General features: G+C 43.7%; 1 protein-coding gene across 1 annotated transcript; it reads right to left on the bottom strand.

Annotated features, from left to right (window-relative positions):
• Positions 1-45640: 45640 nt before the first annotated feature.
• On the bottom strand, positions 45641-69020 carry LOC122922580 (zinc finger protein OZF-like). The gene is made up of 7 exons (XM_044273243.1): positions 68902-69020; positions 58280-58420; positions 56687-56866; positions 49914-49968; positions 48725-48822; positions 48474-48591; positions 45641-48293 (listed from the first exon to the last, which is right to left on the bottom strand). Exons 2-7 carry the CDS (start codon positions 58355-58357, stop codon positions 47134-47136), a joined length of 1689 nt encoding a protein of 562 aa, XP_044129178.1. The 5' UTR covers positions 58358-58420; positions 68902-69020; the 3' UTR covers positions 45641-47133.
• Between the last annotated feature and the right edge of the window lie 3069 nt (positions 69021-72089).

Raw genomic sequence — 72089 nt, 5'->3', positions numbered from 1 at the left:
ACGGACGTCTGAATGGAGCCTTACAGGGGGGTGATCAATGACAGGGGGTGATCAGGGAATCTATATGGGTGATCACCCGCCTGTCATTGATCACCCCCCTGTAAGGCTCCATTCAGACGTCCGCATGTGTTTTGCGGATCCGATCCATGTATCCGTGGATCCGTAAAAATCATACGGACATCTGAACGGAGCCTGACAGGGGGGTGATCAATGACAGGGGGGTGATCAGGGAGTTTATATGGGGTGATCAGGGGTTCATAAAGGGTTAATAAGTGACGGGGGGGGGGGTGTAGTGTTTGGTGCGACTTTACTGACCTACCTGTGTCCTCTGGTGGTCGATCCTAACAAAAGGGACCACCAGAGGACCAGGTAGGAGATATATTAGACGCTGTTATCAAAACAGCGTCTAATATACCTGTTAGGGGTTAAAAAATTCGGATCTCCAGCCTGCCAGCGAGCGATCGCCGCTGGCATGCTGGAGATCCACTCGCTTACCTTCCGTTCCTGTGAGCGCGCGCGCCTGTGTGCGCGCGTTCACAGGAAATCTCGGCTCTCGCGGGAGGACGCGTATATGCGTCCACCCAGAAGAGCAGGGCCGCCGGCAGGACGCAATCCTGCGTACGGCGGTCCTGGAGTGGTTAAATAACAGTTCTAATTGAACCAGGAAATTTATTAGGCGATTCATGGATCAAACACCTGTTGTGAATTTTGCCATTAAAAGTTGTGCAAAAAGTAGTGAAATGTTGACCAGCTGGACGTGTGTTCAAAAGTTTAGAGAAGGTCACATTAAGTTCACCTGTAAAGGTCAGAGTACATTTTAGGTTCATCCTGAAATTTCACCCACAAGCCAAATATCCCTAACTTTTTGTGAGTAGCAGGAATAATAAAAGAATACCACAACATAGAGTCGTAAGAATATATACTCCAGAATTGTTATTACGAGGGGGGATGAAGACATTTACTAAAACTGCCATGTCGGGAGTGATGACACCTGCTCTTTAAGACAACTTGGCTTTTACAGTCAATTATTTTAAGATATTTTTGAATTAACTGATATCTATAGCCAGTAATGTATCTGTTTGCAATACATTTCCAGATTATAGGATATCATGTTGCTTCTCATTGCTGTGAATTATTTGATGATGAAGAAGCAGAGCCTTCCGTGCAAAGCACTTTTCACACTCTGAACACGAGAAGGGCTTCTCTCCGGTGTGAGCTCGCTGATGATAAATTAACATTGATTTTTGTGTAAAATACTTATTGCATCGTGGGCAGGAAAATGGCTTCTCCCTGGTGTCAGTCCAGATCTGACTTCTGAGCAAAGCATTTAGCACACTCTGAACATGTAAACGGTTTTTCACCAATGTGAATTCTCTGATGTCGACAGAGTTCTGATTTTTGCAAGAAACATTTACCGCACTCTGAACATAAGAATGGTTTCTCCACGATGTGGACCCTTTGATGTCTCTTGAGTAGCGACTGCTGTATAAGGCCCCTTTCACACGGGCGAGATTTCCGCGCGGGTGCAATGCAGTAGGTGAACGCATTGCACCCGCACTGAATCCTGACCCATTCATTTCTATGAGACTGTGCACACGAGCGGTGATTTTCACGCATCACTTGTGCGTTGCGTGAAAATCGCAGCATGCTCCTCTTTGTGCGTTTTTCACGTAACGCAGGCCCTATAGAAATGAATGGGGTTGCGTGAAAATCGCATGCATCCGCAAGCAAGTGCGGATGCGGTGCGATTTTCACGCATGGGTTCTAGGTGACAGTCTATTCACTGTATTATTTTCCCTTATAACATGGTTATAAGGGAAAATAATAGCATTCTGAATACAGAATGCTTTGTATAATAGTGCTGGAGGGGTTAAAAATAATAAAAAAGTTAACTCACCTTCTCCTCTTGTTAGCGCAGATGCCGGTCTGTTCTTTATCTGTGGGCTAAAGGACCTTTGATGACGTCAGATCACATGCTCCATCACCATGGTGATGGACCATGTGATTGGAGCATGTGATCTGACGTCACCTCAGGTCATTCAGTCCACAGCTAAAGAACAGAGTGGCATCTGCGCGAACAAGAGGAGAAGGTGAGTTAACTTTTTTATTATTTTTAACCCTTCCAGCACTATTATACAAAGCATTCTGTAGTCAGAATGCTATTATTTTCCCTTATAACCATGTTATAAGGGAAAATAATACAATCTTCAGAACATCAATCCCAAGCCCGAACTTCTGTGAAGAAGTTCGGGTCTGGGTACCAAACATGCGCGATTTTTCTCACGCGAGTGCAAAACGCATGACAATGTTTTGCACTCGCGCAGAAAAATCGCGCATTTTCCCGCAACGCACCCGCCTCTTATCCGGGCAAAAAACATGACGCCCGTGTGAAAGAGGCCTAAATCGTTTTCCGCACTGGGAACACGAGAAGGGCTTCTCTCCAGTGTGAAGCCTTTGATGATTTATAAGGGCAGATTTCTGGGTAAAATTTTTGTTGCACTGAGGGCAAGAAAATGCCTTCTCCCCTCTGTGAATTCTTTCATGCCTCACAAGATCAGATTTCTGGGTAAAACATTTCCCACATTCTGGACATGGAAATGGTTTCTCCCCTACGTGTATCCTCTGATGTCTAGAAAGTTCTGACTTCCAGGCGTAACACTTCCCACACTCTGAACACGCGAAAGGCTTCTCATTCATGTGAATTCTATGGTGTCTTTCCAGAAGCGACTGCAGTAAGAAACATTTCCCACATTTGAAACAAGAAAATGTCTTTTCCCCAGTGTGAAGTCATCGGTGTCTGAACAGGTTGGCTTGCTTTGTAAAACATTTGCCACATTCGAAGCAGGAATGGGGCTTTTCTGCTGTGTGAGACCTCTGATGTCTAACAAAATCGGAATTCCTGCGTGCTGGACATGTAACACTGTGTTTTCCTGTCTGGGCAGAAACGTTCTGTGATTTTTCAGGAGGTTTCTCATGATTGGTATGATCCAATGTTAGATCTACAGTTTCAAGTACAGCAGTCAGAGTTGGAGTAATGTGGTTTTGTCCAAGGGAGCCTTCATCGATTTCTATATCCTTTACTTGACAATCAGGAGATAAATTGTGACGTCTCTCCGAGATCATCTTACTGTTCAGTATAGCTGCTGGTACAAGTAAATGAAAACAATCAAAATCTATAATGCCTCTATGTTATAACTTGTAGATCAGGAGGTGCACAAATTGTGGCCCACAATGCTATTCTGGGTGGCCCTAACCATCTGCACAATATAAATAACAGAGAAAGTAGTGCAGAGTAGAGTGATGGTCTATAGCAGGCATGGCCAACCTGAGGCTCTCCAGCTGTTTCAAAACTACAACTCCCAGCATGCCCAGACTGCCTACAGCTAGCAGCCTACAGCAGGGCATGGTGGGAGTTGTAGTTTTACAACAGCTGGAGAGCCACAGGTTGGCCATGCCTGGTCTATAGAGTGAATGACCAAGAAATCTATGTTTACATCCTCCTACAGCTGCAACCACAAGTCTCCCAGAGGCAGTCCATTCATATTCCGATTTTATTGCACCTAGCCAGCAGCCGCCCTCATGAACTCTACTGTATCACCATCCTCAATATGGTTATAGTGGAGTATTTATACTGCACTGTGGTACTTGGTTCTGCCGGGGTGGTATTTTGTGCTGCACTATGGTATTGCTGGCCCTGCCTACTGTCAATTTGAACTCTCCTACAACTTGGTGCCATTTTTTTTTCTTCCAAGTTCCTAGTTTGCCCCCCTAGTTCTCCCTGTCACCTATATAGTGCTGTCAGGAGTTTTGAGGGCACAACACTGCTAACAGACTACCTTTATACTACCACAGTTAAGCTATGCTTGAATAAGGGTGCGATCACACAGTCAGATTTCTTGATGCAGGTTTGGAACCATTTTTGCTTTCAAAACTGCATCAGGAATCCAAACCATGTGGTTGTACCCTAATGGGTTGGGACTGAGCAAGGAGAGTATGTAACACCCACCTGTATTGTCAGCTTTAGTAGTGACCTCTCCATGCTGCTGATCACCCTTCATGTACGTATCTTCAGCTCTCCCTATGGGTTCATCTACAATAATCACGTCTTCATCCTTAATATTCCATAAAATAAAATTCGCACAAGATCTTATCATACTAAGGGTCCATTTACATGTCCGTAGTGCATTGCGGATCTGCAATACACCAGGCCGGCAGCCCCATAGAAATGCCTATTCTTGTCCGCAATTGTTCTATTTCGTTCCGGAGCCACGGACCGGAAGATCGGCGGTGCGCTCCGGAAATGCGGATGCGGACAGCACACTGTGTGCTGTCCGCATCCATTCCATCCCCATAGAGATTGAATGGGTCCGCACCTGTTCCGCAATTTGCGGAACGGATGCGGACCCATTATTACGGACATGTGAATGGAGCCTTACAGTGGAGTTAGATGGAGAAAATATGAGCACTGGTCTCTCCCAAACTCTAATGATGTAATTCCTACAATATGGCAGCATTTCTTCTACTATACCTGGATGGTGGTAAGATTTTTAAGCTTTAAAACCTCTATGATATTTTCATTGTCTTGACCTTATTTGCAAGAACCTCTAGAATGAAGATTATGGATGCCACAGAACCCAAAATACTGAAAACCGACAAACTCACAGGGGATATGAGTAGATGTCTACTTACCTTTTCACTCAGAACATTCTCACTTTTCTTTGGATAGTCCTGGGAACACATGAGACTGGGACATTTCTTTGGTGGATTTCTCATTCTAGACTCATCTGTAGGAAACACGCAGTGACGGAATACATAGTGCATATGTAACATTCAATGAATGTTTCCTCTTACCCAGTGATGTGAAAGGCTGGTGATTTTCCATAAAGATGTCCTTGTACAGATCCTTGTGTTCTTCTAAATACTCCCACTCCTCCATGGAGAAATAGACAGTGATATCCTGACACCTTATAGGAACCTGAAACATACAATGACACAGTCATCATCCAGATCCATCATTCCTTGTGTCCTAGCATTCCCAGCAGCGCTCACCTCTCCAGTTAGCAGCTCAATGATCCTGTTGGTGAGGTCTAGGATCTTCTGGTCATTGGTTCTCTCTGTTATCATTGAGTGAGGTGGAGGCTCCATGATGGGGTGTTGCATCCTTCTCACACCTTCTGAGACACAGAGACAGCTGCTGGAGGTCAAACATTTATCAGACACTTTCTTTACTATGGTGTGATCCTGTGTATGGACAGAGATCCTTATAAATATAACTACAGTATATACATTTCCCAAATCACTCACATCTCCAGTCGAGTCAGAGTTATTAATAAAGATGAGGTCAAGACCTTAATCTCAGAATCCCTCACCTCTCCAGTCAGCAGGTAGATGATCTCCAAAGTGAGATTTAGTATTTTCTTGGTCATGTTGTTTCTCTCCGTTTCCATTCTTGGTGGGTTAATTAAGTAGAGGACCACTGTATTGTGGAGGAAGGATCCTATATAGTCTAAAACATGAGGAGAGAGAAAGAAGCCTCCATGGTGTATTTTATAAATGACAGAACAAGAAAAAAAATAACCCTTTTCTGCCTGTTAAAATTGCTGGCTACAAAAATTCTGCTTACTTTTAACAGAGCTTTAAAGGGGGGAATATTTATAACTGTGTATAACAGGGATCAGCAACCTCTCGCACTCCAGTTGCTACGAAACTCTCAACATGCACACTTGCTTGGCTGTTATTAAAATGCCCATAGAAATAAATGGAGCATGCTGGGAGTTGTAGATTCACAACAGCTGGAGTGCCAGAGGTTGCTGACCTCTAGTGTATAGCATCCTCTGGCACTCACCTGTTCCTCACTGCTTTGCTCCGGCTCTCTCCACTGGATTCAGTCCCTGTCCTGTAAACAAACATCTGGATAGACAGGATCACAGGAGCTGCTTGGGGACACATCAACACTGAAGACAGTTTTTAGCTGCTGCAGCGGACCACATGAACCCGGCCGTCCAGAAGTTTAGAGGACAGGTATTAGACGAACGCTGAAGGAGCCACTTTTCAACAGGTCAAATGTCCCAAAAAAGTGCATGCTCAGATTTGATTTGTCTCAGCTCACGCTGATGGAACCTGTAATATGATCAATATACATCCTCCTGATAACTCAAATCTGCCATTATATACAGTCAGGTCCATAAATATTGGGACATCAACACAATTCTAACACTTGTGGCTCTCTACACCACCACAATGGATTTGAAATGAACAAGATGTGCTTTAACTGCAGACTGTCAGCTTTAATTTGAGGGTATTTACATCCAAATCAGGTGTAGGAATTACAACAGTTTTCAATGTGCCTCCCACTTGTTCAGGGACCAAAAGGATTGGAACAGAATAATAATCATAAATCAAACTTTCACTTTTTAATACTTGGTTGAAAATTGCATGATTTTCCTATTTTATGACGTAAAGTCATGATTTTATTAAAGACACAGAGGCGAGTATTGCATCACTCCTTCTTTACTGAAATTCCACAGCAGCAAAGAATTAACATAAAACATTAAGGGCCAACCCCCAAATAACCCCTCCCATAAACCAGTCCATAAATAGGTCCTCTCTTGACAACTCTTCCTCTTTCTTTGATGCGACTAGCCGATCCACTCTAGAAACTGGACCGAGAACTCTCCCAACCGAACTCCAACTGGGACCACGGAACGGGAACCGTAACCCAGGATGCAACCGGAACAATGGTCAACTGGAACTAAGAACTCCTTGGAACCATCACAGGGATCAACCAGGAATCAACCTACGGAGATAAACAGAACAAAACGAGGTAATCCATAGAAACTGAAATCTTGTCCAATCATGTGGCATAAAACATCAAATATACTAAAATATAATAAATATAATATAAGCAAGCGATCATCCGAACACACCAGAAGGGAGGGAAGTATAAGGGCGGGGCAATACTCGCTTCCGTGCCTTTAATAAAATCATGACATTACGTCATAAAATAGGAAAATCATGCAATTTTATAACAAGACACGGAGGCTCGTATTGCAAGTTTAAAGCGACGACATTACAGAAGAAAAAACGTGAGGAGGCAGCCTGAAGTAAAACTCCCGAAACGTAGAAGCTCTAGACCAATCTGCTAAACGTAGAACATCTTCCAAGCGGGCTCCAGCCACAGTCATGGAGGTCGCCGAAGCTCCCCTAACCGAATGAGCCGTGAATATAGATGTATCAACTCTGGCTTGAGACAAAATCCACTTAACCCAACGGGATAGGGTGACACTCGTAACTGGAAGGAAAGGCCTGCGGAAAGAAATTAATAGTTGTGGGGCAGCAGGATCACGCAAAGAAGACGTGCGGCTCAAATACTCCTGTAAACAATGCACCGGGCAAAGAGATATGTTATCTGGAAAAGCCGGGTAGGATACCGACCGAATACTAGTCTTAGTGCGTCGAGATATGTTAAAAGAAACACCACTTGGAGTAAAAGATAAAGCATCGAAATCCAAGGCTCGCACGTCTGAAACCCTCTTGCAGGAAATCAAGCAAAGCAGGGTGACAAGTTTCGCCGAAATTTGGCGGAGGGATAAAGCCGAATTGAGGGGCCAAGTAGAGAGAAAACAAAGGACCAGCGTCACATCCCAGGAACTAGTGAAGCGGGGCCTGGGCGGACGAGTGAAGCGGGGCCTGGGCGGACGAGATAACCGAGACCCTTTGAGAAGTCGGCACACCAAGGGGTGCTGACCCGCTGGGCAGCTTGCAAAACCGTGATGTCGGGACGAAATGGCAGAACGAAAGAGGTTAATGGATCTATAGGCTTTACCTTCCTCAAAAAGAGACGACAAAAACTCGAGTAAGTCCGTCGCAGGTGCCGCAAAGGGATCCAGACCCCGCCCCACGCACCAGTCAGACCAGCGTCTCCAGGCTGACTGATAAGCGTGTCGGGTTCCGGGGGCCCATGTACTCTCCAGGAGGATACGAGTCGTTGACGATAAGCCTGAGACATTCCACTGCTCCCCGAAACTCTGCAGGCTAGGAGTCGGAGAGAGTCGTCTGTCACCAGTGGATGACGTTGGTCCAGGGGTCCGCGAAGGAGATCCGGAAACGATGGAAGAAGAAGGGGCTCCAAGAGTTGAGGAAACCACGATTGGGCTTGCCAAAAGGGAACCACCAGCACCAAGTCTGCTAGTTGCCGACGAACTTGCGACAGCACTCGTGGGATGAGTGCAAACGGCGGGAAGGCATAAGCTCGATGACCCGACCAATCCTGTAGTAGGGCGTCCACAGCCTCCGACAGAGGGTCCGGTCTCCAACTGTAGAAGCGTGGTATCTGGGCGTTCCAACGTGAGGCAAAAAGATCCATAGAGAGAGGTCCCCAAATCGACATGATGGAGGAGAACACCGCCGAATCTAATCTCCAATCGCTGAAGTCCGATGAGTGGCGAGAGCTCCAGTCCGCGAAAGTATTGTGAAGCCCTGGGATATATTCTGCAATCACCGTGAAGCCGTTGTCGAGGCAAAAGTTCCAAAACTCCTTCGCTAGGTGGGTCAGAATCGAAGAATGGGTTCCACCCATGGCATTGACATAACGCACGGCTGACACATTGTCCATCCTGAGCCTGATGCATGCTGATATCCTGTCGCTGGTGAAGCTGCGTATGGCAAAAGATCCTGCCAACAGTTCCAGAGCATTTATGTGAAGGTGAGACTCATTGCCTGACCAGGGACCTCCGGTGGAGACCCCATTGCAGTATGCACCCCAGCCGAAGAAACTGGCATCCGATTTCACAATTAGGTCGGGCTGAGGTCCCACGATGGCCTTGCGATTCCATGCATCGAGGTTGGATATCCACCACACGAGTTCGTCCCTCGTCTCGCGATCCAGGGTCACCACATCCGCGTAAGACGCTCCCGCTTGTAGATGGGCGATCTTGAGCCGTTGTAACGCTCGATAGTGAAGAGGAGCTGGGAAAATCGCCTGGATAGAGGAGGAGAGAAGCCCGATGATGCGCGCCAGATGACGAAGAGACAAATGAGGAAGTTTCAGCGCGTGGCGTAATTCCTTGCGTATGGACCTGACCTTGGTTCCTGGAAGGCATAAGGTTAGTTCGCTGGAATTCACCACAAAACCCAGAAATTCCATCGACCTGGAAGGCTGAAGACAAGATTTCTCGGTGTTGATGACAAACCCAAGACCTGTAATAAGAGACATTGCAGAATGCAGGTGCGTTCGGAGCTCCGATGGGGATTGAGCCATGAACAGGATATCGTCCAGATAGATCACCAGATGAATACCCTGACTGCGGAGCCAAGCCACCACTGGTCTCATCAACTTGGTAAAGCACCAAGGGGCTGACGAGAGGCCAAACGGTAGGCACGTGAACTGCCAGAGAAGGTCATGCCTGCGAAACTGGAGGAGTAGCCTGGACTGGGGAGACACAGGAACAGTCAGGTAGGCATCCTTCAGGTCTAACTTCCCCATCCAGTCTCCTGGAAGCAGAAGGTCCCTGAGTAAATGAATCCCTTCCATTTTGAAATGGCGGTAGCATACAAACCTGTTCAGATTCCGCAAATTTATCACTGGACGGAATTGGCCTCCCTTCTTTTCCACCAGAAAGACATTGCTGACAATCCCGACGGGATGGGGAGGAGCTCTCTCTATCGCTCCTTTGTCCACCAGAGACTGGAGCTCTTGGTCCATGTAAGCCCGGGCCGGTCCAGGCAAGACCAGCGGGTGAGATTCCGGAACAGACAAATGAGAAACTACTAGATCTATCTGGAACCCTTGGACCGTGGACAGTACCCACGGGTCGGAGGTGACACGGTTCCAAGCGGGCAAAAAATGTCGGAGTCTGCCCCCGATACAGTGGTTGGAAGAAGACCATAGGTTTTGAGGACTTACCGAGTGGACGTCTTGATCCAGAACTGCCTCTGAATCCTCTGGAGCGGTACGACTGACCCCTGGATGGGAAGAAGGCGGACTGCGGCCTCTGGTCTTGGAATGACGGGCGTTGATTATAGGGACCTCAAGCGTTTCCACGCGTCTGGAACTGGACACGGCCGGACAGTCGGCCCCTGAAGCTGCCGGCCCTATTAGAGACACGCCCGTGGAACACCCTGCGCATGGAGCTCTGCGCTTTATCAAGCGCAGTAAATGCCCCCACAAATTTGCCTAGATCTTTAATAAAACTGTCCCTGAAGAGGAGCCCCTGAGCCTCCTTACCCGTCTTAGTAAGTGCCATATTGGACAGTTTTGGCTCAATCTTCATAAGAAGAGCCTTCCTACGTTCAATAGAGAGAGAGGAATTGACATTCCCTATCAAACAAATGGTGCGCTGCGCCCAGCCACTGAGCTCTTCTAGGTCTATGGCCGTACCCTCAGTTCTGGCAGTTTCCGCCATCTCAAAGATTTTTGTCAGGGGCCCTAGACTGTCTCAAGCTCTAAGAGCTGAATCAAGGCCTTTGCAGGGATTAAACCCTGACTTAGAAAGGAATTGGATCATCCTTGGATCCACGTTAGGCGTCTCACACACTTTATTCTGTATCAATGGACGGGGACATTCAGCCTTTAACTTATTGCGGGTCTCCTTGGAGAGCGGCTTTCTCACTCTATTCTCCAAATAATGGGCCACATGAGGGATGGGCAACCATTCAGCGGACCTCGGATGGTGAAGGCTGTCCGGGTCAAACAGGGGTTCACCCTGCGGATCAACAAGTGAGTCAGGCCCCGGGTACTCGCCTCTGGACCCGCATTAGAAGGGGGGTTGGCGTGGTGGAGAAAACCCCTCAAACTCGTCAGCCACCCGGACCCCGTCAAGGTCCGAATCAGAGGTATAATTATCCTCATTCAAAACCTCCTCATCGGACTCCAACTCTGAGTCAGAACTGCGTTTGGGACGGGCCCGAGCGGACTTCCAGCGGCGCGCTTTTTCCGCCTGGCGCGGGCAGGCTCTCTTACGTGATCTATGCACGTCGTCTTTTGATGGAACTAAGCCATCTTCACAATCATTTCTGGAGGTAACAGGAGTAGGGGCAATAGCCGGGGTGGTGACGGGGTTCTGCGCTCTAAGCGCCTGAGAAATAGACTGGGAAATCACAGAGGACACATTTCCCATAGCAGTTGCAATAGCTGCAGAAATGGATTGTTGTAAATCCATCACGTGTGACTCTGAATGAATGTGAGTTGTACCAGCAGGGGGTGTAATCGAGCTGGTGGATGGGTCCACTAGAGAGGGTAGTGGAGGGATATTGCTGGGCAGAGACATGATAAGAAGTTAGTCACTCCTGAAGGGAAAGAAGAAGGGAAGCACCAGCAGGTGAGGCGTTAAACTGAGCCGGCAGGAGCAGGAACAGGAACCGATGAGACGTGTCGCGAGCAGTGTCACCGGAAACAGAAGAGGGTGGAGGAGGAGGAAGAACCGCCCCTCTATAACCCAGGAGTACCAAGATGGCGGCCGCGACAGCGAGCTAGAACGCCGCAGGCTGCCATGCGGTGTCCCAAGATGGCGCCCGAGAATCTCGGGCTCGGCGCTCCTCCCCCTCCCCCCCCCCCCCAGGCGAGTGACGTTGAAGTCTCGCAATCGCGAGACTTCAGACGGCAAGAAGCGCGAACATCAGGTAAAAGAGGAGGATAATGGCGCCGGAACTGCAAGTAAGGGGGGGGACTAGGGGATATAGTGAGAGCTGGCAAGAGGAAAAAAGTGGGCAAGCGAAACTAGCCCACTAGCCAAGGGGAGACAGGGGAAACATGGCAAGCGAACCACAGTACACCCAATATGAGGAAGGGGAAAAATCCTAGCTAAAACGAAATAGGAGAAGGAATCAAAGTACAGAGTTAACCCTTAGGATAACAAGCTCTAGACACCAGAATCGTTATAGTAAGGATAAAGTCTTCAACATAATACAATAAGAACAACTTAAAGATAAAAACCAAGAGACACTTATCTGCTGTGGGCAGCAGCAAAGAAAGAGGAAGAGTTGTCAAGAGAGGACCTATTTATGGACTGGTTTATGGGAGGGGTTATTTGGGGGTTGGCCCTTAATGTTTTATGTTAATTCTTTGCTGCTGTGGAATTTCAGTAAAGAAGGAGTGATGCAATACGAGCCTCCGTGTCTTGTTATAAAATCCTTTGCCGTCAATTACAGCCTGATGTCTAGAACACATAGATATCACCAGACGCTGGGTTTCATCCCTGGTGATGCTCTGCCAGGCCTCTACTGCAACTGTCTTCAGTTACTGCTTGTTCTTGGGGAATTTTCCCTACAGTTTTGTCTTCAGCAAGTGAAAGGCATGCTCAATCGGATTTAGGTCATTGGCCATTGCATAACATTCCACTTCTTTCCCTTAAAAAACTCTTTGGTTGCTTCTGCAGTATGCTTTGGGACATTGTCCATCTGCACTGTGAAGCGCCGTCCAATGAGTACTGAAGCATTTGGCTGAATATGAGTAGATAATATTGCCCAATACACTCCAGAATTCATCCTGCTGCTTTTGTCAGCAGTCACATCATCAATAAATACAAGAGAACCAGTTCCATTGGCAGCCATATGGCACGGCACGCCATGACACTACCACCACCATGCTTCACTCATGAGGTGGTATGCTTAGGATCATGAGCAGTTCCTTTCCTTCTCCATACTCTTCTCTTCCCATCACTCTGGTACAAGGTGATCTTGGTCTCATCTGTCCATAGGATGTTGTTCCAGAACTGTGAAGGCTTTTTTAGATGTCGTTTGGCAAACTGTAATCTGGCCTTCCTGTTTTTGAGGCTCACCAATGGTTTACATCTTGTGGTGAACCCTCACTATGGTTCCATGGATCGGATCCGCAAAACACATACGGACGTCTTAATGGAGCCTTACAGGGGGGTGATCAGGGAGTCTATATGGGATGATCACCCCCCTGTAAGGCTCCATTCAGACGTCCGTATGTGTTTTGCGGATCCATGGATCGGATCTGCAAAACACATATGGACGTCTGAATGGAGCCTTACAGGGGGGTGATCAGGGAGTCTATATGGGATGATCACCCCCCTGTTAGGCTCCTTTTAGACGTCCGTATGTGTTTTTCGGATCCGCAAAACACATACGGACGTCTGAATGGAGCCTGACAGGGGGGTGATCATCCCATATACACTCCCTGATCACCCGCCTGTAAGGCTCCATTCAAAACACGGACACCACGGATCCGCAAAACACATACGGACGTCTGAATGGAGCCTTACAGGGGGGTGATCAATGACAGGGTGGTGATCACCCCATATAGACTCCCTGATCACCCCCCTGAAAGGCTCCATTCAGAATTTCTTTGGGCACAAGTTAGCAGAAATTGATATTTTTTTTTGTTTTTTCTTACAAAGTCTCATATTCCACTAACTTGTGTCAAAAAATAAAATCTCACATGAACTCACCATACCCCTCACAGAATCCAAATGCGATTTTTTTTTTTTACATTTATATTCCAGACTTCTTCTCACGCTTTAGGGCCCCTAAAATGCCAGGGCAATATAAATACCCCACATGTGACCCCATTTTGGAAAGAAGACACCCCAAGGTATTCCGTGAGGGGCATATTGAGTCCATGAAAGATTGAAATTTTTGTCCCAAGTTAGCGGAAAGGGAGACTTTGAGAAAAAAAAATTTCCGCTAACTTCTGCCAAAATTTTCTATGAACTCGCCATGCCCCTCATTGAATACCTTGGGGTGTCTTCTTTCCAAAATGGGGTCACATGTGGGGTATTTATACTGCCCTGGCATTTTAGGGGCCCTAAAGCGTGAGAAGAAGTCTGGGATCCAAATTTCTAAAAATGCCCTCCTAAAAGGAATTTGGGCCCCTTTGCGCATCTAGGCTGCAAAAAAGTGTCACACATGTGGTATCGCCGCACTCAGGAGAAGTTGGGCAATGTGTTTTGGGGTGTCATTTTACATATACCCATGCTGGGTGAGATAAATATCTTGGTCAAATGCCAACTTTGTATAAAACATGGGCAAAGTTGTCTTTTGCCGAGATTTCTCTCACCCAGCATGGGTATATGTAAAATGACACCCCAAAACACATTGCCCAACTTCTCCTGAGTACGGTGATACCACATGTGTGACACTTTTTTGCACCCTAGGTGGGCAAAGGGGCCCACATTCCAAAGAGCACCTTTAGGATTTCACAGGGCATTTTTTACACATTTTGATTTCAAACTACTTCTCACACATTAGGGCCCCTAAAATGCCAGGGCAGTATAACTACCCCACAAGTGACCCCATTTTGGAAAGAAGACACCCCAAAGTATTTCATGATGGGCATAGTGAGTTTATGGAAGCTTTTATTTTTTGTCACAAGTTACTGGAATATGAGACTTTGTAAGGAAAAAAAATCATCATTTTCCGCTGAACTCACTATGCGCATCAGCGAATACCTTAGGGTGTCTACTTTCCAAAATGGGGTAATTTGTGGGGGTTTTCTACTGTCTGGGCATTGTAGAACCTCAGGAAACATGACAGGTGCTCAGAAAGTCAGAGCTGCTTCAAAAAGCGGAAATTCACATTTTTGTACCATAGTTTGTAAACGCTATAACGTTTACCCAAACCATTTTTTTTTCATTCAAGATTTTATTGCGTTTTCCAAGGTAAATAGGACAAAAGCACTGAAGCAAAGCTGAACATACAGCATGTGGTAATCAATAAAAAAATAATAATATCAGTTTCCAAAGTAGAAAACATCAGGGGATCCACCCCTGTATCAAAAACGTATTCAGTAAAGAAAAGTTATTGGAGAAAGGGGCATACAATGGAGACATCAGGGGGGACACACAAGGAAGAAAGGGGAGGGGTGAGGAACAGACACGAGCGCTGGTTACAAGTGTGCATCCCGGTACTCACTGGAGGTGCGAAACGTCTCCCATGGGCTCCACGCCTTCACAAAACGGGCGACGGCCAGTGGGGAAACGCAGATCAGGTCCTCCATCCTTTGGTGGAGACCAATTTCCTCAAACCACTCCATTAGTAGAGGGGGAGGGTGACTTCCAGTGGCGGGGGATGACCGTTTTGGCAGCTTGAAGCATATATTTCAAGAGGGAGGCCTTGTAGGCTGGGATGGTGAGGTCAAAGGCGAAGAGGAAGAGGGATTCGCTGGTATTGGGAATGGGAATCCCTGTCACTTTGCGCACAATAGAATGCACCGAGCCCCAGAAAGGGCGCAGGACAGAGCATTGCCACCAGATATGAATCATGGCATCTGTCCGGCACAGACGGAAACCACTTGTGGAGAAGAGCGGGCACTCTGTACCACCTGGAGAGGACCTTGTAGTTAGTTTCCTGCGCTTTCGTGGAGATCAGCGCCTTGTGAGTCAGAAGGAAGGCTCTCTGCCATTGGGAGGGGGTGAGTTGGACACCTAAATCATGTTCCCACGCCGAACAAAAGGGAGGAGGACTGGAGGAGTGTTGCTAAATGAGCAAATTGTATATAGTAGAGATGTCCCTGAAAACTGCTGATGGAGCCAGGCACATTTGCTCAAACTTAGTAAGGGCTCTGGATAGGTCATGAGTTCTGCGCAAGGTCGAATAAAAATGTTGAAGTTGGAGGTGCTCAAAGGTATGCCTGGGGCGAATGGCGGAGGGTTCTAACAACTGATCAAGGGGTTTCAGCGAGGACCCGTGTAAAACATGACAAAATCGAAGAGGGCGCGTGCTAGTACCTGACAAGAAGGTACGCGAGGAGCGCCCCGGTGGAAAGTCAGGATGGTCCGTAATTGGGGTCAGGGGACCTTTAGTATCGATGAGCGAGTGGAGATTACGTGCGGAGCCAAGTATTGCGAGGGTATGGTTAACCGTAAAAGAGGGGGTTGGTGCGGGGACGCTGGACGATCCTATCAACCAAGGGAGCGTCGAGGGTGGGATAGGTGAGGAGTCCCTAGCCATACCCAAACATTTTTTAAAAATCAAAGACATGTAGAACAATAAATTTAGAGAAAAATTTATATATAGATGTCGTTAAAAAATAAAAATAAAATTTAGTAACTGAAAGTGAAAAATGCAACCGCACTCTGCAACCAGCACTCTGCCCTGCCTCTATGCTGGATGTTGAATGAGGCATTAGTGTACATTTTGGCCAAAGCGTAGTAAGCCACTCACCACGTCAAGGTCGCCTCCATGAGTGGTCCCTAACACTAGTTCCTACCTGTTATGGGCCATGACAGCCACACAAAATCCAAGGAGTGCAGGTACAGCATGCACGCCAGGCACACTCTGCTTTTAACCCTGTCCGGTGCCATTACAGCTTTCATTAGATCCAGGGATGCAAGTACCAACATGCATGCTGAGCCCACTATATACTTCTCCTGGAGCCAAATGGCTACTGGTAGGCGCTATAAAAGCAGACTCAGTTTGAGTACTGTGTGTGAGAAATATCTCTGTAAATTACAACTTTTAAAAAAAAATTATACAAAGTTGTCAATTTACAGAGATATTTCTCTCACCCAGCATGGGTATATGTAAAAATACACCCCAAAACACATTGGCCTACTTCTTCTGAGTACGGCGATACCACATGTGTGACACTTTTTTGCAGCCTAGGTGTGTAAAGGGGCCGAAAGTCCAACGAGTACCTTTAGGCTTTACAGGGTTGCTCACAATTTATCCCCGCCCAAACTGCCAGAACAGTAAACACACCCCACAAATGACCCCATTTTGGAAAGTAGACACCCCAAGGTATTCACTTAGGGGCATAGTGAGTCCGTGGGAGATTTTTTATTTTTTTTTTACAAGTAGCACAATAAATCCTGACACAAACTTGTATAGAAATGTAATTATATTTGAACAATTTTACCAGAAAAAGTTAAAAAGACACTTTTTTTTGAGAAAATTGCGGTCTATTTTGATTAATATCAGAAAAACGAAAAATCTCAGCAGCAATCAAATACCACCAAAAGAAAGCTGTATTTGTGAGAAGAAAAGGAGGTAAAATTCATTTGGGTGCCAAGTTGCATGACCGAGCAATAAACGTTTAAGGTGTGAAGTGCCGATTTGTAAAAAAAAAGGGCCTGGTCACTAGGGGGGTATAAACCTGTGGTCCTTAAGTGGTTAAAATAGAGAACGCACTGTATCTACTTGCATTTCCTATGTAATAATCCATTCATACGACTCTATGTTGTGCTAGTCCTCGGTTATTACTACTAGAGGTTTATGACTGATGTTACCAGTTGGTGGTCTCCCTGTACAGTCTGACACTGGTAGCGCTGTTTGTGTCAGACTGTGCAGGGACATCCCCCCAAGTAGACCTTCATTGCAGACTGCTAGCAATTCATTTATAAATGTTTAAAAGGAATAATAGAGGAATGGCACAACACAGCGCTGTAAGAATACTGTAGATGCTCCAGAATCGTTGTTACATGGGGAAAGCAAGTAGTTACGAGGAGACCGGTCCTCTTTATGGCTCTGTTGAAAATAAGTATATATATTAAGGCCTCTTTCACACTTGCGTTGTCCGGATCCGGCGTGTACTCCACTTGCCGGAATTACACGCCGGATCCGGAAAAACGCAAGTGTACTGAAACCATTTGAAGACGGATCCGTCTTCAAAATGCTTTCAGTGTTACTATGGCACCCAGGATGCTATTAAAGTCCTGGTTGCCATAGTAGGAGCGGGGGAGCGGTATACTTACAGTCCGTGCGGCTCCCGGGGCGCTCCAGAGTGACGTCAGAGCGCCCCATGCGCATGGATGACGTGCCATGCGATCACGTGATCCATGCGCTTGGGGCGCCCTGACGTCACTCTGGAGCGCCCCGGGAGCCGCACGGATGGTATGGTAAGTATGCTGCTCCCCCGCTCCCCTCTACACTTTACCATGGCTCCCAGGACTTTAGCGTCCCGGCAGCCATGGTAACCATTGAGAAAAAGCTAAACGTCGCATCCGGCAATGCGCCGAAACAACGTTTAGCTTAAGGCCGGATCCGGATCAATGCCTTTCAATGGGCATTCATTCCGGATCCGGCCTTGCGGCAAGTCTTCAGAATTTTTGGCCGGAGCAAAAAGCGCAGCATGCTGCGGTATTTTCTCCGGCCAAAAAACGTTCCGTTCCGGAACTGAAGACATCCTGATGCATCCTGAACGGATTTCACTCCATTCAGAATGCATTAGTATAAAACTGATCAGGATTCTTCCGGCATAGAGCCCCGACGACGGAACTCTATGCCGGAAGAAAAGAACGCAAGTGTGAAAGAGCCCTAACAACCATAATGTAGGATAAACATACAAAGATAAATACCCGTGTAACACCGCCTGTAATCACACAATACACATCTCTGTTGCAAATTGTGTTGCAATATTAACAGGCAATAAATAAAGGCTATATTTTACTACAGTACATATAAATGGTATTTGGGGAAAAGGAGAATTTAATTGCATTTAATGTATAAATGACATAATCAATGAACATGCTGCACACAATTTTGAATATTATTGGGGTCATTTATCAAACTGGTGTAAAGTAGAACTGGCTTAGTTACCCATAGCAACCAATCAGATTCCACCTTTCATTTTTGACAGCCCTTTTGAAAAATGAAAGGTGGAATCTTATTGGTTGCTACAGGAAACTAAGCCAGTTCTACTTTACACCAGTTTGATAAATGACCCCGTATGTTCATACTTTTCAACTTCTGAGAAGGTATGTTAGGGAGGTTCTGAAAGGAGACATATAAAGCGGCATGCAAATCCTTTACTCTTATGCCCTACATATTTATATAGGACATGCACCAGCCCATGGCATTTGAATCACAAACAGAGCACACGGCGCTGTTCATCACACCTCAAAATGAATAATGACACATCGATATCGGAAAACCAGACATCTCCTCTAAGGGGTTGTCTAGGATTAGAAACACCATCACTGCCATTGTAGCAATCCTAGTGAGTAGAGCTTAGCTGCAATGCCAGGCACAGCCCATGGCCAAGGTTGGCGCAGTTTATGGAAATAAGGCAGATCCACTGCACATATACAGTCCTAACATCTCCTGTTGGTAACATGGTTGATTAGTAAAGTGTTATGTGTAATTGAAGTAGACTGTGTACAGCAGACAGTGGGAAGGAGCTGCTCCTCAGAATGGAATATTAATAACAGGTATTACCTCCTCTAGGAGACACTTAGTTCAGTGACACAGGTGGTGCCTGAAAAACACATAAGAAAAGAACACAGCATAATATGATTTGTAGTAAAACAATTGTAAAATGTACATTCTCCATGACAGCTGTTGTGGACCACAAGAAAATGGCCGCCACCATCCACGTACTACTGCTCCTAGAGAGCCTTGGGTGAAGGTAGATGCTATTTCCAAGTGAGCTAAAGGACTTCGGATGACGTCACTCCCACGTGACCAGACTTTTCCCTTTGGGAGGAGCAATACTGCAGTTTAATAGTACTCCGTGGTCGTGCCTGAGTTTCTGGTCAGCGGCTGAGAAGAGCAGTGATGCTGGACGATAGGCTGTTGGCTCTGCAGTGTTCACTGTGTGCCTTTTCTTCCTAGTGGTGCAGTGAATTGCAGGAGGGAGAGGGGTGCATCTCCTTAAAGGGGTATTCCCTTCTCAGACAATAGGGGCATATCGCTAGGATATGCCCCCATTATCTGAGAGGTGCAGGTCTGCACCTATCCCGTAAACGTAAGACTTGAAAGTCACGGAGGGCGCCCCGCGCATGTGTGGCCACTGCTCCCACTAATTTCTATGGGGCCTACGCAAAGAGTTGAGCCAGCACTCGGATATTTTCGGTGACCCCATGGCAGTGAATGGAGGGCAGCCGCGCATGCGCGGTGCACCATCCGTGACTTTCAAAGCCTTATTTACGAGAAAGGTGATTTGTCTGAGATCACCTATACATGTCGTAGTTTTATTCCGGCCGCATCTCTGCATGTTTGCCGCTCTGCCGCCGGAACTCCGGCCCGCCCCTATTATAGTCAATGGTGCCTGAGGGGTAGTCCAGGGGCACGCGCGCACTAGCCGGAGTTCCTTGCCGCTAGTGTGAAAGTACCCTTATACAGCACCTTGAACCCACGATTAGTATCAACTGGCCGGGGCGCGGCTAAGCTCCATTCAGGCCAGTGATACTATTTGTGACGTCACTGGGCCAGCGGTAAACAGTGAGAAGGCCTGCTGCTGCTGCCGCCTTCTCAAACTGCTGATCTGTGGGGGTCCCAGGGGTCGGACCCCCGCCGATCAGATGCTGATGATCTATCCAGAGGATAGCTCATCAGTTTAAACAAACTGCAGAACCCCTTTAATGTAATATTAACATAAACCCCTTCCCAACCAGTGCCGTACTAGTACAGCTCCTGAGCGGAGCAGGCATCATAGCCACGTGGTGCCTGCTGTTTTGTACAGCATTTAACACTTCAGATGCCGTGGTCAATCCTGACCACGGCATCAGAGTGCGCTAAATACCAGAAGTGCATGGTCCTGGTAATGCTCCGGCTCCCCAGTGTGTCGATCGGAGGAGCTGGAGCGTGTTCACAGCAGCCCCTGTCATACAGAATGACCGGAGGCTGCTGCTCAGTATTTCCTATGGAGCCCTTGTCTGTAGCAGGGTTCTATTATTATTATTATTTATTATTAAAGCGCCATTCATTCCATAGTGCTGTACATATGATAAGCGGTGCACATACATAATACAGACAATTGCACTAATCATAAACAAGATGAGTTACAAACTGGTACAGAAGGAGAGAGGGCCCTGCCCGTGAGGGCTTACAATCTACATTCTATTGGAAACTAGTACATTTCTCATTAGCATTGGAGTCTATGAGAATAGCAATCTAACAATTGCTTTTTATAGTTCCCTATGTTAACAATAAAAAAAGACTAAAATAAATAAATGGGGTCATTTATCAAACTGGTGTAAAGTAGAACTGGCTTAGTTGCCCATAGCAACCAATCAGATTCCACCATTCATTTTCCAAAGAAGCTGTCAAAAATGAAAGATAGAATCTGGTTGCTATGGGCAATTAAGCCAGTTCTACTTTATACCAGTTTGGTAAATGACCCCAAAAGTTTTTAAAAATTTAAAAATATATAAAAATTCTAATCACCCCACTTACCCCAAAATAAAAATAAAATAAAAAAATACACATCATGGGTATCACCAAGTGTGAAAACACCCATACTACAAAAATTAAATAAATATCATCACCATACGGAAAACAGAAAAAAAGTCAAAATGGCCGATTCGCCAGTTTTTGGTCACTTCATTTCCAACAAAAAATTTAATAAAAAGTGATCAAAAATTCATTCACACCCCAAAATGGTATCAATGAAAAGAAAATATCCTCCCAAAAAAAATAAGCCCTCATAGAGCTCCGTACATATAATTGCAAAAAATTCTCAGAATATGGTGCCAAAAAAATAAAGTTTTTTATTATTTTATCAAAACACAAGAAAAACTATACTTATAAGGCATCGCTGGATTCGTACTGACCTGTAGAATGAAAGTAACTGGTCGGTTTTATCGCACATCAAAAATAAAAAAATTTTTTTTTTTCCTGCTTCCCAATACATCATATGCAATATTAAATGGTGGCCTTGGAAAGTACAACTTGTCCCGCAGAAAACAAGACCTCATACGACTATGTGAATGGAAAAATAAAAAAGCTATAGCTCTGGGAAGGCAGGGTGTACAAAACAAAAATGAAAAAACCTCCAGGGTAGAAGGGGTTAAATTGTGTGATTTGTTTATAAATAACAAACTCACTTCAATTGGCTTGGTCCTCTTAGAAAATAGATCTTAGTATTTTTATATAAAGAAGGTTAAATCTGGGGCCTGGTCCTTTATCCCATTAGATCTAGATTTCTTATATAAATAAGCTTGATTCTAGTGGGTTATCAGAGACTACAAAATGTCCCCCATATGCCAGGCCCCTCACACTGAATCTACTTACCTGGCTCCCCGTGCAGCTCCTGGTCTCCGCAACGCTGCCCCTGCTTCTCCCCGTGTCAGGGGGAAGCAGCCAATGGCAGGCGGTGACGGGGACGAGCCTCCCTAGCGCCACCCACGATACTAGGGTGGCTCGAGGACATTTTTAGTCTTGGATAACCCGTTTGAGCCCACTAAGATTTAGCATTCATGTATTGTCACGTTCAGGTGTGGGAGGGAAAGACGGAGAGGGAATAAGGCCTGGCAACTAGGGAAAGGAGATGGACACCTCCTAGTTAAACCCTAATCAAAGTCCTGACTAACTACCAGTATGAACAGACCCCAGAGGTAGGCGAGTTCATACACCGGAATACCTAGTGTCCTAACTCACCCTATAGGACCCTGGTATAATGTCAGGACTGAGACAACCTGTTCCTCCAAAAGGAAGGACGAACAGGAGTCTCCCTTAGGCCTTAATACAAATGACAGGGAAATGCAACACACAAAATAACCCACACAAAATACAAAAGGGAAAGAAAACACTTAACTTCAAGTGGCTATGGCAGCACCAGGAACTCAGCTGAGATCCACACACCAACTATCCACAACTCCAACAGAAGCTATAAACCGTATAGCATAGTGGGAGAAACAACACTAAATAGAGAAGGTTAAATTATCCTAATAGCCACACCTGGGGAAAGAAGGTGTGGCAAGCACCAAAAACAGCACAGACGTCGTTTGATCCAAGCGGAAAACATGTCAGATGAAACCACGTGTTGCCAATCTCACCGATCTCCTGCCACCTGTCGTGGGAACGTCCGTGACATGTATAGAGCAAGCTAAGACCATGTCCTTTAACCCACTAGAGCAGACCACGCAACTGTGCGACTCGTTTTAAAAAGATGCTCAAACACTTTAGATGACACAAACGTCACCTATTTAGAGGGGAAAAACTGGAATGCTCTGGTCAACAGTGACTGATACTGAAGTAAAGAACACAGTGGTTTTAGGTGGTGATTTGCCATCTTGCACATGTGCGGATTGGCAGAAATATATTTTGCCATGTTAAAATGTGTGTCATTTTGCAGTACTCCCTGTGGCAAGGAGCAAAAATGTATCCCCATTACACAAAGAAAGCACTGAACAATTTGGACTCAATCGAATTGACTGACATGGAACAACAAGCAGCCTAGAGTCCTGTCCAGACCGAGGGTAAAACAACCGTTACCCCCACGCAGAAGGTGCCAAAGAACCCAACTAATAAGGAAATGGGTCCAAACATTTGGGAAGATTTATTGTTTCTCTGCGCCATTAAAGTGGCTTTAAAAAGTCGCAAACACGTGCCACCTTCACCACTTTTCTGAAAGGGGGTGTGGCCAGCAGCCACAACAAATTTATCTTTGTTTACGCCAGATTTCTGGTGCAATTGAAGGCAGAAATCTACGGCAGCTCAGAGCTGCCATAGATTTCTGTCTAGGAGCATGGCCTGCCATTTATGATGAGGCTTGTGCAAGGTTGCCAACCAGAATTTTCCTTTTTCCTTGGCAACTTTTACCAAAATCACGGACAGCCCAAAATTTTTACGGACAAATTAGAAAACCATGATGAATGATAAAGATTATAAATAATATACTGATAATAGCTCATGACCAGCATTTACTGTAAACTGTAAAATTATAAGAATTACCACTAGAGTTGAGCGAAGCGAGCTTCGAATGCTTAATCCAAAGTCACTTTGTTAAAAACTTCTGAATAATACTGTACTGAGATTAGTCTCCGTACAGTATTAGAATGTATGGGCTCTGATGAGCCGAAGTTAGTTATTCATGAAGTTGCGCGTAACTTTGTTGAATAACTTTGGTAGTTCATTTTTAAAGTGGAAAACCACTTTAAAACCGAACTCAGCTTCGGTTCCAACTAGTACCTCGGAACTGAAGCCGAGTTCGGTTTCAAGTTTTAAAGTGGTTTTCCACTTTAAAAATCAACTACGGAAGTTATTCAACAAAGTCACGCGCAACTTCGTGAATAACTAACTAAGGCTCATTGGAGCCCATACATTCTAATACTGTATGGAGACAGAGCTCCATACAGTATTATTCCGAAGTTATGAACGAAGCGACTTTGGATTAGGCATCCAGCAATTGATTATCTGTAACTATCCTGGACTGCAGTGTGGGGGCAAATACCAACTCACAATGCATGTGGAAATTAACCAGCTGAACAGCTTCAGACGTCACAGGTGAGTGCGCTAATTTCCAGCAGCGTTCTATGATTTTACGAGAGGCATCAAGGATATGAGCTACAACCCAGCGGGCAGATACCAGTATATCAACAAGACTATACAGAGGATTGCCAGTTCCGGAGTTAACAAAATCAGCAGGTCCATGACTTCTTGAATAATGGCAAAAATAGCAGACCAAAAAGTAGTAACTTGCAGGCAATGCCACCACATGTAATTCGGTGTTCCTATGGCCCCGCATCCTCTTCAGCACAAATGAGAGTAGTTTGGGATGACGTGGATCAACCTATTCGGGGTCAGGTACCATCTCAGCTGTATTTTCCTATTCTGCTCCACATGGTTAATACACCAGGAGCATCTGATGGACCAGTAAAGGGCTGTCTGCCAAGAAGACATCGGAAATGTTTTACCCAATTCCCCTTCCCACTTAAGCATAAACTGTTGTTTTAATATAAAGAGGATAGACCAGGCACTCTATATATGTTACTAAAATGAGATATTTATTACATACAGTGACATATAAAGGCATAAATTTTAACTACTCCGTCTAGACAATTGATAGTGTGTAACAATATACAATATATAATATGACAGCAACAATGTGACAGTTTTAGCAGCAATAATACATCAATGCAACAGTGTAGCAAATAGTGGCAAAAATGGAGGTAAAAGATCGCAATCTGTTGATAGCGATATTACAGTCCAAAATAAACCGCAAATGTGGCTGGGGAATCAGGCTAATAACAGCAATAGCAGCATAGATACGGTAGTTCCTTATAGAGAACCGCAATAATGTCTTTATAGTATTCTCCAAATCCAAGAAGATTAGGTATACACGATTCCACTCCCACAATCTCTCACACAATATATTAAAAATGGGAATATCCCTAAGGGTTTGCAACTTTCCAAAACCCCGGCACAGGATCTCTGTGAAGATAAATTTAACACGGAATGGAACCAATTTCTAAAGAATCAGTCTATTGCTTTGGTAGAATTAATCATTAGAAGGAGGACACAAATATTGGAGGATTAATCCAACAAAATTATAGATATTAAGGGAAAAGTTGAGACATTTCCTAGAACTGAGGAATATAACACCTGGCAACAAAAAATCTGTAGGAGTATGGAAAGATTAGATCAGGAGATTATTGATTAAAAAAAAATGAAAAAGTATAGTAAACAACAACCGATAAAAAATAGGGAATATACAGAAACTCTCTCACTAGTAGAAAAAGATGAAACTCCCACACAGCACTCAAAGGTGAAAGCAAAAACTAAACACAGAGAGACACATAAGGAGATCCATAAGGAAACAAGAGATACAATTAAAGATAGAAATGAAATAGAGATGAGCATTCAAACTTCAAACAAATATGACATTTTGGGCAGGGAGACTTTTTTAGATTACACTCCCCCCCATCACCGCACACCGAACACGCGGCACCGAGCCCAATACTCTCCCAGAAGGATATCCCGTTTAGATTATCTAAACCCCCCCCAGTTCAACACACATACAACCTGAGAAACAAACCAACTACACAGAACTGGGATTATGGAGAGATATCACACAATCCAGCACCCAATCACAATCCTTATCGGAGACACAACAGAACACCAGAGAGAACACACAGAACACCAGAGAGATCCCACAATTGGATACAAAACCATCAAGAACCAAGAGGAAAACAAGAAGGGCAAAAAGAAAGAAGATACAAACACAATTATTAGACACAGAATCATCTTCACAGAGCCCTATTATTAACTTAAGTAAAACAAATTTTACACCATTTCAGATTTCACTGTTGAACAAGGGTCTCAAATTTGCCCCAAGTTCTGGTTTGAGTAAATTTAACACCTATGTGGGGGTTTAAAAATTTGTGAGGAAAATCTGCCTCAAGAAATATAAAAAAAAAAAACCCTATTAGTATCAATACTCCGACAACATCAAAATTTATACACACGGCACTAAGGGCTAAATCGATCAAATACCCTAGAAATAAAATCAGCTCTGAAATAGAGACCTTTAGGAAAAATGTAGAACAGGATATTAGATCTATGAAGAATGGGAATAAGAATAGATCAAATCTTTCGAATCAGGAAATTACAGCCATTAAATTGCTTCAGAAGAATGAGGCAATTACAATCCGACCTGCGGACAAAGGCGGAGCTATAGTGATTTTAAATACAGAGGATTATAAAAAAGAATGTCTCCGACAGCTAACAGATACAGAGATCTATATCAAATTGACTAAGGACCCAATAAATGAATTTTACCCACAGTTGGTGGAATTATGTGAGAAGGGTGCACAGACAAGCATTTTATTGGAGAGTGAGGCGAATTTTATATTAAACACACAGTGCAGGCTTCCGGTTTTTTACTATTTACCAAAGGTGCACAAATGCCTTTTAAATCCTCCGGGCCGGCCGATAATTTCGGGCATGAATTCATTGACGGCCAACCTCTCACAATATGTTGATCGCCAATTGCAACCTATAGTCAAAAAAACTAAATTTTATTTAAAAGACACTACACAAATAATTAACATTTTGGAAAATCTCACAGTAGGCCAGGATTGGATATTGGGTACGTTAGATGTCCAATCCTTATATACATCTATTAGACATGAACAAGGATTGGAAGCATTGTCATCCCAACTACACAAAAGTGGTAGGTTTAAACCCATATAGATAGATTTTATATCAGAAGCTGCTAATTTCATTCTTAAACATAATTATTTTACGTTCGATATGGAATTTTTTACAAAAGTCTGGTACCGCGATGGGCACCAGATTCGCCCCCAGTTATGCAAGTGTATTTATGTCGGATTGGGAGGATGACAATATCTCACCAAGACTGGGGGCGGATCTGGTGCTCTGGAAGTGGTACATAGACGATGTGGTTTTTATATGGAGGGGATCAGATTTAGCATTGAATTTGTTTCTATCTGAGATTAACTGCAATAATCTGAACCTCCATTTTACATCAAATATCAGTAAAACCCATATTGAATTTTTAGATTTGAATATTGATATCGATGCAGGGAAATTGATTTGTAGCACTTACCACAAACCCACGGCTAAAAATAATTTTATATTACATTCTAGTTGCCACCTCCCGAGGTGGCTGATGAATGTCCCTGTGAGCCAATTCAGACGCCTCAAGCGAAACTGCACAATTGACGATACATTTGTGAATGAGGCTGAAGTTTTGAAACAGCAGTTTGTGGATAAGAACTACCCAAATCAATGTATTGAGGGAGCTCTGAATAAAGTTAAAAGTCTAGATCGTAAAGATTTTTTTGTGGAAAAAGGGACAGAATTTCAAAATGATTTGACTACACAGGAAAGAATCCAGATTGTGTTGCCTTTTAATACTCAGTATAAAAAAGTGGAAGCCAGTATTACTAAACATTGGCCCTTCTTATTAAAAGATAAAATCATAGGATCCATGTTACCAACAAAACCCATGATAGTATATACATGTGCTGACAATCTGGGCGTCAAGATTGCCCCTACAGTCAAAAGACTGAACCAAAAGAGAGATAAGAACTGGTTATGCTTTGAGGGGTTTTATAGATGTAACTCATGCCCTAACTGCAAGCTAACAAATTTTCCGAAAAAAACTGTGAAGGTCATCTCTAGCAGTAATGGCTATTCACACGAGGCTGTCATCTATCTGCTGACATGCCCTTGCAACAAACAATATGTTGGCCGCACAAAGAGACTTTTTAAAAAAAGTCTCTGAACATGTGGCCAATATACGTCAGGGCTATGAGAACCATACCGTATCAAGGCATTTTAAAACATACCATGATAAAGATCCTGCCGGTTTGACATATATAGCCTTAGCTAAGGTAGAACCAGACTGGAGGGGAGGGGGGGGGGGGGGGCGATCTTATAAAAAAGATGTCCAGACTAGAATCGAAACTGATTTTTGATTTCGGCTCTTTAGCACCAAATGGGTTAAATGCGGATTGGGAACTATTTGGATTCCTGTGAATGTGGTTCTTCTAAATATGATGCTGAGCACCTATATATATATATATCAGACACATACCAGAGAATCCAAATGTTTCCAAACTGAGTGAATATCTCATTATTTATAGTAATTGAGTATTTTCTGGATTTGTCATATACCCATTAGATTCCACATTCAGATAAAAGTATGTAAAATAATATTGAGGATAGCTGAACAAATATAAAAAAAATCACGGTATTGTTGTAGCTCCTTTATATGTGTGATCACATTGAGGATTTAATATGCACTGGAATTTATCTTGTCATAAATTGTCAAATTGTAGTGTAATTGATGTTTTTGCTACTTATTTTATTGAAATTTTATAATTTTTAACATCTATTGTTTTATAAATCGCTTTTAAGCAGTGGTGGCATAAAAACCGTAATCTAAGAATAAAAACCGCATGGGAAACACATAAGAATCGCGGCTCAGCAAATCCGGGGTTTTGCATTTACCAAGGTACTACTGCTATTCCGGTCCAGCCTTTGAAATTTACCAAGATTGTAATATAAAAGAAGGAGGGGAAACAATACAAGGTCACCACTGAGGAAGGGGCGCACCCCCGAAACGCGTATGGGACAAATCTTGTACCGGCATTCTGGAAAAATCTCTCCTGGATTTGAACGGACTTCCGAAGCAAAGCTCTGCCAATACCTCATTTGATTCCATTAAGCACATGACTCGCTGACGACACTGGACACAGAGTCAGCAGATACGCGCTTGCTTGCAGATCGGTGAGTCGGCGTCTTAGAGAAATAAAGCGACCAGACCAAGGTAATATCGTGCAAGTGGGTGGGACGCCACCACGAGCGCTTACTGTTTCGTACCTGTGGTCAGACTGCAAAGACTGAAAAGACTGGTAACCCACCAACCTTTGCTTCAATACAGCGAGGTAGGAGTGGAATCGTGTATACCTACGCTTCTTGGATTTGGAGAATACTATAAAGACATTATTGCGGTTCTCTATAAGGAACTATCTATGCTGCTATTGCTGTTATTAGCCTGATTCCCCAGCCACATTTGCGGTTTATTTTGGACTGTAATATCGCTATCAACAGATTGCGATCTTTTACCTCTATTTTTGCCACTATTTGCTACACTGTTGCATTGATGTATTATTGCTGCTAAAACTGTCACATTGTTGCTGTCATATTATATATTGTATATTGTTACACACCATCAATGGTCTAGCCGGAGTAGTTAGAATTTATGCCTTTATATGTCACTGTATGTAATAAATATCTCATTTTAGTAACATATATAGAGTGCCTGGTCTATCCTCTTTCTATTATTACTACTTGCTTGTGGCTGGGTGGGCCACCTAGACCAAGAGCACCTGTTCCATCTTGTCCAGCTGAAGTGATCCACAGATAATTTATTGAATAAACTGTTGTTCGTTTTCGGTGTCATTGTCTACCAGGGAGGTATAGAGAATGGACAGTTTGGAGCACAATATCTGACGCGCTTCTAAAAACCTGTTCACCTGTCTGGAATAAAAATAAAAAAATTTATTTATTTTTTTTACATTTTTCTTAAACCAAGTGGAAAGTATACAGACATTATTGAATATGCATATATAAATTGGTGTACCATGAATGCATTTACAACTGCTATGATGTCTTATATCTTGTCACACAATCTTTTTTCTTTAATCAATCTATGTAGTGTCTCATTAAACTTGCCAAATTACATGCCCGGATATCGGGGCAATTGATGCCTCCATGTATTTTCATTAGTTATAGACTTTTTAAGGATATTCTAGGTCTTTTTTTGGTCCATATGAAAGATGGAAGGAAGTTTCTAGTGCCATCACGTCCTAATGTTTAATGAGGAGCGGAATTGTTTGCATAAGGTATAAGAGTTTGGGTGTGCCCATCATTTTTATGAGATGGCATCTCCCCAAAATAGAAATTGGGAGGTGCATCCATCTATCCAATACTCCAATAATTTTTTTAATCAAGGGGGGGGGGGGGGGAATGGGTAATTTAGTGTATTTATGGTGTGTGGCATTTTACCTATTAAGATCCCCAGGTACTTTATTGATATGTTATAGTTATAGAACTGTTTATTTTCCTCCAATATCTAGGGGAGTTTGCCAGGGTCAAGTTTAGTAATTCACATTATTTGGTTGATTTTAAATCCTGACATCTTACCAAAGTGTTCTAACTGGAACATTATTCCCGTTATATCTTTATTTGCGTCATTCAAAAAGAACAATATGTTGATTGCAAACATGGCGTGTTTTATTTCTGAGTTTCCAATCTGCATACCTCTGATATTTGTTGCTAGTTGTATCGCTTTGGATAGGGGCTCTAGTGCTAGATTGAACAACAATGGAGATAATGGACATCCCTACCTTGTCCCTTTTTGTAATGTAAAAGTAGGTGATACAAAAAGCCCTCTGTATATATTCTGGCTTGTGGTGTGTTTTACAAATTGTTCAAGTAGCTTCTATAAGGTCCCCTAAAACCTGCATAGTCAAGTACCTCTTGTAGCCATGACCATCTCACATTGTTGAACGCTTTTTCAGAGTCGATGCTCAGTATGCCTGGTTGTATATACTTATTCGGTTCCATCTGTATTGCATCTAGAACTGTAAGTACCTTGCGTATGTTGGACACTGCTGCTCTTCCTTTGACAAAGCCTACTTGGTGAGGTGAAATAAGCCTCGGTAATATAGTAGCTAGTCCATCTGCCATGATTTTGGAGACCACTTTGATATCTACATTTATCATTGATATAGGTCTTTAAGAGTAGGGAAGTGTGTTATCTTTCACTGGTTTTGGGAATATCTTGATGTATGCTGTGTTTGATGTTGTGGGTATCCTTGTTTCCGACATATATGCATTATATACTAGCCAATAGAGGGGCCTACAAGTAGGGAAAATCTACCCAGTGCAAATATGTCATTTTAGGGGTATTCCCATTTTGGACATTGGGGGCATATCGCTAGAATATACCCCTATTGTCTGATGGGTGCCAGTCACACCTTTGGAACCCACACCTGTACCTAGAATGGAGCCTGGAAAGTGCTGGAGGGCACACCGCGCATGCGCAACCTCCCTCCATTTATTCCTACGGGAGCACCAAAAATAGACAAGTGCTGGCTCGGCTATTTCCATAAGCCCCATAAAAGTGAATGCAGCAGTGGTTGCGCTTGCACAGTGTGCTTCCTATTCATTTCAATGGGACTTCCGAATGGACTACATTTTGCCACTTAAAGGCCTCTGCAAACCTTAAAAGCTGCCTGAAAAACTACAAAGGAGAGGGGTCCAAAATCCACAAGGTTTTCCTTCAATTCTGGGGCTGGTATTTAAGTTAAGGCCACATATTGGATATTTCCAAAATCTACAGAATTAGGGTAATACATGTGGAGTATTAGTTCTATTTTATCACCTGTTGTATTAAAATTGAAAATCTGCAAAAAAATAAAAAATGTTTGAGCTTCACCTCCATTTTGCATTAATTCCTGTAAAACACCTAAAGGGTAAAAAAGTTCTTATGTCATTGTGAATACTATGAGGTGGGCAGTTTTTAAAATGTGGTGATTTAGGGTACTTTCACACTAGCGTTTTTGTTTTCCAGTATCGAGTTCCGTCCTAGGGGCTCAATACCGGAAAATCAGTTTTATCCTAATGAATTCTGAATGGAGAGCATTCCGTTCAGTAACCTGGAAGCGTGGGCCACAGAGGCAAGAAGTGTATTCTCTGATACAGATTACATTCAAACCAACTCAATTACCAATATCAAAAACGTAATTAAAGACCTAACCGGGGCATACAAAGATTTGATTGTATCCTGGTGGGAGATACAATCTCTCGACCATTATCTGAAAGAGAAAATTGTCCCTAAAGGCCTCAGAATTAATCTAACCCCGGCAGACAGATTAAGGAGCACCAGTCTCATTAAAAAGTGGGAAGAAGAAGCGACAGCCAGTTCGCATAGGTTTATGCGCTTATTACTAGAAGAAGAAAAACTGAATCTTGAAAGCAAACAAAAAAAAGTGGATAACCTCAGAGAACAGGCACTTAGGTTTAAAGACGAGACCCAATTCTCTCTAAAGGAGGAACAATTACAGAACACCATAGAGAGGTTTCATTACACGTTTAGAGAACGTAAACATCAACAATACGTACGAGATTCCACAGAATTTAAAGAGAACAGAGCCTATCTCTTTGTAAATAAAATACAACAAAAGGAATCAGGTAGTGAAATCTCTTCTTCAGAAGCTGAAGGATCTGAAATTGAATCAGTTAAAACAAAAGGAGGCAGGGGACAGAAATATAGAGGTAGAGGAGGTAGAGGGAGACCAAAAACAGCATATAGAAATACCTATAACGAAGGATATTCAACATGCAATACTCAAGGACCTGCACCTACCTCTTCATCATCAGCTGGATCATCAAATTTTTTGGCCCAGGCCCCCACACAAATGCCTTACCATTTAAGGATCAAAGTGTAGGGGGGGAAACAGAATACACTAACTCAAACAGCAAAATGCAAATCATCAATCTATCTTCATATAATCTATCCCCCAGTGATATGTCTTTACTGAGTAAGGGCTTGTCATTTGTCCCCACAGTCCAATATGACATGTTTGAATGGAGTAAGGACCTAGCACTGTTTACACGTAAATTGCTTTGGTACAAACACTTCCGCCTACAGGATCGTAAAAAATATGAAGAGTTGAATATGAACCCCAGGGAACTTGAGGCCACATTGACCCTTGTTGGCCTACTGGAGGAGGGGGATAAGGATAGAGCAGAGGGCCCCTTCACAGAACTTAAACTTAAGAGTACGCAAATGCCACCACCCCTACCAGACTCCAGTATATCGATTTTCCACAAATTAGTCTCCAGGGATCTGGAACGCATTAAAACAACTAAGGGGATTTCAAACCTGAGGAAAGAAGAATACCAAGCTTTATCAGCTTTAGAAAAAGACCGGAACTTAACAATTAAACCTTCGGATAAAGGAGGAAACCTGGTCATAATGGACCAAGACGCATATAAATCTATGTGTCTAGACATACTGAAAGATAGGGAAACGTATGAAATCCTATCAAAAGACCCAGGCCCTACATTTGCCTCAGAACTTCGGCAAATTTTAGGGAAGGCACTGAATAACAAATTAATTGACCAGTCAGAACTAGACTTCCTCCTGCCAAAATATCCGGTGCTAGCTACTTTCTACTCCACACCAAAGATTCACAAAGGGACAACACCCCTAAAGGGACGCCCAATAGTGTCAGGTGTGGGTAGTTTAGGCCAAAATGTTGGGATCTACATAGATAAAATCATCAAACCCTTTGTAGAGACACTACCGTCCTACATACGGGACACCTCTGATCTCCTCTTGAGACTCAGCGGTGTGACCATGGATGACCAAACCCTGTTGGTGTCAATTGACGTAGAGGCCTTATACAGCTCAATCAAACATGATCTAGGAATGAAGGCAGTAGAAAGTTTTCTGAGTATGCGGGATATTAGACATTCTCGACATAATCAATTTATACTAGACTTACTTAACTTCATCCTCACCAGAAACTATTTTGTCTTTAATGGCCACTTTTACCACCAGCTCAGGGGCACCGCGATGGACTGTTCTTGTGCGCCATCATACGCAAATCTGCTCCTGGGCTGGTGGGAAGCCAATATAATTGGCTCAGATGAGATGGAAAGGTGGCAGGACAAGATAGTTTTATGGTTGAGATTTATTGATGATGTCTTTGTAATGTGGCGAGGGACGGTGGAAGAATTTGGGGAATTTATGGAGTCAATAAATGATAACAATATGGGCTTAAAATTTACATCTGAACATAGCTATAACAATCTAGCTTTCTTAGATGTGCTCATAGAGAGAGGACCCAATAACAACATCATTACGTCTGTATACCGCAAGAAAACAGCGACAAACAGCTTACTCCGTTGGGATAGTGCCCATCCCTATTCCCCACGGAAAGGTATACCGAAAGGTCAGTACCTTAGAATCCGACGCAACTGCTCGACTTTTAAAAAATTTAAGAGTGAGGCAGAAGATTTAAGATGCAGATTTAGAGACAGAGGATACCCAGATGGCGTACTCCGAGTGGCCTATGAGACGGCTGTCTCAGAGAATAGGGATGGGCTATTAATTCCGAAGAAAAAATGAATTGATTATATGACCTCCTCTAAAAACACACGTATTATAGGGACCTTTGATAATGCCCATCAACAAGTAAGGCAGATGCTTACAAAATACTGGGACATATTAAAAACTGATCCTGACCTTGAAGAGATTATAGGTCCATATCCAGCAATAACCTATAGGAAGGGTAGAAGTCTGAAAGACAGACTAGTCAATAGTCATTACCTACCCCCCACTAGTCCAGGGAATTGGTTATCTAGGAAACCTACAGGCACATTTAAATGTGGCAGATGTCTGGCGTGCAGCCAAATAAAGAAAACAAAAACGTTCACGTGCTCACATACAGGGAGAGAATATACCAACCGTGACTACGTGAATTGTTTAACCACGGGTGTGGTATACCTCGCACAGTGCTCCTGTCCGCTAGATTATGTAGGAAAGACTAAAAGAGAATTCAGGAGACGCATTAGAGATCATTACAACGATGTACAAAACAAAAAGGATACATCAGTGGCTCGACACATTAACCAATGCCATGGTGGCAACACGGCATGCCTTCAGTTTATAGGTATCCAACATGTCCCCAAACCCAAGAGAGGAGGTGACTGGGATAAACTAATTCTGAAGGCAGAGGCCAGATGGATTTACAGACTCAAGTCAGTCATACCAAACGGCCTGAATGAATATCTCTCCTACAAACCCTTCCTATAAATATTCTCACAAGGTCCCTATAACACATATGAGCATCAAAATATAACTATTTAGGACCCATATATCGATGCATAACAATGTATTATATTATAAATATACTAGAAATCAGTATATATACTGTATGAATTTACAAGAATGCTAATACCACACTGATGGTTATTAATACAGCTATCAATATAAAATAAGATGGCAGATAATACTAAACTGATGGCTATCAAAACAACATAACCTTGTAGACAATACCTAAAATGATGATCAAGATAGCTAATAATATAACATAACATGGTAAATAATACAGGACTATCTAATCTGTGCCCATCTACAGTAGTCCTGGCCGTTTTCTCTATTAATCTAATCAAATTACCCACAGGATTCCAGGAGATAGGAACATCTTGCGTAATAGTAAGCCGGCCGGGGACGCGGCTTGAGATCCCCATGACTACTAACCACTCCCACACGCCACGTCACCTCCTGACTAGAGCGGAGCATAGCCGGGCAGCCTGACGCAAGACGCGGCTCAAGTCTGCGCATGTCTCTGTGAGGAAGCAGACCGGTGAATATTCATAAGGGTGAGTGTCAACAGTGCGTCTGAACCTGACCAGATGATTGGTTTAATCCATAGAGGGGAGGAGCGAGGCGCACAAAAAGAGAGACACAGCTTCACAAACGCCGCCACTGCCGCATGATCAAGCCGGGTGAGAGCCACTGCCTGCAACACCGGACTATCTTCCTTAGTCCCTGAGGAGCCAAATTGGGCGAAACGCGTCGGATAAGAGGAAAGGGAATCAACAGCAGAGAGGTAAGAGAATAGGGAATTATAGAACAGGTCCGAGGTTCCTGAGGCTGGGGGTCGTCTTTTTAAAGACGAGTGCCCCGACTACAGCCATTTAGGTTATCACCCTGACTAGATTAGGTCAAGTAGGGTGGAGATATAGGGAATTCTAGTAAAATTCACTAGGTTCGTCTTCTATATACAACTGACCATTAAGATAGGTATAATACCTCTAACATGTACTATATACTTGGTCCCTCTTGTCTCTAATCAAATAGCGCAGAAGTTTCATTAAACTCAGCTGTCTCATATTTATTTTAAAATAATAAGAATAAAAGTTAAATTTTATATTAAAATATAAAAAGGCAAACTCAGTTAGGCTACTTTCACACTAGCGTTCATAGGTCCGTTCGTGAGCTCCGTTTGAAGGAGCTCACGAGCGGACCCGAACGCCTCCGTCCAGCCCTGATGCAGTCTGAATGGAGCGGATCCGCTCAGACTGCATCAGTCTGGCGGCGTTCAGCCTCGCCTCCGCACGGACAGGCGGACAGCTGAACGCTGCTTGCAGCGTTCAGCTGTCCACCTGGCCGTGCGGATCCGTTCAGACTTACAATGTAAGTCAATGGGAACGGATCCGCTTGAAGATGTCACCATATGGCTCAATCTTCAAGCGGATCCGTCCCCCATTGACTTTACATTGAAAGTCTGAACGGATCCGCTCAGGCTACTTTCACACTTAGAATTTTTTCTAAGTTATTAATGCAGACGGATCCGTACTGAACGGAGCCTCCGTCTACATTAATATGATCGGATCCGTTCAGAATGGATCCGATCGAACGCTAGTGTGAAAGTAGCCTTAACAGCATACAGACACGTCAGTATGCATTAGGATGCATCAGTTCAGTCCCTCTTACGTTTTTGGGCCGGAGAAAATACCGCAGCATGCTGCAGTTTTCTCTCCGGCCAAAAATCCTAAACACATGACAGATCCGGCATTAATTTCTATTGAAATGCATTTATGCTGGATCCGGCCCCAAGTGTTCAGGCAAAACGGATCTGTTCTTTCCATCCGCGAATGCGCAGACCATTAAATCTGTGAAAAAAATAAATACCGGATCCATTTTTCCGGATGACAAGCGGAAAGGCGGATCCAGTATTGCAATGCATTTGTGAGACGGATCCGCATCCGTCTCACAAATACATCCGTTTGCGTCCAGATTGACGGAACTGCCTGCCGAAATCCTCTACCGAAAGTACCCTTATGGGGAGGGTCTATTATATAGGCCCCTCAAAACCACATCAGAACTGAATCGGTCCATTAAAGTATTGGATTAGGAAATGTTCTTGTAAAATTGGTGCTAAACTTAGCCTTTTAACTTCTCCAAAAAAGTAAAAGTACATTTGACCAATGGAATATAAACTATTTTGAGAGATATGTCTTAAAAGCAGAGACATTTAAATTTGGGGAAAAAACAAATTTTGATTTTTTATAAACAAAATATATTGACCGAAATTTGCTGCTAACATAATGCACGTAAAAAACAATAAAATTAGTCCCCGATGAAGCATTCGCAAAACGCACGTCGGGACGCAGGAGGAGACGGCTTTTTGGTATGGCTACACATTTGTATATCAATTGTTTGGGCTGCTTTAGTATGTACATGTGATTTGAGTTCATGCACTTACAATGTTGAGGCCCAAATAAAGTGCATCATGTAGTGTATTATATATTTTGGTTTATTAATTGTCCAACCATATGCCTGTATTTCACCATTACCTCTTACTAGGGCATTGTCTGTACCTCTTGCCAGGGCATTGTTAGCCTTGTTTATGCTTGTACCCCCTGGGTCTCACAAGCAAGCAGGCTGTCAGTGTATTACACTGGTAATACACTGACAGTCGATGCATTACAATACACATGTATAGTAAAGCATTGTAGAGGGGATCAGACCCCCATAAGTCCCACAGTGGGACAAAAATAAAAATGTTAAAAACAAAAACGTAAAATAAGTGTTTTCATAATAAACAAAAAGTAAAAAAAGTCCCTTTTCCATAATAAACACATAAAATTGTAAAAAAAAGAAAAAAAAAAAAAAGACATATTAGGCATTGCTGCGTCAGTAATGACGGCTCTATCAAAATATCACATTATCTACCCTGTCAATTGAACGCTGTAAAAAAAAAAAGAAAAAAAAAAAGGACAAAACTGCCATTTTTGGTCACTTTGCCTTACAAAAAGTACAATGATAAAAAATTAAAATGTACCCCACAATGGTACCACTGGAAACATCACGTCACCCTGCAAAAAATAAGCCCCTACAAAAGATGACAGGCAGAAAAAAAATATATATGACTCTCAGAAAATGAACAACATAAAAAGTGTTTTTTTCCCCCCAAAAATGCTTTATTGTGCAGACTGCAAACAAAAATAAAAAAAATAGACATATTAGGTATAGCTGCGTCTATAATGATCTGCTCTATAAAAATATCTAATGGCAACACAGCATTTTCTCTGATCCCTGCTGTGTGCCCGAACAGCAATATACCACTACTTATAGGGTGTTGCCACCTTCAGGAGAAAATGCTTAGCAAAATTTGTGGTGCTTTTTCTCCTGTTACCCCTTGTAGAAATGAAAAATTAGCGAGCTTATGCAACATTTTTTGGAGGAAATGTGAATTTACATTTTCACACCCAAGTGCGTCTAAATTCCATAACAAACCTGTGGGGTCAAAGTGGTCAGTACACACCGGAATAAATTCCTTGAGGGCTGTAGTTTCCAAAATGGAGTCACTTTTTGGGGGATTATACTGTGGGGTACCTTAGTGTGTCTTCAAATGTAACACCGTGCCCAAAAACCATTCCAGCAAAATCTGCCCTCCAAAAACAATATGGCGTTCCTTCCCTTCTGACTCCTGCCATGTGCCCATAGAGCTGTTTACGACCACACATGGGGTGTTTCTGTAAACTGCAGAATCAGGGCAATAAATATTGAGGTTTGTTTGGCTGTTAACCCTTTCTGCCTTACAGTTAAACATTTATAAAAATGTAAAATCTGCAAAAAAAAAGTTACATTTTGCCTCCATTTTCCTTAAATCGTGTGAAACATATAAAGGGGTAACCACGTTTACAAAATCAGTTTTGAATAACTTGAGAGGTATAGTTTCTAAAATGGGGGATTTATGGGTGGTTTCTACTATGTAAGCGCCACAAAGTGACTTCAAAACTCAATTGGTCCTTAAAAAAGTGGTTTTGCTAATTTCATTCATAAAGTAGACATATGGTGCATGTTAAATAATAACTATTTTATGGGGTATGACCATCCGTCTTAAAAGCAGAGAAATTAAAATTTTGAAAATAGTGAATCTTTCCAAATTTCTTGCAAATTTGGGATTTTTTTTTTCAATAAATAAACGTAAAACATATCAATTCAAATTTACGTTTAGCATAAAGTACATTGTACAATCTCAGAATCACTTGGATAAGTAAAAGCATTCCAAAGTTATTACGACATAAAGTGACATTGGTCAAAAAGGGCTGTGTCCTGAAGCAGTTAATTTTATGCAATGTGATGTTATGTCGTGTATTGTTATGCCATGTATTACACCTAGTATAGCTGTGGATGGATGGCACAACCAGGGTTAATAACCCTGGCTCAGTCCTTTGCAGGAGGTTGAGTGGGGATCTTGGATCTGCCACCAGCGCTGTTAGTGAGCCTAGACTAGAGTTCAGAAAAAGGGAAGCTGTTGCCTCATTCTCTCTCTTCTCAGGCCCAAGAAAGCTACAGAGACTAACAGATCTCTGCAAGATCTACAGAATGAGGAGAGAAAGATAAAGGAGAAAATTTGAGAATTTAGAATCTGTATGGCTGAAAATAGGAGTCAGTAAGGTAATCTTGGACTACAGCCATTCACACCTTACTGCAATGGAGGTAGGGGCACCGTTAAGACACTGTTCACATTTGGACATGTCCGGGCCAGATGTCCCATCAAAACCATGTATCCTGCAGTGGACACTACAGCTGCCATTGCCAGAGTACTATTGCCTGCTATAGATTCTACTGAGAGAGGCTTTAGCAGGATAGAGATGAAACAGGGCTATAACTCCCATTCTTCCCTAAATCCAATCATCGATATCTGGGAGAGAATTGCACGTTGTACAATTGGAACGGTGTTTTGCTATAATTGGATTTTTCACTGCGTATAGTAAAGAGTTATGTTTATTCTTCCACCTCTGGCCTAGTTTCCTTACTCCTACACCACTATGCCCGCCATGCTTTGCACCCATCCAAATACCTAACATCTTTCTTTCAAATACCTAACATCAAGGGCACCACAGCTACCATCAGGAAGAAGCTTCAGAATCAGGGTGTTCCCTGAGGGAAGAAAGGGTTCCTCCTCCTTTCACTGCAAGGCCTAGGGAGCAACAATGTGAGGAAAGCTGCAATTGACTGTGCAGCCAAAGCCACTACCACTCCCATCCTCTGCTCGATCTCATCCTAAATATAATTATATTGTTGTCTCTATTATCTAGTGTTTCACAAGCAGTGACATTCCCAACAAGCTCTGCATTGTTAGAAATTACCAGATCCAACAGAGCATTGCCCCTAGTGAGATCTTTTGTAAGCTAGCCCATAAAATGGTTCTGAAGCAAGTTGAGGGATCTTGTCCCCTTTGCAGGTGAACCATAACTCTAGTCAATAAAATAACAACCAGTGGCGTACATACAGGGGTCACACTCCAGGGGGCCCGGCCGCCTGTGGACCCCCCCCCCCCCCAGGCAGGGGTCCCGCTGTCTTCACATGTAATGGAGCGCTCTGATGGGGCCCGCCATGAAGTACAGTGGCAATTTCGGGCCCCATCAGAGCGCTCCATGCCTCCATTACATGAATAATATGGGGGCGTGGGGGGGATGGAGATCAAGGAAGAGGGGGGGAGCGTGCACTCACTCACACAGCCAGGCAGTTCCGTTTCCATAGTGAAGCAGGGAAACCTCTCTGCTCCCTGCATCACTGATCTTCAGAGCTTAGGAGCTCCCCCTGCTGGCCCCACATCACGCTGCTGGCTGTGGGAGGAGAGCTGAAAGCCCGGGAATCTGCCTCCTGTCACCAGGGAAGAAGGTAAGAATTTTTTTTCTAACGCTGCAGACTGGGGGCAGGGGGGGGGGGGATGTTTGATGGGCACAACTAGAGTGAGGGGGCACAAAAGTTGGCATCTCTACTGAAGGGCCGCTCCTTTTGCTACAGTGTGTCCGCCCCCTGGATCCAACTTGCACTATTTTTTTTATGAAGTTTCAAAATAAACCTGCAACACTATTTCAACTTCGGTGAGTGCCGCAAATCTCTTTCTTCCTTCCCTCCTTGTAATGAATTATTTGAACTGACTTCTATTTCGCTGAGCACCGCAGAGCCGAGTGTTTTGAACCACAGCATCGGCTTCTCAATATCAAAGGCTGCTAAATCAGTGCAGGCAGTGCCGCCTTATTTCAGCATCTTATACGTATTGCCTCTACTGAAGGGCTCCTAATCTGCCATAACTAATGTGAGGGGCACATAATCTGGCATAACCACTCTGAGGGGGCACATATCTGGGCATATCTACTTTGAGGGGGCACATAACTGGGCATAAATACTGTGAAGGGGCACATAATCTGCCATAACTACTGTGAGGGGCATATAATCTGGCATTACTACTGTGAGGGGCACATATTCTGGCATTACTACTGTGAGGGGACACATAATCTGGCATTACTACTGTGACGGGACACATAATCTGGCATTACTACTGTGAGGGGACACAATCTGGCATAACCACTCTGAGGGGGCACATATCTGGGCATAACTACTGTAAGGGGACACATATTTGGCATAACTACTATGAGGGGGCACATATCTGGGCATAACTACTGTGACAGGAACAAAGGTGGGCATAACTACTGTGAGGGGCCACAAGGTGGGCATTAGTACTGTGTGGTTGCTCTTTGGGGAAATGTCCTAGATTACCCTGCTATTCATTGACATGGCTCAGTCTTAAAGGCCAGCACAGTGCCCCCTGCTGGTGATTTCACAGGGGCCGTCACCATCCCTTCCTTATGTGATTTATTATTTTTTTCTCACCACAGGGACCTTGTTCTGGATCCAGCGGACATCACGCCGATGCCAGTGACACCCTGGATGAGGTAGGACTAGATTTTATTAGGACTGGGTCAGTGTAGCCATGCATTGGGCTTAGGGCTTTTTAACACGAGCGGATCCCGTGCAGGTAATCTGCTGCATGAAAGACAGCCAAGCCCCGTTCTGGACAGCAGAGACATGGAGAATTAACCTGGTTGATAATGCTCCGTGCCCCTCTGTGATCTTTTTACTACAAAATCACAGAGATAAAGTTGTCACCGTGATTTTGTAGGGAAAAGATCACCGTCAATCATGTTACTGCTCCGTGTGTCTGCTGTCCAGAATGGGTCTTGCCACTCATTCACGCAGCGGATTACCCGCTCTGAAAAAGCCCTTAGTAAGATAATCTGCCGGTTCTTTGTAAAAATGTTTGCACTGTGGCCCATAACACTATAGTTACAGCACTGCTAGGGGAGGTAGTGGGGGGTGGGGGCAGAGGCAGGTTGGGTGAGTGGTAACGGGGAGGGGGCCCCATGGATTGTGTGTACGCCGCTGATAACAACATAATATACTACAATACTATAATGCAGAAGTGACCCAGGGGTGTGTGGAGACTTATCTTTAGGGCAATGAGCCATGGTAAAAAAATTAGCTTGTCATTCAAACAAAAGTGTGACCCTTCATCAGTAGAGAGCACGGACAAGCTGGCTAATGGAGATGCCTAAGATGCAGCTTGGGACGGGAGGATATTGGTACTCACAGAAGAGATCGAGAGGGTGTATGGAGAATGTATTTTATTACAATGCTCCATTAGAAACAGGAGTAAATTATAGCTGTATAGATTTGCGCGATCACTCGTCCCCACAGAGTGGATACGGTCATGATCAAGCAGTTATCAGAAACATTTAGCACTTTAACCCTGACTGCTGGAAAGCAGTGTGTGTCAGGTATCCATTGGTGCAAGGCGCAACAGGTAGTGGCAGCGAGTTGCGACTGAGGTGTGTTTGGGTCAGATTTATGTTCAATTTTCGAACCAATCACAAGGTGAAAGCAAGATTGGTCTCTTACAGTTACACCCATATTGCTGTGAAGGTGTGTATATGGCAGCGACAGGACTGTGGTGAAGAGGAGAGAGATTAACCACTTACATATCACATGCCATGAAGGTGTGTACATGACAATCACATTTACATCAAGTGAATGGATTAGTATATATAGAAATGTTTAAGTTGTGTTCTAGATCCATGCACACAGCAGAGGTGGCCTCAGTATACTACCATACCATGCTCTCAGGTGCCATATTTAAAAAGGTTCTCCAAGATTATGTAACAGATGACCTATCCTCTGGATAGTTCATCAGTATCTGATCGGTGGGAGTCCGACACTTGGTACCCTGCTGATCAGCTGTTTTAGAAGGCACTGGTGCTCGCAGGAGCCTTCTGGCAGCTTTGCCTAGGCCATGTGACATCTCCTTCATCACTGAAGTGAATGGGGCTGTGCACGGTACCAAGCACAGCTACTATACGATGTACAGCAAGTGAGGATGCGGTGCAATTTTCACGCATGGTTGCTAGGATGAAAGTCTATTCACTGTATTATTCATGTTATAAGGGAAAATAATAGCATTCTTTAATACAGAACGCATAGTAGAAGGTCAATTGAGGGTTAAAAAATAAAAAAGAATTAACTTACCTCCACCAATTGATCGCGTAGCTGCCGGTCTCCTGTTCTTTCCTCAGGACCTGTCAAAGGACCTGTGGTGACATCACTGTGTTCATCACATGAGCCATGGTAATGGACCATGTGATGAGCTCAGTGAAAATCACCACAGGTCCTGAAGAAAGAACAGGAGACCGGCTGCTGCGCGATCAATTGGAGGAGTTGAGTTAATTTTTATTTCTTTTTTTAACCCTTATTGGCACTGCGCCACCAATGTTTATTATACTGGGGTGTTGGGGGGCGCACTGCGCCACCGATGTTTATTATACTGGGGTGTTGGGGGGGGGGGCACTGCACCACCAATGTTTATTATACTGGGGTGTTGGGGCGGCGCACTGTGCCACCAATGAAGATAACTGACCTGTTAATAGAAATACAGGAGGCGGGTGCCGGAATCAAATAGCCGGCACCCGACCTCTATGACAGGGAGCTGCAATCCGCTGCAGTTAACCTCTCAGGTACTGCACCTGAACGGTTAACTGCGGCTGATCGTAGCTCTCTGTCATAGAGGTCGGGTGCCGGCTATTTAATTCCAGCACCCGCCTCCTGTATTTGTATTACAGGTCAGTTATCTTCATTGGTGGCGCAGTGGCCACAGCCCCTCCCGTCTCTCTTCCTATTGGCGGCGGCAGCAGCACAGGGGGGGGGGGGGGGGAAGAGACTCCTTCACTGCGCTGCTGAGAACGTCAGTGGCAGGGCAGTGAGCTATCAGCTCCTGTGCCCGCCGCTGTATTCAGAGATGCGGCGGCGGTCTAGTCGCAAATGGCGACAAGACTAAAAAGTCTTTTCGCCATTTGTAAATTCTAAGTCGCATTGGCGACCATTTTGGTCGCCATCTGGAGCCCTGCAGTGCCTTCTCAAACAGCTGATCAGCAGGGGTCCTAGGTGTTGAACCATCACAGATCAGATACTGATAACCTATGCAGAGGATAGATGATCAGTAAAACACACACAAAACCCTTTTAAGAGGATCTGTCACCTCTTCTGACATGTCTGTTTTAGTAATACTTGCATTTCCCATGTAAAAACAATTCTGGAACATCTATTCTTATGGATCTATGTTGTGCCGTTCTTCTTTTATTCCAGCTAAAAGTACAGACGGGTGTTAGCAGTTGGGGGGTGCGGGTGTTACCAGTTGGGGGGTGGGGGGGGGGGGCACCCGTCTGATTGGATAGTGTCACACTGAACACCCCCTCCAAACTAGTAATACCCATCTGTACCTTTATCCATAAACTTCTAGCAAGAAGAATGGCAAAACACAGTCACAAGTCTAAATGCTCCAGAATTGGTATTTCATGGGGAATGCAAGTAGTCACTAAAACAGACATGTCAGGAGAGGTGACCGGTCCTCTTTAGGGTCCAAATCCTTAAATGGATGCCATATTACAGCTCCGTACAACCGAGCAATAATTTGCCCATGTGTATGAGGCCTTATTATGCATTACATTTTTTCACAGTAGTATATATTTCACACTTTATGTCTATATTTGGGATATTATAACATTTTAATGGTGGATGATTTGTAAAGTGGTGTTTTTTTGTGTCAACTATATGGCATGACTTTTTCACCAGTCCTTGTCCTTGCCCTGCATTCAGGTAATAGTACACTTATGCGTCATGTTGGTCATAGCACTCTATATCCATTGAACAAAAAGTCCAGGAGGATTGCTGTTCATACTATACTGAAATTTTGGCATGTTAAAGGAAATCTGTCACCAGGACATTCACTGCTCACTCTCCATACATGTTGCATGTTGGCTCGATTACAAAGCTGACACCCACCCTAAAAGGGGTTGTCTGGGTTCAGAGCTAACCTGGACAAACCTCTATTTTCACTCAGGCAGCCCCCCTGACTTGAGCATCGGAGCAGTTCATGCTCCGATTCTCTCCTTTGCGCTGCGCTAAATCGCACAGGACAAAGGCTCTTTTGTATACAATAACACACTGCTGGGCAGAGGCTTCCGCCCGGTAGTGTGTTCAGTGACGTCACCGGCTCAGATGGGCGGGCTTTAGCACTGCCCTAGCCGTTTTACTGGCTAGAGCAGCGCTAAAGCCCGCCCATCAGTGCCGATAACGTCACCGGGCTCCCCGAGCAGCCGGAAGAAGAGGCTTCAGCGCTCCTGCAAGGGATGCGGTACATCATCAAATCTAAGAAAACTTCACTTCCGGCGAAGAAACATGTGGAAAAGGTAGGAAATGGATGTATGTTATATGTATGTCTGTCTGTCTTGTACTAATGGAACAAAGTCCTCAATCCCGGACAACCCCTTTATAGGGGTTATCCAAGAACTATAATGCCCCCCCATTTGCCCGGGCCCCTCACACAGATTGTACTTACCTCACTCCCCCGCACCCGCGTTGCTTCTGATGCCGGCACGGCCTCCGCATCTCCCTGTTGACTGGATGAAAACATTTAGCAACGGGGGTGGGGGAGGCAGCCAATAGCAGGCCATGAAGGGAACGAGCCGCCCTTGAGTCAACTGCGATGCTAGGGAGGCTCGTTGCAGCCTGCTATTGGCTGCCCCCCATTCCCCCGGATGTTTTCATCCTCGCGTCAGGAAGATGCAGGGGCGGCATTAGAAGAGACACGGGTGCCGGGGAGCAAGGTAAGTACAATCTATGTTAGGGGCAAAGGCATATGGGGGGAATTATAGGTCTTGGCTGGCATTAACAGCTGTGTAACCCTTCAGATGCTGAAGTGCATTTTATAGGGCAAATAAATATGGTAAATTTTGCACTCCTGTAATCATACTAACCCATTCAATAAAGCTTACATTTTCATCACACAGTGGACATTATTAAAACAAAACCCAAAAGATAACAGGGGAATTGTCCCCCCCCCACACACACTATTTTCACTCCACTAATATACTTTACAGTTTCACAAAACTTGTCCCGCAAAAAAACACGTTAACGGAAAAATAAAAAAGTGATGAATGCAGGGCGACAGGGAGTCGATCAAGAAGAGGAAGGGTCTGGCAGAGGAAGCAGGAGGAGCAAGGTCGCAAGATATCATTACATTCAGCTGAACTATCCCTACAAGATATTTCCTGGTCACAGATTCCCTTTAAAGTTGTGTAGAGCAAAGTGATCAACAATAACTTATGTTCATTATAGTGCTGGCTTCAGCAGTACCAATGGAATAGCCCATCTTTTCAGGGATGGACTACAATGTTATGAGGCAGAAGGTAGACACCTGGGACACATGGAATAAATGGGGGTTCATTGGTGGCATTATAGCATCTAGCACAGTGATTTCACAACATCAATCCATTCTTTTACAAGATTTTGTATGGTTCAGTCACATATAAACCTCCATCGGTACCCATCTCAAGGGTATACTTAATCTAATCACAATTCAGATTTCTTCAGCTTGGAAGAAACCTTGTGATGAAGCTACAGGTTTCTAGTTCTAAGATAATGTCTTATACATTAACAACCTCCAATGTTATTTTCCAAGAATAGAATTAATGAAACAGAAGTGGTAAAACAGTTAACCAATGGAAATAGCTTATTTACGAGCTTTCAATGTTGGAACCAAGATTACATTTCTATTCATCTAACTCTGTGCCAGTGTTCTCATATTTATGATGAGATCTCTGATGTGTCACAAGTTCAGGTTTCCTTATGAAACATCTCCCACATTCAGAGCAAGAAAACGGCTTCTCTCCCGTGTGAATTCTCAGATGTTTCCCAAGGTCCGATTTCTGGGTAAAACCCTTTCCGCACTCTAAACATATAAATGGCCTTTCTCCTGTGTGAGTTCTCTGATGAGTGACGAGCGTAGACTTCTGCGTAAAGCATTTTCCACAATCAGGACATGAGAATGGCTTCTCCCCAGTGTGAATTCTTTGATGTTTAACCAGTTCTGATTTCATTGCAAAGCTATAGCCGCACTCAAAACATGAAAATGGCTTCTCCCCCTTGTGAATTCTCTCATGTCGAATGTGTTCTGATTTGTGGGTAAAGCGTTTCCCGCACTGAGAACATAAAAATGGCTTCTCCCCTGTGTGAATTCTCTGATGTTTACCAAGCTCAGCTTTCCTTGCAAAACTTTTACCACAAATTGAGCATGAAAACGGCTTCTCCCCAGTGTGAATCTTCTGGTGTTCAACAAGGTTAGACTTTTGCGTAAAATATTTCCCGCATTCGGAGCAAGAAAACGGCTTCTCACCCGTGTGAATTCTCTGATGTTTAAGAAAGTCAGATTTCTGCCTGAAACCCTTCCCACAATCAGAACATGAAAAGGGCTTCTCACCTGTGTGAATTCTCTCATGCCGAACAAGTTCTGATTTGTGGGGAAAACATTTTCCACAATCAAAGCATGGAAAAGGCTTCTCTCCGGTGTGAATTCTTTCATGTCGAGCACGTTCTGATTTATGGGTAAAGCATTTTCCACACTCAGTGCATGAGAACAGAGACTTTTTTGAGTGCATTTTCTTCTGATGGCGAAGCAGGAAATATTTTGTTGTGAAACACTTGCTACATTCAGAACATGAATAGATTTTGTCTCTTTTCTGATCTGCACCTCGACTTTCAACATACAACCTATCAAAAGAATGTCCCTCGTGATGTGATGACTCAGGAGACTGATCTGTAGTATCGAGGACTTGAGGTGTACTGGAGTTTTCTCCAGGAGAATCTTCATTATCTTCACTTTTACAATCTGAGGATAATGGGGCCTGCTCATCTAAGACATTTCCATGTAGAACTGCAAAAAAAATAAAAACAAATGCTTTATATAGCAGGCAATAGACTGTGATGGACAAAACTACCAGGAGAGTTGGTTATTTGGTTATTGCTCCCTCCCCCAATGTACAACAGAAGTAGGTGTGGAATAAGAAATGGCCTGATCAAGATAAATGTTTTATGATCAGTGGTTATCACTGACCTGTGTCGATATCTACAGCAATTTCCTCTTCCTTAATTTGTCTATCCTCCACCAGAAATGCCTCCTCTTCCTCTTCTTCCTCTACAACTTCAATTTTGATGTCAATCATATCGTCACACTGAAAAGACAAGAAAATAAAACCTTCTGTTTCAGGAAAAGAATTTTAAATAATATTTGCCTTAAGGTTATCTAAAAAAAAAAATAATAATAATAAAAAAATGCGTAGGTTACAAGAATACTCAGGTGACTACCTGACTGACTGACGGAACATCTTGATTTTCTTCTGAACAATCCTGAGAAGACAAAGGACTTCGACTTTCCTCCGGTGTACTTCTGCCACTGGATTCATCTATAAGAAACATACCGGGACGGAAGTAATTATTTAAAGACGTTTACCATAGACAGTGTATCAAGGCCAACAACAAAAGCTCAAAAGAGCTCTTCCCCATCCATTAAAGGAAATGTATCACCTATAAGCAACACTATATACTATTTTCAATTTCATTTTCTGAGCATTATTATGGGTATAGTCAAGCTGAGCTGCTACTTTGTACTGTTAAAGGGGTGTCTAACCTTTTTTAAGTGATGCCGTATAGCTAGGATAGGCCATTACTAGCAGATCAGCTGGGGTCCTGCACCCCGCACCCTGTGTAGCTCTATAACTGTCCACTACAATGTTGACAGTGTTCTGTAGCTGCAATGCCGACTTCTAGCAATGGAGCTACACAGAACAGCTGATCCGAGGGGGTGCTGGACCCCCTGCCGATTAGCTACTGATGGCCTATCTATTAAAAAAGGCTGGAAAATCCCTTTAACAGAAGTTCAGAGATACATTTTAGTCTCATGGTCATGGGAAGCTGTATTCGGGGGATGACTCATTGACTTCTGTTGGAGAATGTTCTGGGCATGACGGCGAGTTCAGAGGCGGGAAGCTGTGTCCATCACCTATTGTAATTGGTGGATCCCATGTTATCGCTCTATATATAGGTATTACCGTTCATCATGCCTGTGAAGTAGTAGGTTATAGAGGGCTCAGTGGCTAGAGTGAAAACTGTAAGATTTTAGGATTCAATTATACATGGTGATATGGAAAACAATGTTCAGACTGCCGTGTACATCTGAGGCATATGCTGGGACATACTTCAGACGGAAGCATCTGACATTTACCTGTGGTAGGTGTACATTGCCGACTGAATCCCGTTATAAAAAAAAAAAAAGCGTACCACAAGGTGCATTTCTTTTGCCTTTGTATTAAGTAACACAGACAACAAAGATATACTATATAGCTATAAAAAAGGAATGCTGATGCTATCAAAAAGACACATTTTTTTGGCATACATTAGGTTAATAGGGCTCAAGTGGACAACTTTCCTGGAAGTAAGAAGCCTAACTGGTCATCTTCTAATGATGCATTGCTTTTAAATGAAAGCCTCCTCTTACCTGGTGATGGCAGGGGCTGGTACAGTTCATTGTCGTCATCTAGAAGCTCACAATCCTGCAGGATAGACAATAACATCTTTTAAGACCCCCTGCAAACTGAGAAAAGGCAGGGAACTAGTTCAAAAGCTAAAATACATATTTAAATGGAACCTGCCAAGAGCTTCATGCAGTCCAAGACACAAGAAGCATACAATCACGACAGGATTCCTAGTTACAAGCAACTATGTTTTACACTGAAATGCTGCAGTGAGCCAGGAACGGGGAAAAGTCAGTGGGCTTGATTGGCGGGTCTCTCCTTATTTGTGCATAGTGAGAGACCAGTCAATCAAGTCAAGATAGGCATTGAGAAGCCTGCAGGAAGCCAACCTCATGACTCTTCTGCCCGTTCCAGACTTATTTTAACCATTTAACGCAAAATTACATTCCAGTATGTAATTTGCATTAAGGGTATGTGAGTGAGCTCACAAGGTGATCCTGCTCCATAAGTGGTGGATGCCAATTGTATAGTACAGCAGACACCCGGCCACAATAAATGGCATTGGAGAGAACTCCAATCCCGGTCATTTAACCTCTCAGATACCACGATCAATAGTGATCCTTGCATCTGAGCAGTTTGACAATGGGAGGGGGCTCCCCCTGTCCTCCAATAAGAGCCACTTCAGCAAAATTGCGGGGCTCTGATTGGTTGCTATTACAGCCTGGGGCCTTGTGAAGGCTCACAGGCTTGTCATAATAAGCTGACTGCTACGCTGTGCCTGAGGCATGGCTTAACAGGCAGCCTGCAAAAATGCCATAGAATTGTATTTTATAGCACCAAACACCTACATAGGAACTACTGTGTGGCATGAATGTACAAATCGCTAAAAAGATGAAGCCATAGTTAAAAAGTCAAGTTAAAAATATCACAAATATGCAGTGTGGACTCAAAATACAGACAACCCCCCCTCCTAGAGACCAGGTCAAGATATCTAACACAAAGCTCAGTACTCGAATGTAAGGGTAAGGAAATACGTACGTTTTGCCCAGCTTTCTCTTGGGGACTGGGCGAAATGGAGGTCGGGTGGTTGCTCACCCCCTGGACACTGGGTCTGTACCTATTATGTTTTTCCCATCATTATGTCAGTTTGTATAGATTGTGATTTTGTAGGTATGCTTGTTATAGCAACTGATACAATGCTGAATTGAATATATACATTTCTGATGGGTTTATAGTGTGTCAGAATTGCTCTAATCTATGGATTATGATCATCTATTCACCCTCTTTATTTATATGGGTGGTATTTTATAGTAATGTCATAGCCTATTTTTGAGCAAACCAGTATTACTAAATGGTATTTTCTTACCCTCACATTCGTGTCCACACCACACTGCATATTTGTGATATTTTTAACTTGACTTTTTTTATGATGAAATAAAGGATGTATTTGTATTCTATAGAAGTCTGTGGCATAAGAGTTTAGAAGATCTCATATTCAAGTCCCCTAAAAGGACAACATTTTTGTAAAAAAAAGTAAAAGTTTAAAAAACTAAGAGTTAAAAATTCAAATCACCCCCGTTCCTAATTTTACATAAAATAAAATAAAATAAAAATGTGCAATTCAGCATTTTTTGGTCACCCTGTCCCCCCTCAAAAAATGTTATAAAAAGTTATAAGAACTACAGCTCAACCCACAAGAAATCAAGCCCTTACACAGCTCTGTGGATGGACGTATAAAAATAAAGAGTTATGGCAGAATATGGTAATGCAAATTTTATTTTATTTTTTCAAATGTTTTTACTTTTAAAGTAGTAAAACGTTTGACTCTTGGAAGGTTTGGAGGAAAAAAACGAAAACACAAAAACAATAATTGGTCCAGTCCTTAAGGGGATGCAGTGCCAAATCAACACAGGCTGGGTAGTGGTCCTAGAAGTCAGACTCCCAGGTACTACAAAGCGATGGCATATTGTTGCAATATGACATCACTTTACAGGAACACTTACACATCACGGTATGACATCACTTTATCCTTTAAAACAGGTGTGCACAACCTTTTTTGGTGTGGTGGCCGCATTGTCACATTGCTCTATTTCAAGGAGTCGCAAAAAAAAAAGTTGATAGGCGCTCGTTTGCCTCGGCCTATTACACAGATGCAACATGAATGGGGAGGTGCGATCACTAGCACAGTCAGAGAGATGTGCTGACGATAACTGTACATCTCTCATCCTGATAAAATTTGCAAATCAGACGACAAAGGAGTGATGGCTCATTTATCAGCAGACCTGCGGCAGAATTATACAGGCCAGTTTTAAGGAATGAACGCTCCTATTGACACTTGATCCCAGTAATTTGCCTGAATCTCGTAGAGTGTAATAGGGGCTTAAAGAGATTTATACTTACCTGCCCCCGCAGCTCTGGTCCTCTGCACTCCTCAGCTGTCTCCATCTGGCTGGGATGGTCACATGCATGGCTCCAGCCAATGACTGGATTCAACAGTGATGTGGTCACAAGTAGCAAGTCATCACTGAAGCCAGTAATTTGCTGGAGCGGTGCATGTGAGCATACCCATGCACTGCCAGTGTAAATAGCTCAAGGTCCGTAAGATGGAGACAGCGTGGGCGGCATGGAGCAGGAAAGTATGAATGCTCTGACTGTTTCAAGGGTCATGCTACACGAATGTATTAAAAAATCATTTTTACCAGAAAAAAACAATTCAGTGGCAACATTTCCTTTTCTTCTGCCTCCTATTCATAAATCATTCGCTTTACTGCAGAGAATGGTGCCCACTGGTCATTACCACCTCCTGCCCCCCCCCCCCCCCAGTTATAGGCACCCTGCAATAACCAGTAAGCACTTTACCTTACTACTGGGGAGAGCACCTATTGATTAACCCTTTAATGACCAGGCCTGAAAATGGAAATTTGCTAATTTTTAAAACATTTTGGCAAATTTGGTATTTTTTTTATAAATAAAAATGATTTTTTTTTTTACTCCATTTTACCAGTGTCATGAAGTACAATATGTGACAAAAAAAATCTCAGAACGGCCTGGATAAGTCAAAGCGTTTTAAAGTTATCACCACTTAAAGTGACACTGATCAGATTTGCAAAAAATGGCCTGGTCCTTAAGGTGAAATAAGGATGTGTCCTTTAGTTAAGTAGAAGCATGCAATGGTGATTTCCTCATCTCAAACAATTTATTGAAAAAAAAGCCGACAACAGTGGTGGGTATATCCCACAAAAAATTTCAGTGTCTCAATAACTTGTCATGTGGCCTTGAGCATCAATTACAGCTTGACAACGACTTCTGCTGTTCACAAGTTGACAAGTTTGTTGGACCATCAAAATCAACATTTATTTTTACATGACACAGAGCTTTATAAAATATTTTTTTGTTTTAGGCTACTTTCACACTAGCGTTCGGGCGGATCCGTTCTGAACGGATCCGCTCATATTAATGCAGACGGAGGCTCCGTTCAGTACGGATCCGTCTGCATTAATAACTTTAAAAAAATTCGCAAGTGCGCAAGTAGCCTGCGCGGATCCGTTCAGACTTTCAATGTAAAGTCAATGGGGGACGGATCCGCTTGAAGATTGAGCCATATGGTGACATCTTCAAGCGGATCCGTTCCCATTGACTTACATTGTAAGTCTGAACGGATCCGCACGCCTCCGCACGGCCAGGCGGGCACCCGAACGCTGCAAGCAGCGTTCAGCTGTCCGCCTGTCCGTGCGGAGGCGAGCGGAGCGGAGGCTGAACGCCGCCAGACTGATGCAGTCTGAGCGGATCCGCTCCATTCAGACTGCATCAGGGCTGGACGGCTGCGTTCGGGTCCGCTCGTGAGCCCCTTCAAACGGAGCTCACGAGCGGACCGACGAACGCTAGTGTGAAAGTAGCCTTATTTGGGATAAACTGTAGAAAAGTTTTTTTATTTTTTCAAACTACAACTTCTTATTCTTTAAATATTAAACGTGACATTAAAATAAATTATAACTAGTTCCCTATTTTATGTTGGTTGTTTTGTTATAGGATAACTATACTTTCACTTTAATGGGGAGATAATGGCAGGGGTTTTGATTTTTTGTTTGTTTTTTAAGTATTTTATTTTTAATTTTTAACTTATGTTTTCTATATTTCTGCTGCACAATATTTCCACCAAAGGGTAATAAAATATTGGTATTTTATATTTTATTTATAATTGCTTTACACACTACTCATAAAAAGTCAGGGATATTTGGCTTTCAGGTGAAATTTATGGAAAAAGATAAAAAGTTCACGCTACAGTGATATTATATCATGAAAGTAGGGCATTTAATCTCTTCAGTACACATGACGTACCGGTACGGCATGTTGTCCCGGTACTTAAGGACACATGACATACTGGTACGTCATGTGTATTTCCGATCACCGCCACCCGGCGGGCGGTGATTGGAACAAGGTGCCTGCTCAAATCATTGTCCTGTGACCCCTCCATGTTGGCGATCGCCGCAAACCGCAGGTCAATTCAGACCTGCGGTTTGCGGCTTTTACATGCGGCGGTTGTGGTCGGCAGTGCCATCGGGTCCCCGTGGGGCTGTAGGGGGGACCCGATGGCATGGAAGGCAGCGCGATGCCTTCCGGTGTCGAGCCTGTGAGATCCAGCCCCCTGGATCTCACAGGCAGGAAGCTGTATGAGTAATACACACAGTATTACTCATACAGCCAATGCATTCCAATACAGAAGTATTGGAATGCATTGTAAAGGATTAGACCCACAAAAGTTGAAGTCCCAAAGTGGGACAAAAAATAAAGTGAAAAATAAAGTTTCCCCCCCAAAAATTAAAAGTTTTTGGTAAAAAATAGGGGTAATAGGCCCGTATCGACCGGCTCTATAAACATATCACATGACCTAACCCCTCAGATGAATACCTTAAAAAATAAAAACTGTGCTAAATAAACCATTTTTTTGTCACCTTACATCACAAAAAGTACAACAGCAAGCGATCAAAAAGGCATATGCCCACTAATAGTACCAATCTAACCGTCACCTCATCCCGCAAAAAAATGAGACCCTACCTGAGACAATCGCCCAAAAAATAAAAAATAAACTATGGCTCAGAATATGGAGACACTAAAACATCATTTTTTTGTTTTAAAAAAAGCTGTTATTGTGTAAAACTTACATTACAAAAAGTATACATATTAGGTATCGACGTGTCCGTATTGTCCGGCTCTATAAAAATATCACATGACCTAACCCCTCAGATGAACACCGTAAAAAAATTAAAAAATAAAAACTGTGCTAAATAAACAATTTTTTGTCACCTTACATCACAAAAAGTGTAATAGCAAGCGATCAAAAAGTCATATGCACCCCAAAATAGTGCCAAACAGTCATCTCATCCCACAAAAAATGAGACCCTACCTAAGATAATCGCCCAAAAACTGAAAAAAACCATGGCTCTCAGACTATGGAAACACTAAAACATGATTTTTTTTGTTTCAAAAATGAAATCATTGTGTAAAACTTACATAAATAAAAAAAAAGTATACATATTAGGTATCGCCGTGTCCGTGACAACCTGGTCTATAAAAATACCACATGATCTAACCTGTCAGATGAATGTTGTAAATAACAAAAAATAAAAATGGTGCGAAAACAGCTATTTCTTGTTACCTTGCCTCACAAAAAGTGCAATATAGAGCAACCAAAAATCATATGTACCCTAAACTAGTACCAACAAAACTTCCACCCTATCCCGTGGTTTCTAAAATGGGGTCATTTCATCTCGATTTGCCAATAACTCTTGTGGAACACCTACAGGGTTAATGACGTTTGTAAAATCAGTTTTGAATACCTTGAGGGGTGTCGTTTCTTAGATGGGGTCACTTTAATGGAGTTTCTACTCTAGGGGTGCATCAGGGGGGCTTCAAATGGGACATGGTGTCAAAAAAAAAAAACAGTCCAGCAAAATCTGCCCTCCAAAACCCGTATTGCATTCCTTTCCTTCTGCGCCCTGCCATGTGCCCGTACAGCAGTTTACGACCACATATGGGGCATTTATGGAAACTACAGAATCAGGGCCATAAATATTGTGTTTGTTTATGTTTGGCTGTTAACCCTTGCTTTGTAACTGGAAAAAAATAATTTAAATGGAAAATCTTCCCAAAAAGTGAAATTTTGAAATTGTATCTCTATTTTCCATTATTTCTTGTGGAACACCTAAAGGGTTAACGATGTTTGTAAAATCAGTTTTGAATACCTTAAGGGGTGTAGTTTATAGAATGGGGTCATTTTTGGGTGGTCTTTATTATGTAAGCCTCACAAAGTGACTTCAGACCTAAACTGGTCCTTAAAAAGTTGTTTTTTGAAAATTTCTGAGAAATTTCAAGATTTACTTCTAAACGTCTAAGCCTTGTAACGTGTGTCCCGTCCCGTCCCGTCCCGACAAAAAAAATGTCATTCCCAAAATGATCCTAACATGAAGTAGACATATGGGGAATGTAAAGTAATAACTATTTTTGTAGGTATTACTAGCTTGACAACGACTTCTGCTGTTCACAAGTCGACTTATTGTTTGCTGAGGCATGTCATCCCACTCTTGTTAAAGGGCGGCCATCAGGTCATTGAGGTTCTGGGGTACAGAGTTACGAACGTCTACACGGTGATTCAGCTGAGCCCATAGGTTTTCAATAGGATTCAGGTCTGGAGAAAGAGCAGGTCATTCTATTTGAGGTACCCCAGTCTCCAGCCACTCTGTATAATGGATGGAGCTGTGTAGTTCCGGCGCTGACTGTACAATACCCCAGTACTCACCTCTGGAGACAGCAACTCAATGATCTTGTTGGTGAGTTCTAGTATCTTTTGATCATGGTGTCTCTCATTTATCAGTGAGTGAGGAGGAGGCACGATGGGGCTTCTGGCTCTCTTCCATCCGGCAGACACACTGCTGTGCATTTTAGACTCGCATGATTTCTTCTTCATTATTATGTAATCCTGTGTATCAAGAAAAAGACAAATTCCTATAGTTCCTTGCTTTTGACAATAACACTTGAACCTGTCATTTTATAAAACAAATACTGGCGTTAGAAGTTCTGACTGGTTGGAAGTCGAGGTGCTAAAACCCCCACCGATCACAGCTCGCTGTATTTGATTAGTTCTCCTTGGAGAGAGGTGCACAAGGGTCATAGAAAGTTTAAGAGTCCATACGACGCTCATTCTTCCTCAAGGGAGAGGTAAATTAAATGGAACCTGTCACCAGATTTATGCTGCCTTATCTGAGGGCAGCATTAACTGGAGACGAATCCCCTGAGGAAAAAACTGGGTCACTTATTTGAATTGATCCAGACGTTTTGATAAAATCTGTATAGAACAGTTCTTAGAAGAAGAAAACACTGAAATCCGCTCAATACAGAGAAGGCAGAAGTGGTAATAAACTACTTCTGTCTTCTCCTCAAGGTCACTGACAGCTACAGAGCTCACCTGCTCCAGTTAGGTTGCAGGAGAAGGACCTATAATCCTGCACTGTACATGTAATCTGCTCCAGATTAAAGCCCAACACCAGGTGTCGTACATGTATGGTGCTCCAGAATAAAGCCAACCAACAGGCAACGTACGCGTACAGTGCACCAGAATAAAGTTTACCACCAGGTGCCATACATGTACGATGCTCCAGATTAAAGTTCACCACCAGGTGCCATACATGTACGATGCTGCTGATTAAAGCCCACCTCCAGGTGCCGTGCCTGTATTGTGCCTGGTCGCTCTGGATTTAAACAAACCATAGCAATAAATTAAGAAAAAGTCCATGTTCAAAAGTTTCCATACCCTCAGTTCTTTAAAAAGTATGTCTTACGTTAGGACAAAAAGACATAGGCAATTTAATTTAAAGGGACTGTCCCAGGAAAAATATTCTGAATTTTTCAAACCTGAACTTAGTTCTGAATATTTTTATTGTTTTCCATATTTGTCTGTACACCTCCGTAACATCACTGTGGTGGTCACACATGCTGAGGTCCATCCTTCAACTGGCACCAACTATATCTACTGTTAGAAGTGGTGACAGATACAGGAAGAAGGATGGACATCCTGAGCTGTTAGCCTAAAATTAATTTAGAAAAACAATTGGAACAATGAATGGGAGGAGATCTAGATCCATGTGAGGTAAAGGGCTGATTCTAGTTCTGTTAGAAAGAGTCATGTACTATACAATCTCTGAATTTCATGTTTTATATTAGTCAAGGAAGTCATGGCTTTTTGTCCAGAGCAACCAATCAGATTACACATTTCATCTTCCAAAGAAGCTCTGAAAAGTGGAATTTGATTACGGTAGTTGCCATCGGCGAACAAACCAGTTTTCCATTACACCAGTTTTGATAAATATCCTCCAAAATTTCAACAACCCCTCACCTCTCCAGTCAGCAGGTAGATGATCTCTAGGGTGAGGTTCAATATATCCTCATTCACGTGGCTCTTGTCCTTGTCCATCTTCACCGAGTCATGTGATCTCGGAAGTTCTAGGGGAAGAATCAAGTGATGTCACGACTTCATCTATTAATAAAAGAGATACATTTATTATTAAAAAATAATACAGGAAAAAAATCTAAGTAATAATCTGAACAAGGCAACGTATTTCTACTTGTTTCTACTCTACTGCCATACTGACACTCAAAAAATGGATATTGCATCAGCACGGCTTCACATATATGATCTTATCACATCTCAGTATCTTATTGACTTTGTCAGGCATTTCTGGCTAGTGCTGAGCCCTTCATTAGAGAGAAGAGAAAGATAAAATCCAGAGACTGTGTTTAAACTGAAAAACAAAACTGGAAAAGTTTATAAGTCACAGTTCACCTACTACAACACTACTATGAGGATCGGTCCCCATTTTTTTTTTTTTTTCAAGCAAAATATTTTAGTTTGTGCAGACCACCACAAATTTACCTACAATAGAGGAGAATCAGGAAAAAAAAAAAGACCGATGTCAACAGCAATTTTCATTCTCCCCCATACCCACAGAAAGACAAGCCAGAGGAATTCCTCATATCCAAATGTTAATATCTGAATAAAGTATGGGGGGCGGTAAGAGAAGCAGGTAGCGGCCCAGCATATTTGTTCCAGAGATCAAGAGGCTGCCAATGCCTGAGACGTGTAGGGCTTCAGACCTGAAGGCGTTCGTAGACTAACAGAAGTGAAGTCGCTTATTTAAAGGGCACCTGTCAGCAGATTTGTACCTATGAAACTGGCTGACCTGTTGTATGTGAGCTTCGCAACTGATGGCATCTGCCTTGGTCCCATGTTCATATGTGCCCGCATTACTGAGAAAAATTATGTAATATATGCAAATTAGCCTCTAGGAGCAACAGGGGCGTTTTCATTACACCTAGAGGCTCTGCAACTGCTACTCCCCTGTCCAGTTTGATTGACAGGGCCAAGTGTGGGATCACATTGACACTGCCTGGCCATGTCAATCAAAGTGCAGAGGGAGCGGCATTTGCAGAGAAAGCAGAGCCTCGAGGTGGAACGGCAACGCCCCCGTTGCTCCTAGAGTCTCATTTACAAATATTAAAATTTCACTTTTCTCAGCAATGCGGGCACATATGAACATGGGACCAACACAGATGCCTTCAGCTGCCAAGCCCACATGTAGCAGGTCAGCTGGTCTCATAGGTACAAATCTGCTGACAGATGCCCTTTAATCCAAATAGAGATTTACTGGGATCATAACTTTTGCTGGGCCCTTTAAAAACAATCAATGTACAGCTTTATTTTTTCAAGAACAGAATAGGAGATGAAAGCTGTGCTTGGTTGCCAACAAAGACAGCTTTATTTTTTTAGCGCTTTAGTAGCTGTCATTTATTTTTATTTTCATTGTCAGATTCCAAGAGCCATACCTTTTTTATGTTGACATAGATGATTGCTGTTTTTTTTTTTTTTTTTGGGGGGGGGGGAGGTTATTTGTATTTTGTTTCAATAGCGCTATACTGGTGTACATATAACGCCACATGTTATTTTTTTTTTTCCATGGCATACATTAGGGCTGCACGATAAATCGAATTGCGATAATCGGCAAATGCGATATGGCGATTTGGCCGACCCGAAAATGCGGCGATTATATATAAAGCGGCCCTGCACACATAACTGCCTTTTGCGTGTAAAGTGTTTTACTAGTGTGTGTGGGTGAAACAATCTCTCTCCTAACAGGTCCGGCCTCTGTACTCACTATGAATGCAATGCACTGCAGCGAGCGGTAGCGGGGTGGCCGGCCGGCGCGTGACTAACGGGAGGAGCGTTACTAAGTGACGTCAGTCACGCGCCGGCCAGCCACCTCGCTACCGCGCACTGCATTCATAGTGAGTACAGAGGCCGGACCTGTTAGGAGAGATTGTTTCACCCACACACACACACACTAGTAAAACACTTTACATGCAAAAGGCAGTTATGTGCCCAGTTTAGGACACATGAGGGGGACCAGCATAAGATGCTATATGTCTTAAGCTGGCCCCCCTCATGGCCCTATGTGTCCTCCACACATCCCCTATAACAGTGCCATCCACAGGTCCCCCATAACAGCGCCCTCCACAGGTCCCCCATATAACAGCGCCCTCCACAGATCCCCCATATAACAGCGCCCTCCACAGATCCCCCATATAACAGCGCCCTCCACAGATCCCCCATATAACAGCGCCCTCCACAGATCCCCCATATAACAGCGCCCTCCACAGATCCCCCATATAACAGCGCCCTCCACAGATCCCCCATATAACAGCGCCCTCCACAGATCCCCCATATAACAGCGCCCTCCACAGATCCCCCATATAACAGCGCCCTCCACAGATCCCCCATATAACAGCGCCCTCCACAGATCCCCCATATAACAGCGCCCTCCACAGATCCCCCATATAACAGCGCCCTCCACAGATCCCCCATATAACAGCGCCCTCCACAGATCCCCCATATAACAGCGCCCTCCACAGATTCCCCATATAACAGCGTCCCTCCACAGATTCCCCATATAACAGCGCCCTCCACAGATCCCCCATATAACAGCGCCCTCCACAGATCCCCCATATAACAGCGCCCTCCACAGATCCCCCACATAACAGCGCCCTCCACAGATCCCCCACATAACAGCGCCCTCCACAGATCCCCACATAACAGCGCCCTCCACAGATCCCCCATATAACAGCACCCTCCACAAATCCCCCATATAACAGCACCCTCCACAGATTCCCCATATAACAGCACCCTCCACAGATCCCCCATATAACAGCGCCCTCCACAGATCCCCCATATAACAGCGCCCTCCACAGATCCCCCATATAACAGCGCCCTCCACAGATCCCCCATATAACAGCGCCCTCCACAGATCCCCCATATAACAGCGCCCTCCACAGATCCCCCATATAACAGCACCCTCCACAGATCTCTAACACAATTCCTTTAAAATATTGCATCGCATATCGTTATCGCAATTTTTAGGGCCCTAATCGCAATCGCACAAAATTCCCATATCGTGCAGCCCTAGCATACATTATAAAAAGCATGATAAATGTATTCTCTGAGCCAATAAGATTGTTGGCGATACCAAATTTATACAGTTTTCCACAATCAAAACTTATTTTTTTAAACAATACTTTGTGTTTCTGTCTGTGGCGATATCAGTTATGCATTTCAATTCTTATTCAAGAAAGAGTTTTATGGAGAAACACGTGACTTTTAAAGATTTTATTAAACTAAGAATGTTATTGAATTTTTAATACATTTTTAGTTCCAGAAGAACGTGCAATCATTTAACTGCTAACATATTACACAGACTGCACTGCTTCATACGCATGACTGTGTGTATGAAAACATACTGAAAATGTGTCACCCTACTAAATTCGGTGAGGGAATGAGCTTTGGTTGTATCTTTTTGTGCACCATACACACAAGCACCCATTCTCTGCCTGGCAAACCGTGCCTGTAACATCAGGAGATTGTGAGACAGATGCCCCCAATCCTCTGAATCAGGTACACAGCACGTCAGCCTCCTGAAACAAGTATTGACGTGGTAATGATTCCCCACCATCCTGCCTCCTGGTGCCGTCACTGTTGTCACCAGAAATATAACAAGACCAGAGCACAAAAATCTGCAGAAACTCTGCCCGTCACATTAATAAAGCCAAAACTGTATACAGATGGCACTCAAGTCCACTCCTCCTGTATTACAATGAGCAGACACACGGTACACGGGAGTAGTATAATAACAGACAGGACACCAGAGTCTGCTCCTCCTGTAGTATAATAACAGACAGGACACCAGAGTCTGCTCCTCCTGTAGTATAATAACAGACAGGACACCAGAGTCTGCTCCTCCTGTATTATAATAACAGACAGGGCACCAGAGTCTGCTCCTCCTGTATTATAATAACAGACAGGACACCAGAGTCTGCTCCTCCTGTAATATAATAACAGACAGGACACCACAGTCTGCTCCTCCTGTATAATAATAACAGACAGGACACCAGAGTCTGCTCCTCCTGTATTATAATAACAGACAGGACACCAGAGTCTGCTCCTCCTGTATTATAATAACAGACAGGACACCACAGTCTGCTCCTCCTGTAGTATAATAACAGACAGGACACCAGAGTCTGCTCCTCCTGTAGTATAATAACAGACAGGACACCACAGTCTGCTCCTCCTGTATTATAATAACAGACAGGACACCAGAGTCTGCTCCTCCTGTATTATAATAACAGACAGGACACCAGAGTCTGCTCCTCCTGTATTATAATAACAGACAGGACACCAGAGTCTGCTCCTCCTGTATTATAATAACAGACAGGACACCAGAGTCTGCTCCTCCTGTATTATAATAACAGACAGGACACCAAGTCTGCTCCTCCTGTAGTATAATAACAGACAGGACACCAGAGTCTGCTCCTCCTGTATTATAATAACAGACAGGACACCAGAGTCTGCTCCTCCTGTAGTATAATAACAGACAGGACACCAGAGTCTGCTCCTCCTGTATTATAATAACAGACAGGACACCACAGTCTGCTCCTCCTGTAGTATAATAACAGACAGGACACCAGAGTCTGCTCCTCCTGTATTATAATAACAGACAGGACACCAGAGTCTGCTCCTCCTGTATTATAATAACAGACAGGACACCAGAGTCTGCTCCTCCTGTAGTATAATAACAGACAGGACACCACAGTCTGCTCCTCCTGTAGTATAATAACAGACAGGACACCACAGTCTGCTCCTCCTGTATTATAATAACAGACAGGACACCAGAGTCTGCTCCTCCTGTATTATAATAACAGACAGGACACCACAGTCTGCTCCTCCTGTATTATAATAACAGACAGGACACCACAGTCTGCTCCTCCTGTATTATAATAACAGACAGGACACCAGAGTCTGCTCCTCCTGTATTATAATAACAGACAGGACACCACAGTCTGCTCCTCCTGTATTATAATAACAGACAGGACACCAGAGTCTGCTCCTCCTGTATTATAATAACAGACAGGACACCACAGTCTGCTCCTCCTGTATTATAATAACAGACAGGACACCACAGTCTGCTCCTCCTGTATTATAATAACAGACAGGACACCAGAGTCTGCTCCTCCTGTATTATAATAACAGACAGGACACCAGAGCCTGCTCCTCCTGTAGTATAATAACAGACAGGACACCACAGTCTGCTCCTCCTGTATTATAATAACAGACAGGACACCAGAGTCTGCTCCTCCTGTAGTATAATAACAGACAGGACACCACAGTCTGCTCCTCCTGTATTATAATAACAGACAGGACACCAGAGTCTGCTCCTCCTGTAGTATAATAACAGACAGGACACCACAGTCTGCTCCTCCTGTATTATAATAACAGACAGGACACCAGAGTCTGCTCCTCCTGTATTATAATAACAGACAGGACACCACAGTCTGCTCCTCCTGTAGTATAATAACAGACAGGACACCACAGTCTGCTCCTCCTGTAGTATAATAACAGACAGGACACCACAGTCTGCTCCTCCTGTATTATAATAACAGACAGGACACCACAGTCTGCTCCTCCTGTAGTATAATAACAGACAGGACACCAGAGTCTGCTCCTCCTGTATTATAATAACAGATAGGACACCACAGTCTGCTCCTCCTGTATTATAATAACAGACAGGACACCAGAGTCTGCTCCTCCTGTAGTATAATAACAGACAGGACACCAGAGTCTGCTCCTCCTGTATAATAACAGACAGGACACCACAGGCTGCTCCTCCTGTAGTATAATAACAGACAGCACACCAGAGTCTGCTCCTCCTGTATTATAATAACAGACAGGACACCACAGTCTGCTCCCCCTGTATTATAATAACAGACAGGACACCAGAGTCTGCTCCCCCTGTATTATAATAACAGACAGGACACCACAGTCTGCTCCTCCTGTATAATAACAGACAGGACACCACAGGCTGCTCCTCCTGTAGTATAATAACAGACAGCACACCAGAGTCTGCTCCTCCTGTAGTATAATAACAGACAGGACACCAGAGTCTGCTCCTCCTGTATTATAATAACAGACAGGACACCACAGTCTGCTCCTCCTGTAGTATAATAACAGACAGGACACCAGAGTCTGCTCCTCCTGTATTATAATAACAGACAGGACACCACAGTCTGCTCCCCCTGTATTATAATAACAGACAGGACACCAGAGTCTGCTCCCCCTGTATTATAATAACAGACAGGACACCAGAGTCTGCTCCTCCTGTATTATAATAACAGACAGGACACCACAGTCTGCTCCTCCTGTATTATAATAACAGACAGGACACCAGAGTCTGCTCCTCCTGTAGTATAATAGACAGGACACCAGAGTCTGCTCCTCCTGTAGTATAATAACAGACAGGACACCAGACTCTGCTCCTCCTGTATTATAATAACAGACAGGACACCAGAGTCTGCTCCTCCTGTATTATAATAACAGACAGGACACCAGAGTCTGCTCCTCCTGTAGTATAATAACAGACAGGACACCACAGTCTGCTCCTCCTGTAGTATAATAACAGACAGGACACCAGAGTCTGCTCCTCCTGTAGTATAATAACAGACAGGACACCACAGTCTGCTCCTCCTATATTATAATAACAGACAGGACACCACAGTCTGCTCCTCCTGTAGTATAATAACAGACAGGACACCAGAGTCTGCTCCTCCTGTATTATAATAACAGACAGGACACCACAGTCTGCTCCTCCTGTAGTATAATAACAGACAGGACACCAGAGTCTGCTCCTCCTGTAGTATAATAACAGACAGGACACCAGAGTCTGCTCCTCCTGTATTATAATAACAGACAGGACACCAGAGTCTGCTCCTCCTGTAGTATAATAACAGACAGGACACCAGAGTCTGCTCCTCCTGTATAATAACAGACAGGACACCACAGGCTGCTCCTCCTGTAGTATAATAACAGACAGCACACCAGAGTCTGCTCCTCCTGTATTATAATAACAGACAGGACACCACAGTCTGCTCCCCCTGTATTATAATAACAGACAGGACACCAGAGTCTGCTCCCCCTGTATTATAATAACAGACAGGACACCACAGTCTGCTCCTCCTGTATAATAACAGACAGGACACCACAGGCTGCTCCTCCTGTAGTATAATAACAGACAGCACACCAGAGTCTGCTCCTCCTGTAGTATAATAACAGACAGGACACCAGAGTCTGCTCCTCCTGTATTATAATAACAGACAGGAACCACAGTCTGCTCCTCCTGTAGTATATAACAGACAGGACACCACAGTCTGCTCCTCCTGTAGTATAATAACAGACAGGACACCAGAGTCTGCTCCTCCTGTATTATAATAACAGACAGGACACCACAGTCTGCTCCCCCTGTATTATAATAACAGACAGGACACCAGAGTCTGCTCCCCCTGTATTATAATAACAGACAGGACACCAGAGTCTGCTCCTCCTGTATTATAATAACAGACAGGACACCACAGTCTGCTCCTCCTGTATTATAATAACAGACAGGACACCAGAGTCTGCTCCTCCTGTAGTATAATAGACAGGACACCAGAGTCTGCTCCTCCTGTAGTATAATAACAGACAGGACACCAGACTCTGCTCCTCCTGTATTATAATAACAGACAGGACACCAGAGTCTGCTCCTCCTGTATTATAATAACAGACAGGACACCAGAGTCTGCTCCTCCTGTAGTATAATAACAGACAGGACACCACAGTCTGCTCCTCCTGTAGTATAATAACAGACAGGACACCAGAGTCTGCTCCTCCTGTAGTACAGTATAATAACAGACAGGACACCAGAGTCTGCTCCTCCTGTATTATAACAGACAGGACACCACAGTCTGCTCCTCCTGTAGTATAATAACAGACAGGACACCACAGTCTGCTCCTCCTGTATAATAACAGACAGGACACCAGAGTCTGCTCCTCCTGTAGTATAATAACAGACAGGACACCAGAGTCTGCTCCTCCTGTAGTATAATAACAGACAGGACACCAGAGTCTGCTCCTCCTGTATAATAACAGACAGGACACCAGAGTCTGCTCCTCCTGTAGTACAGTATAATAACAGACAGGACACCAGAGTCTGCTCCTCCTGTATTATAACAGACAGGACACCGGAGTCTGCTCCTCCTGTAGTATAATAACAGACAGGACACCAGAGTCTGCTCCTCCTGTATAATAATAACAGACAGGACACCACAGTCTGCTCCTCCTGTAGTATAATAACAGACAGGACACCAGAGTCTGCTCCTCCTGTATAATAACAGACAGGACACCAGAGTCTGCTCCTCCTGTAGTACAGTATAATAACAGACAGGACACCAGAGTCTGCTCCTCCTGTATAATAATAACAGACAGGACACCAGAGTCTGCTCCTCCTGTAGTATAATAACAGACAGGACACCAGAGTCTGCTCCTCCTGTATAATAACAGACAGGACACCAGAGTCTGCTCCTCCTGTAGTACAGTATAATAACAGACAGGACACCAGAGTCTGCTCCTCCTGTATTATAACAGACAGGACACCGGAGTCTGCTCCTCCTGTAGTATAATAACAGACAGGACACCAGAGTCTGCTCCTCCTGTATAATAATAACAGACAGGACACCAGAGTCTGCTCCTCCTGTAGTATAATAACAGACAGGACACCAGAGTCTGCTCCTCCTGTAGTATAATAACAGACAGGACACCACAGTCTGCTCCTCCTGTATAATAACAGACAGGACACCAGAGTCTGCTCCTCCTATAGTATAATAACAGACAGGACACCACAGTCTGCTCCTCCTGTATTATAACAGACAGGACACCAGAGTCTGCTCCTCCTGTATTATAATAACAGACAGGACACCAGAGTCTGCTCCTCCTGTATTATAATAACAGACAGGACACCAGAGTCTGCTCCTCCTGTATAATAATAACAGACAGGACACCAGAGTCTTCTCCTCCTGTAGTATAATAACAGACAGGACACCACAGTCTGCTCCTCCTGTATTATAATAACAGACAGGACACCACAGTCTGCTCCTCCTGTATTATAATAACAGACAGGACACCACAGTCTGCTCCTCCTGTATTATAATAACAGACAGGACACCAGAGTCTGCTCCTCCTGTATAATAACAGACAGGACACCAGAGTCTGCTCCTCCTGTAGTATAATAACAGACAGGACACCACAGTCTGCTCCTCCTGTAGTATAATAACAGACAGGACACCACAGTCTGCTCCTCCTGTACTATAATAACAGACAGGACACCACAGTCTGCTCCTCCTGTATTATAATAACAGACAGGACACCAGAGTCTGCTCCTCCTGTATTATAATAACAGACAGGACACCAGAGTCTGCTCCTCCTGTATTATAATAACAGACAGGACACCAGAGTCTGCTCCTCCTGTATTATAATAACAAACAGGACACCAGAGTCTGCTCCTCCTGTAGTATAATAACAGACAGGACACCAGAGTCTGCTCCTCCTGTATAATAACAGACAGGACACCAGAGTCTGCTCCTCCTGTATTATAATAACAGACAGGACACCAGAGTCTGCTCCTCCTGTATTATAACAGACAGGACACCACAGTCTGCTCCTCCTGTATTATAATAACAGACAGGACACCACAGTCTGCTCCTCCTGTATTATAATAACAGACAGGACGCCACAGTCTGCTCCTCCTGTATTATAATAACAGACAGGACACCAGAGTCTGCTCCTCCTGTATTATAATAACAGACAGGACACCACAGTCTGCTCCTCCTGTATTATAATAACAGACAGGACACCAGAGTCTGCTCCTCCTGTAGTATAATAACAGACAGGACACCAGAGTCTGCTCCCCCTGTATTATAATAACAGACAGGACACCAGAGTCTGCTCCTCCTGTAGTATAATAACAGACAGGACACCAGAGTCTGCTCCTCCTGTATTATAATAACAGACAGGACACCAGAGTCTGCTCCTCCTGTAGTATAATAACAGACAGGACACCAGAGTCTGCTCCTCCTGTATTATAATAACAGACAGGACACCACAGTCTGCTCCTCCTGTATATAATAACAGACAGGACACCACAGTCTGCTCCTCCTGTATTATAATAACAGACAGGACACCAGAGTCTGCTCCTCCTGTATTATAATAACAGACAGGACACCAGACTCTGCTCCTCCTGTAGTATAATAACAGACAGGACACCACAGTCTGCTCCTCCTGTATTATAATAACAGACAGGACACCAGAGTCTGCTCCTCCTGTATTATAATAACAGACAGGACATTAGAGTCTGCTCCTCCTGTATTATAATAACAGACAGGACACCAGAGTCTGCTCCTCCTGTAGTATAATAAGACATTACACTAGAGTCTGCTCCCCCTGCACTGTGGCGGCAGGCAGGTTACACTGGAGTCTGCTGTGACTGTAGGTGACACTACTACACTCACTGCACGTTAGAAGGTATAGCATACATTAGAGGTATAGCATACATTACGTTACTGCAGCCTGAGCGATGACTCCTCCCCGTCTCCTTTCGGGTCTTGAGTAGAATGGAGTAGTTCCTGGTAGGCATGATGTCACAGGAAGAGGCGGAGACTCGTGGTCTAATGGGCGGGGCTTCCCAGATTACAGGCGAAGCGTCCATGTATGTTGCTGTGGTGAAGAATGCAGTGAGGTTTAGCAGGTTTGTGCTGTATGTAGCGGAGGAGGGGCTGATGGGAATTATGTTCTTTACATTGGATTCTATGTCAAGGGGTTGATGGGAATTATGTCCTTTACATGGGACTGTATGTTGGGTTTAAGGTAGGGGAATGTTGTTTACATGGGACTGTATGGTGGAGGGACTGAAGTTATGGAATGGTGTTATTTGCATGGAACTGTATAGTAGAGGGGCTGAAGTTAGGGAGTGGTGTTATTTACATGGGACTGTATAGTGGAGGGGCTGAAGTTAGGGAGGGGTGTTATTTACATGGGACTGTATAGTGGAGGGGCTGAAGGCAGGCCACAATGTTATTTACATGGGACTGTATGTATGGAGGGTAAAGAGGTTCTGCAGAACAGGACTGTATGTTGGGGGTGGATCAGTATAAATGTGTGTTCAAGAGGTTTCCAATTATTATGATCCTTTAGCCTCTATTCTCCTGTTATCTTTATTAATGGAGTCTTTTCCTCCTCAGGGTACGAACCTGCAGCGTTGTTCCATCACCCGACCCTGAGGACTGCCTGACGTGTAGTCACTGACCAGCAGCCCCTGCTCCCCTCCTCCATTGTCCTCCTCCTTGTAGTAATATTGTATATAAGAGCATCTGTCACCGTTCGGGATGAGCGAATTGACTTCGGATGAAACATGCGGTCGATTCGCATAAAACTTTGTTCTTATACTGTATGGAGCAGGAGCTCCGTACAGTATTAGAATGTATTGGCTCCGATGAGCCGAAGTTATTGCTTCACGAAGTATCGCGAGACTTCACGTAATAACTTCATAGATAAATTTTTTGACTGTAAAAAAACATTTCCCAAACTTGGGTTCGGTTCCAAGTGGTACCTTGGAACCGAACCCGAGTTCGGGAAATGTTTTTTACAGTACAAATTAATCTATGAAGTTATTACGTGAAATCTCGCGATACTTCGTGAAGCAATAACTTCGGCTCATCGGAGCCAATACATTCTAATACTGTACGGAGCTCCTGCTCCATACAGTATAAGGGTCCATTCACTCGTCAGTGTGTGTTTTGCGGATCTGCAAAACATAGCAAATGCCTAATCTTATGCGCAATTGCGGACAAGAATAGGACATGTTCTATTTTTTTTCGGAAACGGAATTGCGGACCCGGAAGTGTGGGGCTGCCCCACAGAAATGAATTTGTCCGCAATTCCGTTCCGCGAAATGCGGAACGAAATTGCAGACGTGTGAATGGACCCTAAGAACGAAGTTTTATGCAAATCGACTTTGGATGTTTCATCCAAAGTCGATTCGCTCATCCCTAGACCATGATCAGCTCTATTATCTGTAGTAATACATGAGATATAAACATACAATGCATTCCGAAAGTCTTCCGACCATTTTAACTTTTTTTACATTTTGTTGGTCTTTTGCTAAAATAAAAACCGTTTTTCGGCCATCATTCTGCACTTAGTATCTCCCAATGAGAAGCTTAAAAAGAAATGTTAGAAATCTTTGCTAATTTATTGAAAAGGGAAAAATTAAGTATTCAGACTAGGGCTGCAACGATTAATCGATGTAATCGATTATATTCGATAACTGGATTCGTTGTCGACGAATCCAGTTATCGAATAATCGCCGATTCGTTGGTATTCGGGCGGGCGGTCGCTGCATCTTTATTTTACCTTTTGACAATGACGCTCCCGCTCCTGTAACAGCCAGGCAGAGCGGACGGCGGCGTAACGTCACTCACTCACGTGACACGCCTTCTCCGCCTCCTTCATTCATGAAGTGGGCGGAGCAGGCGCGTCACGTGATTGAGTGACGTTACGCCGCCGTCCGCTCTGCCTGGCTGTTACAGGAGCGGGAGCGTCATTGTCAAAAGGTAAAATAAAGATGCAAGCGCCGGGGCTGTTAGGGGGAAGGGGGGTCTGTGTATAGCACTGCTATGGGGAGGGGGGGAGGATCTGTGTATGGCACTGCTATGGGAAGGGGGGGTCTGTGCACTGTTATGAGGAAAGGGATCTGTGCACTGTTATGCCCATAACAGTGCACATATCCCCCCTCTCCATAACTACGCCGTCCACAGATCCCCCATAATAGTGTCGTCCACAGATCCCCCATAATAGTGTCGTCCACAGATCCCCCATAATAGTGTCGTCCACAGATCCCCCATAATAGTGTCGTCCACAGATCCCCCATAAGTGTCGTCCACAGATCCCCCATAAGTGTCGTCCACAGATCCCCCATAAGTGTCGTCCACAGATCCCCCATAAGTGTCGTCCACAGATCCCCATAAGTGTCGTCCACAGATCCCCCATAAGTGTCGTCCACAGATCCCCCATAAGTGTCGTCCACAGATCCCCCATAAGTGTCGTCCACAGATCCCCCATAAGTGTCGTCCACAGATCCCCCATAAGTGTCGTCCACAATTTGTTTTAATATGGCCTTTGAACATAATTTTTTAAGTAAGATCATATAAACCTCTGTTTTGTAATTTTGTCGTTTTTCCCGATTAATCGATTAATCGTAGAAATTAATCGGCAACTAATCGATTATTCAAATAATCGTTAGCTGCAGCCCTAATTCAGACCTTTTAGTTAGGGCTCATGCACACGAACGTGCCGTTTTTTGCAGTCCGCAAAAACCGGATGCTGCCCCTCGTGTGCCTTCCACAATTTGCGGAACGGAACAGAAGGCCCATTATTGAAATGCCTATTCTTGTCTGCAAAACGGACAAGAATAGGACATGTCTCATAATTTTTGCGGGGTCACGGAACGTAGCAACGGATGTGGACAGCACACAGAGTGCTGTCCGCATCTTTTGCGGACCCGTTGAAATAAATGGTACCGTATACAGAATCAAAATACTGTCCGTATACGGAATGCAAAAAACGTTTGTGTGCATGAGGCCTTAGTTGAAGCCCCTTTGGCAGCGATTACAGTCTTCGTGGCCATGATCCCACAAGGTTGGAGACCTGGATTTGGGGATTTTCTGCCATTCTTCTCGGCAGA

This window comes from Bufo gargarizans, unplaced genomic scaffold (assembly GCF_014858855.1).
Source record: "Bufo gargarizans isolate SCDJY-AF-19 unplaced genomic scaffold, ASM1485885v1 fragScaff_scaffold_503_pilon, whole genome shotgun sequence".
Classification (NCBI taxonomy): domain Eukaryota; kingdom Metazoa; phylum Chordata; class Amphibia; order Anura; family Bufonidae; genus Bufo; species Bufo gargarizans.
This window is presented reverse-complemented; position numbering and strand designations above follow the sequence as displayed.

Coding starts and splice junctions, on each gene's coding strand:
- LOC122922580 (XM_044273243.1), bottom strand. CDS start 58,357: ATGGACAAGGACAAGAGCCACGTGAATGAGGATATATTGAACCTCACC. Junction 56,867..58,279: donor TCTACCTGCTGACTGGAGAG/GTGAGGGGTTGT, acceptor CTTGATACACAG/GATTACATAATAATGAAGAA. Junction 48,592..48,724: donor ATGTTCCGTCAGTCAGTCAG/GTAGTCACCTGA, acceptor TTGTCTTTTCAG/TGTGACGATATGATTGACAT.